Source organism: Bufo gargarizans, chromosome 6, assembly GCF_014858855.1.
Source record: "Bufo gargarizans isolate SCDJY-AF-19 chromosome 6, ASM1485885v1, whole genome shotgun sequence".
In the NCBI taxonomy this organism is placed as follows: Eukaryota; Metazoa; Chordata; class Amphibia; order Anura; family Bufonidae; genus Bufo; species Bufo gargarizans.
Genome location: NC_058085.1, coordinates 159,552,746 through 159,624,834, shown reverse-complemented (window position 1 = coordinate 159,624,834; position 72,089 = coordinate 159,552,746). Strand labels below are relative to the sequence as shown.

Here is a 72,089-nt window from a genome sequence, read left to right as displayed (position 1 = left end):
CCTGGGGTATGATGTCTTTTCACTGCTGCATGTTTTTCTTCTCATTTTTGCACTTGGCCCATCTACCCGCGGTGTGATGATGTATTGATCTGCAGCTGCATCCTGCAGGTTGCGGTGTTTTAATCAAACCTGCGGTTGTTTGAATGTAATTTTACTCTGTTTTCCATCCCATAGAAGTAGCATTTTTTCTTCCTTCATCTGCTGCAGAGCCTTGTCCAGTGCTCCGAGTGTGACAGCCTGCGCAGTTGCTAATATATGTATCACGGGCCTCACCTCAGGTTGTCCATTCTCTCTTACACTGCGGTCCTCGGATCCTCCGAGTTCTACCAGCTCACAGCGTCCTTGCCACATTTTCTGTCATTTGTTTGGTCTTCCCGGATCGCCCGGACTCTCTCTCTTTCACGGTGTTCGTCCTGTCTCAGGCCTTGGATCGCCCAGGGTCGTTCCTCTCCGGTTCGCCCTGTTCACGCATTGTCTCCTGGATCGCCCAGGTCTCTTCCCTAGTTCGCCTAGGGTTCTTCTTCTTTTCCCTGGATCGCCCAGGTCTCTGCCGTAGTTCGCCTGGGGTTCCTCCTTCCTCCAGGATCACCCAGGTCTGTCTTCAGCTTCCTCGGCCACCTGGTCTCTCTGTGAAACACGGGTGTGGGTTGTCCATGCTTCTTGTTTCCAGTCGGCATGACCCTTGTACCCCTGGGTCACGTCCCAGGCTCATTCGCTCCCTGGGCCAGCAGGGTTGACTGATCCTCTTTGGCGTCTTTACCTGTCACCGCTTCCCGTCTTTCTTCCCAGCTGTCGGTCAACTGGTCCTCATATGCGTTATCTTCAGATCGTTGGTTCGGTCCGTTTTTTCATCTCGCGTCAGTCGAGGGTAAAATCCTCTCTAAGGTAAGTTCAGGTCATGTTCGGTCCCTCTGAGGGCTGTGTTTTTGTTTTTTTCTCTTCTCTTCTGAAGGTCTGGGTTTTTTCTTTAGCTTACCGGTACTTAATCGGATTCAGATCTCCAGTTCCTCGGTCTTAGGTTTCTTCTGGTAAGTATCTTAAATTGTCTTGTTACCCTCGCCTTTCATCTTCGTTTTCAGCTGTTCTTTCGCTCGCGTCCGCAGCTTCGTTCCCCCTCTCATTAACATTTTTTCCGCAGGTCAAGGATGTCTCACGTGTCAGAGATGGAAGACAATATTTCCCTTCCTGGAACATCGGCTTCTGGTCACTCCGTCAGCGCTTCCTTGAGGAGCTGGACTGTGCCTAGGCTGATCACCGAGCTCAACCGCAGGGGGATTCATCATCCCGCGTCAGCCCGCAAGGCGGAATTATACTGCTTGTTGATGACGGCCTGGAGTTTAGTGGAAAGTCAGCCTAGCTTGCCTTCCATCCAGCAAGCCCTGTCCCAGATTCAGTCCTCTATTAGCGGGCTTGCCAGTTCTCTATTTGACATTCAGCCCTATATGGCTACTGGCACATTATAGGGGGGCCCTATCTGGCTACTGGCACATTATAGGGGGGCCCTATCTGGCTACTGGCACATTATCGGGGGGCCCTATCTGGCTATTGGCACATTATAGGGGGCCCTATCTGACTACTGGCACATTATAGAGGGGCTATGGCTACTGGCACATTATGGGGGGGGGTATGGCTACTGGCACATTATATAGGGGGGCTATGGGTACTGGCACATTATAGGGGGGCCTATGGCTACTGGCACATTATTAGGGGGGCCTATGGCTACTGGCACATTATATTGGGGGCTATGGGTACTGGCACATTATATGGGGGGGGGGGCTATGGCTACTGGCACATTATAGGGGGGCCTATGGCTACTGGCACATTATAGGGGGGCCTATGGCTACTGGCACATTATAGGGGGGCCTATGGCTACTGGCAGATTATAGGGCGGCCTATTGGCTACTGGCAGATTATAGGGGGGCCTATTGGCTACTGGCACATTATAGGGGGCACTATGGCTACTGGCACATTATATGGGGGGCTATGGGTACTGGCACATTATGGGGGGGTATGGCTACTGGCACATTATATAGGGGGGCTATGGGTACTGGCACATTATAGGGGGGCCTATGGCTACTGGCACATTATTAGGGGGGCCTATGGCTACTGGCACATTATATGGGGGGCTATGGGTACTGGCACATTTAATGGGGGGGCTATGACTACTGGCACATTATAGGGGGGCCTATGACTACTGGCACATTATAGGGGGGCCTATGGCTACTGGCAGATTATAGGGCGGCCTATTGGCTACTGGCAGATTATAGGGGGGCCTATTGGCTACTGGCACATTATAGGGGGCACTATGGGGACATTAGCTCAACTGGGGACATTACAAGGGTGTATTTTTGGCACTGTCTATTATAAGGAGAATTATTACAACTGGGAAGGGGGCATTATTGTGGGCTTTATTACTCCCCCATGGTATGAGCCCCTAGTAGCAGCACCAGCCTCTCCCTGCTCTGCTATCCCTCTGCCCCTTCTCCAAATCCTTATTATGATATTTTTCTCATTAGGATAAAACACATCAGCTCCGCCGAGCCCCCGGCCAAAGTGTGGAGGTGTCCGAGATCCCCAAGGGCCAAGCCAAGTAATTGTAAGTTTTCATATGAAATATGTTTATGTTATACACACATAGCATATACCGTGCCCCACAATATACAGTTTCTTCTGCAAAAGTCATCAGGTGTCATTGGGGGGGGGGGGGGGGGGGGAGACACAGAGCAGCGCCCAGTGGGGAGGAGAGAATACACGGATGCAACACTGTATCAGCCAGAAAATGACACTTTCGGCATTATACCAAAAATGCCATTTTCGGCTGATATGTTTCGGCGGCTGATATATCGGAGCATCCTTAGTTTATTTTGTTTTCCTGTGTTGTAATTTACATGGCTGACGAAAGTGTCAAGGGGGGGGGGGGGGGTCAGGAGGAGGCAGGGGAAATGGGTAAGCAGGAGGGGGGCTCAGTGGGCCTCTGCGTGTTACTTGCCCCCTGGGCCAAAAGTTGCTAGTCAGCCCCTGCCGTCCACCATGACAGGAGCAGGAGGCAAGGAGGACGGCTCAACAGGTTCAACACATTTCTTTAACAACGATTTATGAAAAACGTTATGGATTTTCAATGCCTGAGGACGTTCAAGACAGAAGGCTACAGGGTTTACAATGGCAGTGATCTTATATGGACCAATAAACCTTGGGCCCAGCTTCCAAGAAGGTACCTTAAGTTTAATGTTTCATGTAGACAGCCACACAGAATCACCCACTTTCAGGTCCGGACCACTCATACGTTTCCTGTCAGCTGCACGCTTATACCTGTTGCCCATCTTTTCCAGGTTATTTTGGATTTTCCGCCAAATAGAAGACAAAGAAGAGGAAAATCGTTCCTCCTCAGGAATGCCAGAATTATGAGCACCAGAAAATGTACCAAACTGTGGATGGAACCCATATGCCCCCAAAAAACGCCCAATTATCAGTGGATTCCTGTCTACGGTTATTTATAGCAAACTCAGCTAACGACAAAAATGAAGACCACTCTTCCTGATTCTCTGAAACAAAACATCTTAAGTAAGTCTCCAGATTCTGATTAGTGCGCTCCGTCTGTCCGTTCGACTGAGGATGAAAAGCTGAATGGAGAAGGACAATTGTACACCCAGATGAGTACAGAACGCTCTCCAAAATCGGGAAACAAACTGAGTCCCTCTATCGGACACCACATCAGAGGGATTGCCATGTAGATTCACGATGTTGACAAACACCTGCGCAAGAGTTTTAGCATTGGGTAGACTAGGTAATGCAATAAAGTGTGCCATTTTACTAAAACGATCGGCAACCACCAGAATCACGGTCTTTCCCGAAGAATTCGGTAAATCAGTGATAAAATCCATGGACAAATGGGTCCAAGGTCTGGACGGGATGTGCAGTGGAAGCAGAGATCCAGAAGGCTGAGCATGTGTCACCTTAGCACATGCACAGGTACCACAGGCTGACACATAGTCCTCAATACACTTACGCAACCCCGGCCACCAGAATCTGCGAGAGATGAGATCGACAGTCGATCTACTCCCAGGGTGCCCAGCAAGCACCGTACAGTGATGTTCCTCGAAAACCTTGTGACGTAATTTGGAGGGAACAAACAACTTCCCCTGAGGACAAGAGTCCAGAGCATCCTCCTGTGCCTCCAACACCCTGGCCTTGAGATCAGGATAAAGAGTGGATAGAACCACCCCTTCAGATAAAATGGGACTAGGGTCAATAGACTCACTCCCCCCAGGAGAGCTACGTGACAAAGCATCCGCCTTCTTCACCTCAGGGCGGTAAGTGACGATGAAGTTAAATCTGGTGAAAAACAATGACCATCTGGCCTGCCTTGGGTTAAGTCGCTTAGCCGACTCTAAATAGGCCAGATTCTTGTGATCCGTAATTACCGTAAAATGATGCCATTCCTCGAACGCCCGTGAATGCGTACAAACTGTCAATCAATCAAGTTAACTCCTGTCCCACTGTTGATAAATGCTTTGATTTTCACAGTTTTGGACTCTAGCGCCACCTCGGAATACAGGAGAAAACTGGTACTACCAGTAAAAAACCAAAGTAGGTTTTTTTGCTCCCCACCCACACTACCAATAGTAATTTGGGGATTCAACTTTTTTTTCTTTTTGTTCACACCTTGATGCTGCAAGTATGGACAAATATTCACAAAATGTCCCTTCTTGCCACAACAAAAGCAGACTCCTTTCACATGACACAAGCTTTTGCCAGTAGTTCCAAGCTCCTCCTAACTGCATAGGCTCATCACAAGGCACAACCACCCGTGTCTCTCCACCATAAGTGTCAAAGGAAGCAGTACCCTTATTGGACAGTACTTCCTTAACCCCTTAAGGACTCAGTCCTATTTCACCTTAAGGACTTGGCCATTTTTTGCAAATCTGACCAGTGTCACTTTAAGTGCTAATAACTTTAAAATGCTTTGACTTATCCAGGCCTATCTGAGATTTTTTTTTCCGTCACATATTGTACTTCATGAAACTGGCAAAATGAAGTTAAAAAAAATTATTTTTATTTATAAAAAAATACCAAATTTACCAAAAAAAATTGAAAAATTGCAAATTTCCAAGTTTCAATTTCTCTACTTTTATAATACATAGTAATACCTCCAAAAATAGTTATTACTTTACATTCCCCATATGTCTACTTCATGTTTGGATCATTTTGGGAATTATATTTTATTTTTTGGGGATGTTACAAGGCTTAGAAGTTTAGAAGCAAATCTTGAAATTTTGCAGAAATTTTCAAAAACCCAATTTTTAGGGACCAGTTCAGGTCTGAAGTCACTTTGCGAGGCTTACATAATAGAAACCACCAAAAAATGACCCCATTCTAGAAACTACACCCCTCAAGGTATTCAAAACTGATTTTACAAATGTCGTTAACCCTTTAGGTGTTCCACAAGAATTAATGGAAAATAGAGATACAATTTCAAAATTTCACTTTTCTGGCAGATTTTCCATTTTAATATTTTTTTTTCCAGTTACAAAGCAAGGGTTAACAGCCAAACAAAACTCATTATTTATGGCCCTGATTCTGTAGTTTACAGAAACACCCCATATGTGGTCGTAAACCGCTGTACGGGCACACGGCAGGGCGCAGAAGGAAAGGAATGTCATATGGTTTTTGGAAGGCAGGTTTTGCAGGACTGGCTGCAGGTTTATTTTTGACAACATGTCCCATTTGAAGCCCCCCTGATGCACCCGTAGAGTAGAAACTCCAAAAATGTGACCCCATTTTAGAAACTACGGGATAGGGTGGCAGTTTTGTTGGTACTATTTTAGGGTACATATGATTTTTGGTTGCTCTATATTACACTTTCTGTGAGGCAAGGTAACAAGAAATAGCTGTTTTGGCACCGTTTTTATTTTTTGTTATTTACAACATTCATCTGACAGGTTAGATCATGTGATATTTTTATAGACCAGGTTGTCACAAACGCGATGATACCTAATATGTATACTTTTTTTTTTATGTAAGTTTTACACAATGATTTCTTTTTTTAAGCAAAAAAATCATGTTTTAGTGTTTCCATAGTCTGAGAGCCTTCATTTTTTAAGTTTTTTGGCGATTACTTTGTGTAGGGTATGATTTTTGCGGGATGAGATGACGATTTTATTGGCACTATTTTGGGGTGCATATGACTTTTTGATCGCTTGCTATTACACTTTTTGTGATGTAAGGTGACAAAAAATGGTTTATTTAGCACAGTTTTTATTTTTTACAGTGTTTATCTGAGGGGTTAGGTCATGTGATATTTTTATAGAGTCGGTCAATACGGACGCGGCAATACCTAATATGTATACTTCTTTTTTATTTATGTAAATTTTACACAATAATATAATTTTTTGAACAAAAAAAATATTTTAGTGTCTCCATATTCTGAGCCATAGTTTTTTTTTTTTTTTTGGGCGATTGTCTCAGGTAGGGGCTTATTTTTTGCGGGGTGAGATGACTATTTTATTGGCACTATTTTGGTGGGCAAATGCCTTTTTGATCGCTTGCTGTTGTACTTTTTGTGATGTAAGGTGACAAAAAAATGGTTTATTTAGCACAGTTTTTATTTTTTATTTTTACGGTGTTCATCTGAGGGGTTAGGTCATGTGATATGTTTATAGAGCCGGTCGATACGGACGCGGCGATACCTAATAAGTATACTCCCCCTCCCCTATTTTTTCCCTATTTTTTTTAACTTTATTTGGGGAAAATGATGTTTTTGTTTATTTTTACTTGAAACTTTTAATTTTTGGGGGGAAAACATTATTTTTTCAACTTTTTTTGCTTTATTTTTTGTCCCACTTTGGGATTTCAACTTTTGGGGGTCTAATCCCTTTTACAATGCATTCCAATACTTCTGTATTGGAATGCATTGGCTGTATGAGTAATAAACTGTGTATTACTCATACAACTTCATGCCTGTGTGATCCAGGGGGCTGTATCTCACAGGCTCGTCACCGGAAGGCAGCGCGATGCCTTCCTTAGACATCGCGCTGCCTTCCATGCCATCGGGTCCCCCCTACAACCGCATGGGGACCCGATGGCACCACCGCCCGCAACCGCCGGATAAGGTAAAAGCCGCAAACCGCAGGTCTGAATTGACCTGCAGTTTGCAGCGATCGCCGACACGGGGGGGTCACGGGACCCCCTCGGCATTGTGACAGGATGCCCGCTGAATGATTTCAGTGGACATCCTGTTGCGATTAACCCCATCCGCGCCACAATCGCGATTTAAACTTAGTCCGTAAGGACTCGGGAAATAGGGCGTACTGGTACGCCCTAAGTCCTTAAGGGGTTAAGGTGAGGACCCCTAGATCTCTTCCTCAGGCGTCTATCAAGACATACAGCAAGGGACATAGCTGCTTCCAATGACTCAGGATTTTCATGAGAAGCCAATGCATCATGCAGTCTCTCAGAGAGACCCTGGCAGAATTGGCTATGGAGAGCAGAATCGTTCCACTCTGTATCCGTAGGCCATCTCCTAAATTCAGAGCAATAGGTCTCCGCAGAACATTCTCCCTGCCGCAAACCCCGCAACTTGGTCTCGGCCTGAGAGATCCGATCCGGATCATCATAGATAAGACTTAAGGCTCTAAAGAATTTGTCTACCGACTGGAGGGATGGTGATCTGGTCGGCGGAGAAAAAGCCCAAGATTGGGCGTCCTCTTTAAGCAATGAGATAATTATACCCACACGTTGACAGTCATCACCAGAAAAGTATGGACGCAGTCTAAAGTATAATTTACATTACTCCCTGAACCAGATGAAATTGTCACTACCCCCGGAAAACCTGTCCGGGAGAGCTACCTTCGGTTCAGGGCAGGTCTGGAACCCACCACGGAACCAGCAGCCTGTGGACTCTGAATCTGCAAAACCATCGCACGGAGGTCTGCTACCTCCAAAGTCAGATTCTGCAGCTGTTCGACCAGTGCAGTCATAGCATCCATAGCTGCACAAATCAAAACAAAAAATGGCGGTATTGGCTCTGGATCATGTCACGGATGTAGTACAGGAGAACACCAAAAGACAAGAAGGAAGGCTAAAACCCTGCTCCTGGCCCTGACTCCTATCCGTATGGGCACCTCTCGATGGTAGAGATGCCCATACACAGGAACCTAGAAAACCCTGGTGGCCCTCGGATGCCCTAATGGTAATGGCAGGGCAAAGACAACCCGCTCCTTCCCTGGTGAAGGAACCAGCGTCTCGCTGAGGCCTAGTAAAAAACAAAGGTGGGGGGAATACAAAATACAACAAGCGGAACACTTAACTTCTGAGGCTGATGGATAATGGATGATGGATGAACAGGACTTCAACTAGAACCACACTCCAGCTCTTCCAAAAACCAAATGAAGCTATCCAGAGCAAGGAGTGATAGGTAAAGTCAGATAAATAGGGGGAGGTAAAGGTCACATGATCCACACCTGAACAGGAGGTGTGGACATACAAGCAACACATAGACAAAGTGAAACCAAAACCAAAAGAGGCTGTCAGATCACTAATGTGCAGATAATCTTTCAGACCTTCTAAAACCTGTCACCGGTGTGACACTATCACTGTCCATCACATTGCTTATCTGACTTCTTACATACAGGCATATTTAGTGCTTAGTAGAACCCTGAAGACTGAAAACAAGCTAGAGCTTTGCTAAGAAGACACTTTACACTCTTTTTTCTAATTCTAAGAAACATTATTCTCTAATAAAAGTTCATTACAAAAATGCTTAAAACCCTTGTCCTTACACAATATTAAAAATAAACTGAAAAGACAGTTACACTTTAAGAATGAGGTTATTTTTTTACCTAAATAACCAAGGATAATTTTTTATTTTTGGTGAATATTTACATTCTGTTTTGGAGTTCATATGGGATAGGTAAAGTTAATTTAGAGTAATATAGCTAACACAGTTGACAAGTCAATACAATCAATAATGTCCCTATAAAATAGTAATAACTATAATTGAGTTAAGAAACAGCTGAGGCAGTAAATGGTTTTACCAGCACTCACATATTGCTTTGCAATCATGTGTTTGCTCCAAGGGTGAAGGTGCGTTAATGCATCATGTTACAGCCATATGTTCCTGTCGTAACACAACAAGCAGCAGTGAGGTATCAGGTATCCATAATGTAGATCTTATACTCTGCATCCATTCATCTGAGCCCCACAATGTGACAGCTATAGCCAGCTGTTCCATGAAGTAATGTGTGATTTGTGTGCTTAGAGTGCATAGATAAATAAGTAACACCATGCAAGCTGTACTGGAGGTAACTAAAACACAGGTGCCTTCATATGTTGTTCCTCTCAAATGAAAACAGCCAAAAAAAATCACTCAACCCTAAAATATTCTGAAGCAACAGATACCTGAATGCAGCAAGTGATATAACACCATAGGAACCAGACGTGGGGTTTAAAAAGGTGTTTATTAGATTTATATTGGTACATTGCCCAAGCCTGGTCCCTCAGACGAATCAGTCAATAGAGTCTTTTGAACAGCAGGGTATAGTCTTCTCTAGACTACTTATTGTCAAACAGCCCAACTCTACTGTCAGGTTTTCAGAGAAACTGAGCGGAATATGAAATTCCCTGCAGCCTTGTATCTGTATGATCACAATATCTTTATACAACCTGACCCTATACAGTATTCATTAAAGTAGATGTAAAAGTAAACAGCGTTTTACCATAATTTATCTGTTAATCTATGTTCTGTTTATTTGTAATGGTTTTCGTCCACTCTCCAAAAACGTACTAACTGTTATTTGGCTTCCTATGAAGTTTGATATAAAGAAATGAAGTGAACGGGGCTACGTTGTTACGCCAGATCCAGCCTATAGACAGGAGTGGCGCTGTTTCAGGAAGAAAGCAGCATTTTTACTCTTACACAACCCCTTACAGAAAAGCTGACTTCTACCCATTTATCACTGCTTCCAATTTCTTATATACAGTCTGATGTTTAAGTGCATCAAACCCTCAAAATACCCTTAAGGCTATGATAATGTGCTGCACCTATTAAAAGCAAAGCACGAGGACAGTGCAAATAATCCATAGAGACATGTCAGATACCTTCTAAGAACCTTGGGTCTAGGCCATCATGACTAATGTCTATAACCATGACTCAGTAATGTACACAAGGGGGAGAGTTATAAGGATAAACCTTTTCATTGTGTTCTCGTTCGTTTTAGCTCAAGGCTAGTGTTCTCCATACATTTACAGTCTGTATGTAATGCTGGCTGCTATCTGCTAGAAAGGGGTGAACATTTCATAGTGGAGATGTTAACTTTTCACCAGCAGGTGGCTGGCACTGGCAGTATTAGGAGTTGGAGAGGTGGAGAAATCCACTCTTCAGTACTGGCTTGATTGCTCTGCTAAAACCAGCAGAAATGGTAAGTGCATGTATGTGTGTTACAGTGTGTGTGTATGTTTGTGTGTGAATGTTTTTATTTGTCTTTGTATGTTGGTATGTTTCATAGCAGGTGTATATGCAGCATGCCTGGGAGAGCGAAGAGGATGCGAGTAGTTGTACTCACGGTGGCGGTCCTCAATTTGTCGCTCCCTGGGCAGTGCAGTGATAGAAAGGGTGCTCCTTTATTCTCTTGGGGGCACACCCCTGGTTTTAGGAGACCTGCCTGATGTTACCCTTGGTGTAGGTGAGTTTTGAGGTTCAAGACAGGGTCCCTGAAATAGGTGACTGCAATGCAGGTGCTGGTGCACACGATGAAGCTGGGTTTAATGCAACAAGTCCACTGTGCTTTACTGAGGCAGTTCAATAGATGGCTCACACTGGCATTGTGTACATTAAAATCAGTCTTTAAAGATGGCATATACTAGGCATGCTCAACCTGCGGCCCTCCAGCTGTTGCAAAACTACAACTCCCAGCATGCCTGAACAGCCTACAGCTATCAGCCTACAGCAGGGCATTGTGCTAATTGTAGTTTTACAACATCTGGAGGGCTGCAGGTTGAGCATGCCTGGCATATACAGTTCCCAAGGCTGTGTATAGTAGGTTGGTCTCTCTCTCTATAAGGCCGAATGCACACGGCCGTGACCGGTCCGTGGTAACGTGGCCTGGATTCCTGCTGAGAGCAGGAGCGCACGGCGTCATTGGTTGTTATGACATCGTGCGCTTCATGCCGCCGGTGCACTACGAGTATATTACTGCCGTGTGCATTCGGCCTAATTAGGCTGTACAATCTTTCTTTTTCCAGCCTAAGGGGCACAACTGACCGCTCTCGTTCTCACTGTATGGTATTTATGCAACAACCTCAGTGAAATATAGTCTTTGAACTGAGGGTTCTTCTGTCCTTTTGATTGTCACGGATGTACCGAGACATACGGACGGCCCCGCGGCAGTGTATGACAGAAGATCTGTGAGACTGGCAACACGTGCTTTTATATGACAGGTTTCCTTGTGGATCAATAGGCGTCTGTGTTGTTTCTGATGATACTGGCCACACCTCTAACCTCCAGGTGTTGCTATTGTGGTCATTTAACTTTTCTTATTTATAGTTGCTTCTCCCACAATACTGTGCGGTTTATAGCTTCAGGGGTATCTGTGGCATGTTGATGTTAGGTTCTCGGCTGAGTTCCTGTCATAGCTAATGGAAAATTAAGTGTTTCCTTTCCCTTTTGCATTTTGTTTTGGTTTATCTGTGTGTTGCTTTTGTTGCCCTTTGTTGTAGGCCTAAGGGAGACTCCTGGTCGTCCTTCCTTTCTGGAGGAACAGGTAGTCTCTGCCCTGTCACTATCGCAAGGGTTTTATAGGGTGAGTTTGATACTCCTGCGTATGAACTCACCTACCTTTGGGGGTGGTTCATACTGATAGCCAATCAGGACTGTGATTTGACTAGGAGGTGTCCTTCTTTCTTCCCTTGCTTTCAGGCCTTGTTCCTTGTTCCCTCTCCTTCTTCATTTGGTGTGGTGTCTACCTTCTACACACGGGCGTGACATTGATATGATGATGATGGAAACCAAAAACTAATTGCTCCCACCAGTATGCAGAGAAGTCTACACATTCTGCTGATTCTCTACAAATGACTGGTGCAAGACAAATGTGGTGCCCGTATTCAAAAAGGGCTCTAGGACTTCCACAGGTAGCTTTACTTTTGGGGAGAGGAAAATGTTTGAAGGACTCTTAAGGGACTATATACTGGATTACAGTGGCGTAGCGTGGGTTGCCAGCACCCGGGGCAAGCCAAAAATTGCGCCCCCACCCCCACCCCGGGCACGCCCCTTTTAACAGATACTGTAGTAGATCACTAGCAGTCCTATGTAACACCACAGATAACACAGTGATAACTCTGAGTACAGATAATGTAGTAGATGGGTGTAAGCCCCCAGAATTCAGAACACACACAGTGTGACCTGAAGTCTGGGGCCAGATGCGGCAGGGTGGGATATATTCTCAATCTCCTCCCCCAACCCTACCGTGAAACAGATATGTGCATGGACATTATTATTACAGTATAATACCGCCCCATACCTGTTACATCCAGTGACGTCTCCTGTGATGTAGACTTTCCTCAACGTCTTCATTCAGAGCTAAGACCACCATGATACCTTCTTTAAGCCGCTTCTTGTCTCTGCAGAGTTTCACAGAATTTTTTTTAGGTTCCGCACGTTACTATCATCCTCTCCTTCCTGGTGTCTCAACAACTCCTCCTGCTGTCCCCCAATACTGTGCTAGAGCCAGACAGATAGTCCCCCATTCCTCATAATATTATTTCCCCCTGTATATTATAGTGGCCCCCTCTTTATTATTAATATAATGGCCCCATCTTTACTATTAATATAATGTTCCCCTCTTTGTTATTAATATAATAGCCGCCTCTTCACTCATATTACTATGTCACCTAATTACACAGGGTGGGACTCTGCACTCTGGGACAGTCACTGATTTAGACTGTCACTCACTCTGGGTCGCTTGAATCACTGTCTTGCCTGCCTGGCCTGGAGTCTGGACTGTCTACAGTGAGTCTGGACTTCTGCATCTTCATGCTCCGGCTACTGGCACTGCACTGCCTTTCCCGCCTGGAAGGTGGGCGGAGCCTATCAGGAACTAACTGCCGTGCGCGCCCCGCCTCCCCTCCTCACTCTGCTCTGCGGCCGGGCGCTGTGTGAAAAAAAAAAAAAACACAGTGGCAGGCTCGATTTAACTTGTGCCAGCCCAGCGGACAGCCGCGCCCCCTGCAGCGTGGTGCCTGGGGCAACGCCCCCCCCCACGCTACGCCCCTGCTGGATTATGTGCTTGTAACTAATCAGAACCTGATTCATTTTTATGAGGAGGTGAACCTTGACAGAGGTGTGGTTGTGGATGTAGTGTTCTTCAATTTTGCATTTGATACTGTCCCTCATAGATGTTTAATAGGTCAAATAAAGTCTATAGGCCTAAAAAGTATAGTTTGTAAAGTGGATTAAGAACTGGCTGAAGGACTGTGCCCAGAGAGTTGTGGTCAATGATTCATTTTCAGAATGGTCCCAGGTTATAAGTGGTGTACCCCAAGGTCCTATTATTTAACTTATTTGTTAATGATATAGAAGATGAGATTACTAGCACTATTTCTATTTTTGCAGATGACACCAAGCTACGGTATGTAGTACTGTGCAGTCTATGGAACATATCAATAAACTACAAGCTAAATTAGACACTCTGGGGGAGACATATCAAGACTGGTGCACCTATACACCAGTCTTGATCTCCATGCACTGTCATGAGAGGCGTCTAATTTATTAAGAGGCAGAATCCTCTTGACAAATTAAGGCTAATTTCACACTAGCGTTCGGGGCTCTGCTTGTGAGTTCCGTTCAAAGGCTCTCACAAACGGCCCCGAATGCTTCCGTCCAGCCCTAATGCATTCTGAGTGGGTGCGGATCCGCTCAGAATGCATCAGTCTGGCAGCGTTTGGCCTCCGCTCCCCTCAGAAGGCGGACACCTGAACGCTGCTTGCAGCGTTCGGATGTCCGCCTGGCCATGCGGAGGTAAACGGATCCATCCAGACTTACAATGTAAGTCAATGGGGACGGATCCGTTTGAAGGTGACACACTATGGCTCAATTTTAAAACGGATCCGTCCCCCATTGACTTTCAATGTAAAGTCTGGACGGATCCGTCTGAGGCTACTTTCACACTTAGAATTTTTTTTACAATATAATGCAGACGGATCCGTTCTGAATGGAGCCACCGTCTGCATTATATGGGTGGATCCGTCTCAGACGGATCCACTCTGAACGCAAGTGTGAAAGTAGCCTTAGGTGCATCTCTGCCCTGCCGTTCTCCAGAAACTGAACTCAGACTTCAGCTATAATTTCCGCCACTTTCTTGCGAAATTTATAGTTGGGTTGAGGGAATGGAAGTATCCGAAGTGGACTTTGATCCAAATTTCAGGGAAAATTAATTTCGCTTTGAAGCCGAATTTCCTTGTGCTTCGTGGTAACAAAATTTCCCCTGAAATGTCATAAAAAAACAAACAAAAAAACATACTCACATCATCCATTTGTGTGCAAAGCTCCTGTGCAAAAGCTTGTGCACGGTGATGTATGACATCACCACACCGGTAAGCATGATGACATCACCATACGCCGTGCAAGATTTTGCGCGTGATCCACAATAAAGATGGCCATGGCGGCGTTTTTGCACTCAAATGGATAAGATATAAAAAAAATATATATATCTAAATAACCCCTGAAAGCCCTCATTTTCAATCTCAGATGCCACATCAATGTGAGATCTGAGGGGTTCAATAACGGGGAGAAGCGCAATCACTGTTCCCCATAATTGCGCCTGCTACTTACAAAGAAATGCACTTCTTAGTAACAAAGCAAATTTCTTTGTGAAATTCGGCAAAGCAGCCAAATCAAATTTTAGTAAACTTTGCTTAGTAACTTTGGAGGGCAATGCAAAGACACACCGACTTCTGTTAAGCCCCACCCATTTTCTTGAGTTTGGTCTGAATTTTGCTATTTTTCGGACAGCAGATGAACCCAAATCTTTCTGGGTTCATTTTGGACAAATCCACTAAAATGGTGCATAGCTTGAAAAAAGCACAAGGGAGGAAGAAGAAAGTTGAAATTCAGCGCCAAGCCCCAATCATCTATTCTCCATTTACGTATTTTTAGTGGGCTATAAAAGACAGTACATGTCTTTTATAGCCCACTGTGTCAATGTTTTCTATGGCACCGGCGAGGCCAGGTCCTTTTGACCCTCCCCACGATTGTGTCGGCCTGTGTCTCACACCAGGAACTTATCCTACTCTTCTTCCTTAATGGACACATTCTCATCCCCAACAGCAGCTGGGCACAGGATGGCTTGCACTACACCTCCTTCATATTGCATGTGTCAAGCCGTGACATGCCGTGTTGGAGCTGATTGGCCTAGTTGAAAGTAGCCACACAATGAGCAGGTACATCAAGCAGTAAACTTCCTGCTGGCTGTCACCCCACCAACTCCAACTGGCAAACGTAGTCAGTGACAATGGGTGCAACATCCTGGCTGCCCTGAACCTGGGCGATATAACACATGCTCCTTGTCATCAACCTAGTGGTGCACAGCTTTCTAAATAAGTACACTGGTTTGTGCAAGGTGTTGGTAAAGTCCAGGAGATTATCCAAGCACTTGAACTACTCTTACGTGGTAAGGAACGCTTTCCCGGACCTGCAGCAACAGAACGGCTTGCCACTACACTGCTTAATCTTCAACGTGCCAACTTATTGAAATTCAAGATAGCACATGCTCCAGCATCTGTACTAGCAGCGGAAAGCTATGAACAATTTTGTTATACACCAGACAGCCTCAGCAGCAGGGAGCATGTGTAGTTTTGCGGTCAGACAGTGGCAACTTATCCAAGACGTCTGTCAGCTGCAGTGCTCCAGACTAAAAAAAATACCTGGTAGCCATTGGCTCCTGAACTGAAAAATTTAGGAGCCAAATCTAATTTTTAGTCGCCAAATCGAAACCGAATCAAAATTTTGGTATCGTGACAACGCTACTCCGATCAGATCGGCGTAGGGTTGTTTTGATACCAAAATTTTGATTCGCTTTCGTCACCATAAAGTATTGCGATACTCAATACCACGCAAAAAAAAAAAAAAAACACCAAAAAAAGCCGCGTGCATTTTGCATATTATGAAATGTTCGGCCCATAATAGAGCAGTCCTATCCTATTTTTTGGGGTGACAAGGTGACTAAAAAATGGTGAATGCTCACCGCATAGGAGATATTTTTTAATAATTTAATAGTTTGGACAGTGCTATGTAATATGTTTATTTATTCTTTATATATTTTATATGTAAAATTGGGAAAGGGGGGATTTAAACTTAATATTTTAGGGTACTTTCACACTAGTGTTTTTCTTTTCCGGCATAGAGTTCCGTCCTAGGGGCTCAATATCGGAAAAGAACTGATCAGGCATATCCCCATGCATTCTGAATGGAGAGTAATCCGTTCAGTTTGCATCAGGATGTCTTCAGTTCAGTCATTTTGACTGATCAGGCAAAAGAGAAAACTGCAGCATGCTATGGTTATATCTCCGGCGAAAAAAACCTGAAGATTTGCCTGAATGCCGGATCCAGCATTTTTCCCATAGGAATGTATCAGTGCCGGATCTGGCATTCAAAATACCAGAATGCACCCGCACTAAATCCGGACCCATTCACTTCTATGGGGCTGTGCACATGAGCGGTGATTTTCACACATCACTTGTGCGTTGCGTGAAAATCGCAGCATGTTCTATGTTGTGCATTTTTCACGCAACGCAGGCCCCATAGAAGCTAATGGGGCTGCGTGAAAATCGCAAGCAAGTGCATATGCGGTGCGATTTTCACTCATGGTTGCTAGGATGAAAGTCTATTCACTGTATTATTTTACCTTACAACATGGTTCTAAGGGAAAATAATAGCATTCTTTAATACAGAATGCATAGTAGAAGGTCAATATAATAAACATTGGTGGCGCAGTGCGCCCCCCAACACCCCAGTATAATAAACATTGGTGGCGCAGTGTGCCCCCCTCAATATAATAAACATTGGTGGCGCAGTGCGCACCCCCCTTCCCCAACACCCCAGTATAATAAACATTGGTAGCGCAGTGTGGCCCCTTCAATATAATAAACATTGGTGGCGCAGTGTGCACCCCCCCAACACCCCAGTATAATAAACATTGGGGGGCGCAGTGTGCCCCCCTCAATATAATAAACATTGGTGGCGCAGTGTGCACCCCCCCCAACACCCCAGTATAATAAACAATGGTGGTGCAGTGTGCCCCCCTCAATACAATAAACATTGGTGGCGCAGTGCGCCCCCCCCTCAATATAATGAACATTGGTGGCGCAGTGGGCAGTGCCAATGAGGGTTAAAAAAAAATAAATAAAATTAACTCACCTCCTCCAATTGATCATCTCCTGTTCTTTCTTCATGACCTGTCAAAGGACCTGTGGTGACATCACTGTGCTCATCACATGATACATCACATGATTCATCACCATGGTAATGGACCATGTGATGAGCTCAGTGACATCACCACAGGTCCTGAAGCAAGAACAGGAGACCGGCAGCTACTCGATCAACTGGAGGAGGTGAGTTAATTTTTTTTTATTATTCTTTAACCCTCATTGGCACTTCCCACTGTGCCACCAATGTTTCTTATACTGTGGGGGGGGGGGGGGGGCACACTGTGCCACCAATGTTTCTTATGTTGGGGGGGGGGCACACTGTGCCACCAATGTTTCTGATACTAGGGTGTTGGGGGGGGGGGGCACACTGTACAGGGAGTCTAAGAAAGAATCGAATGAGTCACTAACTAAGTCGGCTCTTTAGTTCTTTTCACCTGTGACTCATTCGATTCTTTCTCCCTGTACTTGTCAGTGACTCAGAGCTGCTAGTGCTCGCCTTGCCTTGCCTCAGCTCTGATTGGTTGGTGGGCGGAGAGGGGAGGGGCTGGCAGAAGCAGCTTCCACTCTAGGATCAGATTACACTCCTCCCGAGCCCCTCCCCTCCCTGCTGCCAGCGTCTCTGCCATTGTGTGCTGTGACCGAGCTGACTCAGACTGAGGAGAAAATCGGCGGCGGCAGAGAACTATCAGCTCCTGTGCCCGCCGCTGTTCTACTGCAGAGCTGCCGCGGAGGGTCTAGTCGCAAATGGCGACAAGACTAAAAAGTCTTGTCGCCATTTGTAAATTCTAAGTCGCATTGGCGACCATTTTGGTCGCCATCTGGAGCCCTGAGCTGCTGAAGCTCTTCGAAGATGCCACAAAGTTTGTCAGCAGGGACAACTATTTCATGAACAATGTGAGCCCTTTCATATTTATCTTAGAACAGACACTGATACTCATGCAGCAGGGGACCACAGCGGAAGAAGAGCAGCTAACGCATCTTGCTGTCCGTCTCATAGCTGTTGGGGACACAAAAGGGAATCTGCCATGGAGGAGGAGGATGAGGAGCTGCCACTGCAACAGGGAGGAGTCGTAGGTGGAGGAGCAAGAGAACGATAATGAGGATGCTACCAGATAAGACACCTAATCGTCTCACTGGGGGGCAGAGCCAGAAATAAGAGGCTCTTTGGGCACTCTGGCCAGAATGGCCAAATGCATCCTAGCTTGCTTACGCAGGGACAGGTGTATCATTGACCACCATAGGGTGGTGCCCTATCTTGCCACTGTTGCTGTCTGTCTGCCTATTATCATGTTCTGTATGAGTGCTGCTGCCACCTGCATCATACTACTAATGCCTCTCAAGCGTCAGTTTACAGAGGACCTTTCATCAGTTTAGCCCTAGTGTAATTATGGTCTTACCTTATAGGGCAGCCCCTACTGATGCCATGGCACTTCTTTTTTTCCCCCAAAGATTTCCCCGTTTGTGCTCTGTTGGCCCCGTTGATTTTGGCGCCTTATATTATAATAAGCCGACTCGGTTATACTAGGCGGAGACTCACAGTTTAGCTGGGGGTGGTTCTCTTCTCCCTGGCTTTGAGCTTGTCCAATCAGAGCGCACCGCTCTTAGCCAGGGAGAATGAGCTCCTCCCTGGCTAAGAGCTGTGCGCTCTCTGTTTATTTTTGTCTAACTTCCTGACGCTCTGCACTGTGGGTCCCAGCACAGCGTGGCATCATGTGTTTTCAGATGACTCTCATCTCTGCCATGACTCTGCCCCCTCATTGTTATACCACCTCCTGACGCACATTGCCACGTCCTCCATGTATCCTCCCCCCTTGAATCATATTCCGCATAGTTCTCTTGCCTCCTTCATTGTGAACAACACGCCCTGCCCGGTGATGTCACCGGACCAGGGGTGTGTGGCTTAGCACAATCTGTTGCCGCCTAGGTACCGCCCCTTTGAGTGCTCTGCATAATGCCTGAGGCTGATGGTGACCTCACCGGGCTCCCTGTGAAGCAGAAGAAGTGGCTTCGCTCTGCAGAAGGGACCCGGTACGTCACTGAATGTGAGAAAAGACTCACTTCTGTTGCAGAATTTGTGTAATGAATATGGGGCATCAGAAAAGTATGGGAAAGGTAAGAGATATTTATGTCCTTGTTAAAACACTGTCCCCCCGGACAACCCCTTTAAGGTGCAGCATAAATGTACGTGATTATTGCTTCAATATCAAAATTTTCTCACAGTCCAGGCAAAGTTGGAGCCTGCAATGCATCAATCCACTGCCACTAATGCCTAAGCATCAGTTCTGTGTACTCTTCACACATACCAACTCATTGGAGGTGAAATGTAAACATTTGGGGGGGGGGGGGGGGGCACCGTTAACACGGTTGAAATTTGTACGTTTTTTTGTCCCCTCTGTTAAATTTTTTGGAAGGCACAGTGGCGCTGCATAATTTTGGTGGGTTACTGCATCAATACTGCCATTTTCTCATAATCCAGGCAAAGTTGGAGCCTGCAATGTATCATGCCATGTCACGAATGCCTGAGGGTCAGTTCTGTGTACTCACTTTTCACAGTATTGAAATTTTACAATTCTTTGGCGGGAGGGTGTTAAATTCGTTAAAGGCACAACATAAATGTACGGAATTAATACAGAAATTTTCTCACACTCCAGGCAGGCTGAATGTGATCAATAGACCTCTCCTTACTGCCGGTGCCAATCTTACCACTCTTGCTGTCTGTCTACCTGCCATCACGTCTGTACGGCTGCTGCTGTGGCCTGCATCATGCCACTTATGCCACTTTCCAACCAGCACATTCTGTACGGCTGCAGACTGCATCATGGCACTAATGCCACTTCCCAACCATCACGTTCCTATTATGTTACATCTCATAACACTGTGTGTTTAAACATCATCTGCCCCAATTAGGGACAATTTTTGGAAGCTTTGGAATACAAAAAAGCATGAGACATATGCCTGTGCTGTGCTATTTTAAATACACTGTATGTAAATGCCATCAAATGTGTGTTTACCCATAGCTATATATGTCAGTGTGACTCAGACATCATTTACTATTGCTGTTATTGCGTGCCAGAGCTTGGGGAGGACATTTTTTTTATTTATAAATGAAAAGGCTAGAGGGGATTATACACCAACTTTCAGGGCAATTGGAGCAACTTTGGTTTGGCCCAAACCGATTCGGGTCCGAACCAAATGTTTTCAAAAATGTGTCGAACCACACCCGAATGAAACTCAACTGGTTCTTTCATCTCTAGTTCTGGGCACCAGTGTATAGAAAAGATACCCTGGAGCTGGCAAAAGTACAAAGGAGAGCAACGAAACTGATAAAGAACATAGATGGTCTTAGTTATGAGGAAAGATTAAACAAATTAAAGTTATTTATTGAAAAGAGATGTCTAATGGGGGACATGGTTAACCTATACAAATATATAAATGAGCCATACTAATAATATGGTGAAAAACTGTTTCATGTAAAGTCCCGTCAAAAGACAAGTGGGCACTGCCTCTGACTGACTTTTCTAAAATTCACATTCCCACTTATCCCTTGTTTGAACTTGATGGATTTATGTCTTTTTTCTACCGTATTAACTATGTAAAAACAGCTCTTTTCCTCAAGGACTGCACTTTGCTACTTATAATCCATGGCATTAATGTATTCCCTGATCAGCTGTGCTGCTTGCTGCATACACATTCACAGCTCACACTAGACTGCTCTACTTCCTCCAAGAGACGAAGGGGTGGTGACAGCCCTGCCTAGCAACAGTAGCTAGGAACCTCCCACTCTCTCCATATACAGCCTTTGGAACACACTGCGCACAAAATACAGTACATTAGCATTTGCAGTTAGACATTGCCAGTGGCGTACCGCCCATAGAGGCAGACCACGCCACTGCTATGGGGCCCGCGGCACTGGGGGGCCCGTAGCGCAGAGAAAGCCCCGCCCACACTATTTGACCCCGCCCACTCATGACATGCAGCCGGCTATGCGGCTGCTTTTCTTCAACAGCAGCCCCAACTCTTCTTCCGCAATCGCCGCCAAGCCGAAATGGTCCCCCGCCCCCCCCCCCCCCCGTTTGACCTGATCCTGACCTGACCTCCTCCTGACCCTGTCAGCCGTCGCCAGAGTGCCTGAGCTGAGGAGAGAAGAAGGAAGATTCTGAAGCATCGGCTGTGTCCCTGGCTGGTCTGAAGTAAGTCCTGCCGTGTCACTGCCTGCACAGTGCACTCCCTGCAGCAGTGCCTGGCCGACTCTGACATAACATGACTATATATATTATGAGGGCCCGTGTTAGTTTACAATATGCAGGGTGCAGGGGGGGCAGGGTGATATCTGTGTTACTTTACAATATGCCCCCCTTGCCTGTCACTGCAGGGAGCGCTGCTCGGCCCATATGCTGCATGTAGTACGCCAGCCCATTACCCATGTGGAGAGACTAGAGTTCATGTATTAACTGTGCTCTTCAGCAGATGAAACCCTCTAGTCTAGTATTATAAATATGATAGCCCCTTTAACTCTTAGGATAACAGAGGTTTTTTCGTTTTTGCATTTTCTTTTTTCTTCCCTAGTTTTCTTGTGCCATAACTTTTTTTTATTTTTCCATTCACATAGATGTATGAGGGCTTATTTTTTGCGGGAGAAGTCGTACTTTAATATGGCATGCAATGTAGTGGGAAGCGGGCAAAAAAATTCCAAATGCGGTGGAATAAAAAATAAAATAAAAAAACACAATTTCTCCACAGTTTTTTATGGGTTTTGTTCTTACGACATTCCCTTTGCGGCAAAACTGACCTATGCCCTTTATTCTCTCGGTCAGTATTTTTTTACATCACCATATTCTCCCCCATAACTTTTTTTATAGTTATGATCCCTGCCATGCTACTTCTTTTGACTTAGACTTTTAGATGCAGAACCATTTCATCTTCAAGGTAAGTTAATAATTTTTTTAATCTAGCTTAGGCTACTTTCACACTAGTGTTTTTGCTGGATTCGGCAGGGTTCAGCAAAAAAGTTTCTGTTACTGATAATACAACCGTCTGCATCTGTTATGAATGGATCCGGTTGTATTATCTTTAACATTGCCAAGACGGATCCGTCATGAACTCCACTGAAAGTTAATGGGGGACGGATCAATTTTCTATTGTGGCAGATATTCAGTTTTTCCCAGGAGGGAAAGCAAACTACAACATGTTTCGGTTTGCTCTCTATTCTGGGAACACAACTAAACGGAACGGAATGAATTTCGGAGGATTCCGTTCGGTTCAATTAAGTTTTGTTCCCATTAACAATAAATTGGAACAAAATTAAGCTTTTTTTTCCGGTATTGAGCCCCTGTGACTGATCTCAGTACCGGAAAACTTTAACGCTAGTGTGAAAGTAGCGTTATCTATAATATTTGATTTCTGTTTTATTTCACAGAACAAATCCTTATTTTAAAATATGTATAATTTTTTTTTTTAATTACTGCAACAAATTTGGTTAATAAAAAAATAAAAATAAAGATTTATCCCTAACGGTTTCAGTAGGTCGTGTATACATTTCTTTATTAGCAAATGGGGGTGTGGCAGGGGAGGAGCCAGGACAGGAGGTAGGAGGGGCCAGGGGTGGGTAGTGGGTGGGGTTATGGGGCCCAATTCAGATTCTTGCTATGGGGCCCAGTGATTTCTATGTACGCCCCTAGACATTGCATATATACTGTATAAAACACAAGGACCTGGGTATTCAGGTTACAAGCAATTTAACCAGCAGTACTCAATCTCAAGCAGCAGCTGCCAAACCAAATATATTTTTGGGGAGGGTAAACAGAGAGCTTAATGCAGTGATCTCATTGAAATATTATCTATAAATCCTTAATAAAAATCAACCTAAATATAAGATTCATATTTGATATACATAAATCACCTATCATTAAATTACAATTGAATAAATGTTATTTACCAGATTGTTTGTTTTTAGGGTGCTCTTAAAGCGGCTGACATCTATTGGTGTCATTTATCAAACTGTTGTAAAGTAGAACTGTCTTAGTTGCCCATTGCAACCAATCCGATCCCACCTTTCATTTTTGACAGCTCCTTTGGAAAATAAAAGGAGGAATCTGATTGGTTGCTATAGGCAACTAAGCCAGTTCTACTTTACAACAGTTTTATAAATGACCTTGTATGTCTCCCAACTCCCCCATACACATGCATGTTTGGTTCTGCCAAGCTTGTATGGGTTCTTAATGGAGAAATAAGAGAAACAGACACCTCAGTGGTGGTAGTGCTTATCTACCGGCAAACAGAAGGGTCAGTAAGAGTAAAATTCTATTTGCCTGATTCTTCTCTCTCCCCAACATCGTCTCTTTGGGAATGGATGGGAGTTCCACATACACATTATTACATCATGGCCAGCCCTGCCAAAATGACAGGTTCACCTGACAGCACACTGTGTATGGAACCCTTTACGGTTCTGCTCCTACAAAAATACATGAAATATACGTGGTACAAATCCATAGATAACAATTTCAGATGCATTTTACAATGATAATGAGCCAGTGAACGTGCCATTGTAAGGACTGATAAGGCGTTGTTTGTATGCCAAACCAGAATGTCATTCTAATTAGTGTCTATATGGGTCAAAAATAAGACATTTCTGCATTGTATACTGCGTAGTGTTCAGTACTAAATGACATAATTTTATGAAATAATGAGCGGGTGGCTGTTACGTTAAATACTGAAGGGGGGATACTGATTTATTTGTGTTTCTTCAGAAAGCAAATTTTGCAAACTTCATAAAACTTAAAAATTCCACCTTTTTTTAATATTTGAATAGTACAGAGCGGTAACAGTAGCTATTATGAGACATATACATGGTTATGTTAATCAATGACCATACAGAAAATGCAGGTAAGGCTACTTTCACACTAGCGTTCGGGCGGATCCGTTCTGAACGGATCCGCTCATAATAATGCAGACGGAGGCTCCGTTCAGAACGGATCCGTCTGCATTAAAATGGCAAAAAAAAAGCTAAGTGTGAAAATAGCCTCGGACGGATCCGTCCAGACTTTCAATGTAAAGTCAATGGGGGACTTATCCGCTTGAAGATTGAGCCACATTGTGGCATCTTCAAACGGATCCGTCCCCATTGACTTACATTGTAAGTCTGGACGGATCCGCACGCCTCCGCACGGCCAGGCGGACACCCGAACGCTGCAAGCAGCGTTCAGCTGTCCGCCTGTCCGTGCGGAGGCGAGCGGAGCGGAGGCTGAACGCCGCCAGACTGATGCAGTCTGAGCGGATCCGCTCCATTCAGACTGCATCAGGGCTGGACGGCTGCGTTCGGGTCCGCTCGTGAGCTCCTTCAAACGGAGCTCACGAGCGGACCAGCGAACGCTAGTGTGAAAGGAGCCTAAGATACCTATGATTGTCTGAGACTGTTAATCTTCTGGGGTGTTTTGATCCTGTGGCAACTGCAATTCTATGAATTGTAGAAATCAGCTGAACTAAGATAGAAAAAAAACTGATGAACAAGATCCAGAGTACGAGACTAACAAAAAACTGGAAAATGGGTGCAGTGGACATCTTTAGGCCCCTTTCACACGGGCGAGTTTTCCGCACGGGTGCAATGCTTGACGTAAACGCATAGCACCCGCACTGAATCCTGACCCATTCATTTCAATGGGTATGTGTACATGAGCGTTTTTTTTACGCATCAGTTCTGGGTTGCGTGAAAATCACAGCATGTTCTATATTCAGCGTTTTTCACGCAGCCCTGGCTCCATAGAAGTGAATAGGCATATTCTAGTAGTGTCGGCGATGTGCGGTCTGCAAAATCTGTCCGTGTTTTGCGGATCCGCGGATCCACAAAACACGTTACAGACGTGTGAATGGACCCTTTTTTTTATATTTAAATATTTTATTAATTATAATACAAAAAATACAGGTCAATACAACATTTATAATACTATAAAATCCACAAGTCCGTCGATTCCAACCCTGAGCATACTCGGCAATAATTACATAAACACCCCAGCATCCGTCATTTAATTCCTGAGGGACCTGCCATCCCCCAGCATCTCTGCAGATTCTACAATACTCCAGAACAACTGCACATTCTTTGCCGATACAGACAAGTAGAAAAGACCGGACTAATGAGATCTTCCGCATCCCACCCCCCAAACCCCCCACCTTGCAGGAAAAAAAAAAAGGGGAAAAAAATAATGATTCCTAATTAATTATCCGTGTCCCAATCTTCCCACAGCTGACTCCACTTTGCGCAGGATCCTCTTTGTTTGTACAGAATCCTCTCATAGTTTCTCACTTTCTCAACCAAACCCAGCCAATTACTGCAGTCTGGAGTAGAAGAGCAAAACCATGATCTGGAAATGAGAAGCCTAGCCAAAAACATCACCTTGATCAACAAACAGCGTTTTATAGGCTGGTAATCAACCTCCGATAGGTCTCCCAGGACCCATATCCTGGGAGACAGAGGAACCACAATACCGAGTTTACGAGCCAGATTGGATTGGACCAGTCTCCAATAGCTGCTCACCATTGGGCAGTCCCAAAACAGATGTAAGTGATCTGCCTCGGAGTCACCACAGCGTGGGCAGTCAGAGGAGGCTCTGAGTCCCCTCCTATATAACCATACAGGTGTCACATAAATTTTATGCATAATATTAAATTGTACAACCGTGTGATTAAAATTATGTGAAACCAACTTTAAACTTTCCCCTATATTCTCCCAATTTGGAGGGCCCACCTCTGAAAGTAAAGAAGACCAGGATTTCTGTCCTGGAGAGAGAACATCCAAAAAAAATTTCTTCATTAAGTGACTATAACAATGTGATATTTTAATTCTCGTGACAATTTTCTTGCAAATTAAATTGTGTAAAAATTCAGGAGTATCTATAATAAAAACGTGGCTATTCGTAGTGCTAGAAAGTGCTAACCTCAATTGAAAGTATGCATACCAAGCCCCCTCACCTAAATTTGCCCTTTGCTTTAGTTCCTTAAGGGGCAGGATTTGTCCACCACTAACCACTTGGTGTAAATACTGGACATTTTTGGTCCTCCAGTACTGGCTACAGCTCAAATCTCTCAGGTTCATAAGCTTTGAATTATGCCACAATGGGGTGCAAACGAGTGATGCCTTGACTCCGCACCAACTCCTTATGGCCGCCCAAGTCTTTGTAGCCATTCTGCAGAAAAGTGTATAACCACCCAGTGTATTTAATAAGTAGTCAGATTCCAATACGGTAAAAAAATCCGAAAAACCTGAATCCTTCACCACTCTGCTGCAGAAATGGCTATTTTCCCAATCATTAAAAAGGCAGAGTTGGGAGGCCACAAAGTAGCCCTTAAAATAGGGGAGGTTAAGACCTCCCCGATTATAGGGCATAGAAAAATAAAGTGCCTTCAGTCTCACGCGCTTCCTCCCCCATAATAAGTCGTTAAGCATCCGCTCTATCAATCTAAAGTATTTATCTGCAATCCAAACAGGCGAGTTACGCAGGACGTAAAGAACCTGGGGAAGCACTACCATTTTTATTAAGGAAATTCTGTCCGCTCTTGCAAGCAGAATTTTTTGCCATATCTTAATTTTAGCCCTCAGTTTTATCAGCAAGGGGATCAGATTGAGTTGTAAATATTCCTGTGGTTTAGCAGAAACTGTTATCCCCAGGTACTTTATTGAGTCCGAGATCGTTAACTGGTTATCCCATTCGCCCCGCAACTCGTCTATAGGGAGAAGAACGGTCTTGTCCCAGTTGATCTCCAGACCAGATGGATCGGAAAAGAGACCAACCAGGTCCATTATACGAGGGAGAGTGGTATCTGTTTGGTGAATAAAGACCAGGATATCGTCTGCATAAAGGGATACACGATCGTGCTTCCCCATTATACCAAAGCCGGCCACCTTCGGATCCTGCCTTATACTAGCCGCTAGGGGTTCAATGTAAATGTTAAATAAAAGGGGGGAGAGGGGACAGCCTTGACGGGTACCTCTTTCTAGAGCGAAGCTCTCTGTCGTCATATCATTGATCCTAATCCTAGCCACTGGAGAGTTATATAATAGCTGAACCATCGCCATAAATCTTGGGCCAAAGCCCATTTTTTTCATCACCTCCCAGAGGAAAGTCCACTCCACCCTGTCGAAGGCTTTAGTAGCGTCCAACGACAGGATGGAGCGAGTACCACACTCCGGGGACTGAATATTCATAAATAGCCTATGGAGATTATGCTGGGTGCCTCTTTTTGGCATAAAGCCATTTTGATCTGGATGAATGATAGTAGATGTTACCCGCGAAAGCCTCCTTGCCAAAACTTTTGATAGTAACTTAACATCAGTATTTAATAAGGAGATTGGCCTGTAGGAGCTCAATTCTGCCGGGTCTTTATCCTTTTTTGGAATTAAAACAATGAGAGCCTCCATCATAGAGCATGGTAGTCCCCCTCCCTTTAATGCTTGAGTAAAAACCTCTAGCATCTGAGGGAGAGTCACTTCACTGTACTTACGATAAACCTCATATGGAAGGCCATCCAGTCCTGGCGATGAGTTCCCCGAGATAGACCCCAGGGCCTCCTGCAGCTCCGAGAGAGACAACTCCTCTTCCAGACATTCTATTTGAGCTTTATTTAAAGTAGAGAGAGGAATTTTCTCCAAGAACCGCATCGCCAGTTCGGATGACAAACCAGGAGAGGATCTATATATCTGAGTAAAGTATTGTAAAAAAGTATCTCTCACTCCTTCTAAATCTGTTATAATTACCCCCTCTGTGTTACGAATCAAAGTAATGGATTGTTTTTTCTTATCTTGTTGTGTAATGATTCTGGCTAAAAGCTTACCAGGGCGTCCAGACTCTGAAAAATATTTAATCCCCTTAAAAAATACTCTATGGTTTGCTTTCTCAGTTACATATTTCTCCAGAGAACCGCTGGCCTTCTGAAACTCTTCCCTGTTGTACTCAGTGGGTTGACTGATAAATCGCTCAGTTGTAAGTGCGACAGTCTTGACCAGTTCCTCCTCTTTTTTCCTAAATGTTCTCTTTACTGCCGAGATCTCACTTATAAAAACCCCCCTCAGGTATGCTTTCAAGGAGTCCCACACTATATTAATGTTAGCAGAGGGTAGATTCACCTCCAAAAAGGAGGATATCAGTATCCTGATGGACTGTGGATTGTCCAGAATAGTGAGCCAGTATGGATTCAACTTGAATCCCAACCCCCCAACATCCTTATTCTCCCCAGTGCGAACCTCAATTAGTACGGGTGAATGGTCCGAGACTGTTCTTACTCCATATCTTATCTTCCGAATGTTGCTCAGATTGCTCTCATTAGTGAATGCTAGATCAATCCTGGACATTGCTCTGCCACTCCTACTAACACAGGAGTATACTCTCTTTCCTCCGCCCAGATGTTCCCATATATCCACCACTCCTACCTCCAAGCAGAACTGGGGCAGCGGCGAATTACAAAGGTTCCTTCCCCGTGCTACATCTGATCTAAATCTGTCTTTTTTGGGGTCCATAACCGCATTAAAATCCCCCATCAGGATTAACCGACATTCTGGTCTCTGTTCAAAAAAAAGCGTTAACTGGATCAGTGGGTACATTGAAAATGGCGGGGGTATATAAAAAAAAGCGAGAATGTAACTGTAGCCATACAGCTTACCATGCAAAAAAATAAATCTGCCCTGCTCATCTATATGGGATTTTATAAGGATGAAGTCTACAGAGTTATGAATCAGAACTGAGACACCCCTAGAAGAGCCGCTAAAAGTGGAATGATAGGATTGAGCGTTCCATCCCGTTGTCAAGCGGGACAAGGTTTCCTTAGTGAGGTGAGTTTCTACTATGCAGATAATTGCTGGGAGATATCTTTTTAATGCATCCATAATAGCTTGCCTTTTTACCCTTTCCCCGAGCCCTCTGACATTCCAGGATACAATTCTAGTGGACATCAATCATAAAAAAGGAAAAAAAAAAAAAAAAGAAAAAAAAAATCCCGTTCCTGCAAGGTGGGTTCCCTCCCGCCCCTATCCTCCCACCCCCCCTCTCTATTGGTCCGCCCGATCTCGTCGGCGAACCTCTAACTTCCGGCCGTTCTCCCCATCCTGGCCCCGCCTCCCATCCATCCCTTCAATTATAGTAATAGACAGATTTAAATATCCCTTTGCTCCATCCAATCTGAAGCTTGTTGTGGTGTCTCAAAAAAAAAAGAAGTCCCACTATGGATCACTCTTAGTTTCGCTGGATACTGTAAAGAATATTTAATCTCCTTAGCCGCCAAGCATTTCTTTATCTCCATAAACTTTCTTCTTTTTTCCTGAGTCTGCCGCGCAAAATCAGGAAAGAAGAGCAATTTAGTACCCTGATGTTCAATGGGTGTACATTCTCTTGCTCTTCTCAGTATCATATCTCTGTCTGCGGACAGTAATAGCTTCATTAAAATTGCACGCGGCGGCCGCCCTGGGGTGGGTTTCCCTCCTGGGATTCGATGGGCTCTTTCTATTTGAAACATGGAGGAAAAATTATCGCTGCCAAGGTTGTGCATGACCACCTCTTTGAGTTGTGCCTCTAAGAGTCGGCCTTCAACTCCTTCTGGGAAACCAATTATGCGTACGTTGTTTCGCCTAGACCTATTTTCCAGGTCCTCTAACTTATTTTGTAGAGCTAGATTTTCTGTAGTAAGAAGGAGAAGTTTAGATTTTATCATGTCCATGTCGGTTTGCAGAAGGTCGACTGTTTTTTCCACATTGAGGACTCGGTCACGGATTTTTAACAAATCTTCTCTTATTAGAGAAATATCACTCTGTACCGACCCCAATTGAGTGGACATCCCTTGCACTAGAATGCCGTTATTTTCCACAGCGCCAAGGATTCTATCCAGAACAGATGGATCGCATTCAGTTTGCATTTGTGCAGAGAGACCTTCCTCTCCTGCCTCCGGATCCACCACCCCTGATCCATCCTCAGAGGGGTCAGCAATTTGGGGAGTTTTAGCAAATTTCCTCAAATTAGCAGAGGGTTTAATTTTAGCTGGATTCTTTTCGTTTAAGAAAGGTGATTTCAGGAACTTATCGATTTTGTTCTCTGGAGTCTTAACCCCCAGTTTAGTTACAGTGGAGTCAACAGACCGTCGCTTAGGGGCCATTCTTTTCCCTTCTTCCTGTTCCTCTATTTTGCCCTTTATATCACCGTTTGCTTCTTTTTTTTTTTTTTTCCCCCTTTCTGTTCTTCCTCCTTTTAGCCCCACCCTCTCTTGTTTTCTTCTCCCTTTTTTTTTTCTCTCCTTTCCTTCCCCTTTTCCTTTTTCCCTTTCTCTTTTTTTTTTTTTTTCTCCTTCTCTCTTTCTTTCCCCCCTCTTCCCTTCCTTCTTCCTCTTTCCCCTTCGCCAGACGCCAAAAAAAAATAAAAAATTACATAAGAAAACAGAAGTGTATCTCCTCAGTGAGCAGTGCAGCAGTACAAAGCAGCAGGGAAGCCGGCAGTCCAGCACAAAAAAAAAGAGAACAAAACATATGGAGAAGAAAGAGGCAGTCAATAAGCTAATCTCACGTGTCCAAAAGAAACTCAATCCTGGTGCGCACTACAGCCGTGTCAAAAATTAAAGTTGTACAAGAAGGGAGCGTCCTCCCTAATCCCCAGGGCAGCAAACAGTCCAGACGTCAGGCCGTCGCACACCGATGAAGGGAGGGCTGCAGGGAGATCCACGCGGCGACCGAGTCCAGGGGAGGGAAGGAGAGCAAAGCAGGCAGCGGAGAGAGAGGTTAGGAGGACCCCCAAGCAGGATCAGAGGCAGAGACGCGGCACCCGACAACCGCGGCCGCAAGAACAGCCGAAAGCCGTCCAGCATCCAGCAACGTGGGACAGAGCAGGAGACCCAGCAGGCAGGCCAGCGCAGCGCCGCGGCTCAAGGCATCAGCTGTTCGGCGTCAGCGCAGCGCAGCTGTTCGGATGGAGCCGGGAGCTCGGACGGAGGAGGCCAGCGAGAGGGGAGAACGAGACGTGGCGTGTTCACGTCATCACGCCGCTCCACCTAACCTGTGTGAATGGACCCTTAATCTACTTCTTAAAAGTCAGGTCAAGAGCAGGACCTTCTCTTACAAAGCCATGGCTGCCACTTTGACAACTCATGTATGAAAGGTTTGTAGATATGGATAAGTATGTGACTGTGACCCAGACATCTTCATACTCCAATTAGGATATCCATTATACAGACTACATTTCCTGAAGAGGACACTCAGCAAAAATGTATTTTCTGTGTATACTTTTTGTCTCTTTCAAATACAGACATAGGTGGTCATTTATTATTTGTTTTAGGCCACTTTTTGGCATATTTAGGTTGCCGATTTTGTCGCAAAGATGTTTCGCCACAAAATCTGTGTTTTACCCTGCTCACGCTACTTAATTGTGACATGGTAGCAAAAGGGGGCGTGGCATGGGCAGGCTAAGAGGGCGGGCCGACTGTCCCATCTGATTTATCATTTTCTATTCTCCCAGCAAGGGAGCTGGCATAGTCACATGAAAATTGGAAAAACCCTCCCAAAAATGTAACTTTTTTTTTTTTAGATTTTTAATATGTGTCTGCAATAAATCTTGTTGGTGCACAATTAAGGGGACACTACTGCATTTTTAACCCCTTAGTGACATTATTAATTTTAGCCTTAAGGACCAATAATATTTCCCCCTTTGTGTTCTAGCAGTCATAATTTTTTTATTTTTTGTTTATATATATATATATATATCTATATATATGTGTATATATATATTTTTTTTTTGCGGGATTTTTCTTTTTTATGAACCATTTTGGGGTATATATAGTGTATTAAATAACTTAATTTTTTTATTTTTAGGGGGAAAGTTAAAAAACAGCAATTTTTGCATTATTTTGTGTAATTGGCCTTCACTGTGTGGTAAAAATAAAAATTTTATTATGTGGGTCAGTACAGTGATGATAATGTCAGATTTATATATTTTTTTTTACAAATTTTCCTTTCCTCCTGCAGCCTGTCAGCTCTGCAACTGCTCCCCCTTCTCCTCCAGACTGAAGGGGAGGGGGGCAGCTGCTTTACCTGCTCATATCTCTGGTTTGGTAACTAAAAATGTGGGCTTTGCATTGTTTGAAAGCTGGCTTTCCAAGGTTTCATACAATCCCAGAATGACAGCATTATCTTTAGTACATGGGAAGATATCTCTCTTAAAAATTGGGATGCAGTGAATGCAGCTGAAAGTGAAAGTAAAAGCAAGTTTTACCTGCGATAATTCCTGACTCGATTGCTAATAGTGATATCTCCTGTTTAGCTTTGACCTTAGCTTTGCAAGCTTTTAACCTTTTCAGGACCAAGCCATTTTTCACCTTAAGGACCAGGCTATTTTTTGCAAATCTGACCAGTGTCAGTTTATGTGTGAATAACTTTAAAACGCTTTTACTTATCCAGGCCGTTCTGAGATAGTTTTTTTTTGTCACATATTGTACTTCATGACACTGGTAAAATGGAGTAAAAAAAAATTCAAAAAATTAGCAAATAATTTTTTGCAAATTTCAAAGTTTCAATTTCTCTACTACTATAATACATAGTAATACCTCCAAAAATAGTTATTACTTTACATTCCCCATATGTCTACTTCATGTTTGGATCATTTTGGAAATGAGATTTTATTTTTTGGGGACGTTACAAGGCTTAGAAGTTTAGAAGCATTTTTCAGAAAATTTCCAAAACCCATTATTTAAGGACCAGTTCAGGTCTGAAATCACTTTGTGAGGCTTACATAATTGAAACCACCCAAAAATGACCCCATTTTGGAAACTACAACCCTCAAGGTATTCAAAACTGATTTTACAAACTTTGATGACCCTTTAGGTGTTCCTCAAGAGTTATTGGCAAATGGAGATACAATTTCAGAATTTAATTTTTTTTTGCAAATTTTCAATTTTAATCCATTTTTTCCAGCTTCAAATGGGACATGGTGTTCCAAAAACCGGCAAAAAATGGCATTCCTTTCCTTCTGCGCCCTGCCGTGTGCCCGTACAGCAGTTTACGACCACATATGGGGTGTTTCTGTAAACTACAGAATCAGGGCAATAAATAATGAGTTTTGTTTGGCTGTTAACCCTTGTTTTGTTACGGGAAAAAATTTATTAAAATAGAAAATTTGCCAAAAAATAGCTGTATTGGCACTGTTTTAATTTTTTATTATTTACAACGTTCATCTGACAGGTTAGATCATGTGCTATTTTTATAGAGCAGGTTCTTATGGACGCGGCGATACCTAATATGTATACTTTTTTATTTATTTAGATTTTACACAATAATATCATTTAAAAAAAAATATCATGTTTTAGTGTTTCCATAGTCTGAGAGCCATAGTTTTTTCAGTTTTTAGGCGATTGTCTCAGGTTGGGTATCATTTTTGCGGGATGAGATGACGGTTAGGTTGGTACTATTTTGGGGTGCATACGGCTTTTTGATCGCTTGCTATTACACTTTTTGTGATGTAAGGTAACAAAAAAATAGCTTTTTTGACACCTTTTTTGAACAGGTTCTTCCGGACATGGAAATACCTAATATGTCTACCTTTTTTTAATTTATCTAGGTTTTACACAATAATATCATTTTTGAAACAACAAAAAAAAAACATGTTTTAGTGTCTCCATAGTCTGAGACACATAGTTTTTTCATTTTCTGGGACATTGTCTCATGTAGGGGCTCATTTTTTGTGGGATGAGGTGACGGTTTGATTGGTACTATTTTGGCGTACATGCAACTTTTTTTTTCACTTTTATTAACATTTTGGGGAAGTAAGGTGGGCAAAATTTCTATTTCCTCATAGTTTTTATTTTTTTATTTCTATGGCTTTCACCGTGCGGGGAAAGTAACATGACCGTTTTATAGATCAGTTCGTTATGGACGTGGCGATACCTAATATGTGTAGTGTATTTTATATTTAATTTTTATTTAGTGATAAATGTTTTTTTTTTCACTTTTTTTTTTTTTTTACATTTTTTTGACCCAGACCCACTTGGTTCTTGAAGTTACAGTGGGTCTGATGTCTGTATAATACAGTACAGTACACTATATAGTGTATTGTACTGTATTTTACTAACACTTTGTATGAACAGATCTCTGCCTTTAGCACAGATCTGTTCAGCACCATGGACAGCAGGATGCCTGAGAAGGCGTCCTGTTGCCATGGGAACCTTCCGCGTCTGTTACAACTGAGCAGACGGGGAAGGAGGGGGGCTGTCTGGGGGCTCCCTCCCTCTCCCATCGGGGGGCTGCAAAGGTACAGCAGCCCTCCGATGGGAGAGGGAGGGAGCTCCCTGACTGTTAACCTTTTCCATACAGCGATCCGTAGGGACAGCGGCATGGAAAGGGTTAAGCGTCTGACATCGCAGCACAGATGTCAGCCGTTTATACCAGAGTGTCAGCAACGCGATCCCGCCTGCCGCACCGCCCGTCTCCCGCACCACCTGCAACACCCCCCCGCACCACCTGCCGGCATAAAATCATTTAGGGATGCAGGGGGGGGGGGGTGAAAAATCTTTATTTTGGGCATTTTAAAGTTTCTGATCCCCGTGGTCAGGGACCGCGGGGATCAGAATCTGCAGAAAGCGCTGCAAACCGCAGGTCTGAATAGACCTGCGGTTTTCAGCAATCGCCGATAGGGGGGGGTCACAGGACCCCCCTCGGCATTGACCCAAGGTGCCTGGCTGTGTGTAACAGCCGGGATCTGAGCGCTGTCACCATGTCTGCAGACTTGGTGACAGTTTAGTGCCATGACGTGTATACTCATTATGGATCGCTAAGTAACAGTGCTCCATGACGAGTATACTCGTCATAGGTCGGGAAGGGGTTAAACAAGACCAGTTCCATGCTTATAGCTGCTACGATTCAGGAGATATCAGCAGCTAAAGCAGCCCTCTCCCCTCCACTTCTGCCCAAGCTCAGCTTCGGCTGTAAGAAAAGTATTTAACTGTTCTGCCAGAGCTGAGCTCAGGCAGAAATGGAGGGGGGAGGGTTGCTTTAGCTGCTGATACTTTTCCCACAGCCAGAGCGGAGCTTGGGCAGAACAGTTAGGTGGTAAAAGCATGTCACGCGGCTGGCGGCAGCAACAGCTAAAGTTATGTAGAAGCCGGCGCCTCTACATAACTTTGGCATATCCACCGGCAGCGCAGAGGGATTAAGAATAGTGTATAAATCGCCTTAATAAATGTCCCCCACATTTAAAGGCTGGTGTCCACCATGGCGTACATCTTGCCACACAGCGAGAATCGTAGGAAATGGCCCATGTCCGCCACGTGAGAGAACAAGGCATGGATGGCTTTTTGGGAGAAATAATGCTGGCTAGGGATCTTTCAACGAGGCTGATCACACACCATTAGCTCCCTAAAGGGAGCATACTCAAGTAAATGGTACAACAGCAACTGCACCACCAGTCTTGGATTGGGTGCATACAGTTGTTTGCTGGCCATGCATTCTGTTATCAATGGCTGACAATGGAGTGGAGGAGGAGTCTGAGTGTGAGAAGTGGAAAGGAATTATGATAATGTAAAAGACACTGTACTACTCGTCGATGCAGCCTTGCTGCCACAAGATGGACCAGGAGAAGGAGGGAACTTCCTCTGCGGTGGATAGTTGCCATCTCTGTTTTTCCACAGAATGGGGTGATGCCGTTTCATGTGGTTCCCATTGCCTATGTTTGTGTTTGCCTGCCCACGTTTTATTTTGCTCTTGCACAGCTTGCACAAGGCAATGCTTTTGTCTTCCAGCAGCATGGACAAAAAATCTAAATGGGAGATACTCGCACAGCAGAGGAGAGGTAGAGGCAGCCCAGCTGGGCTTAGCTGTGGCACGTTTTGGGCCTAACCCACCCACAGCATCAGCGGCATCACCAGATCCTGAAGCAGATGTGGCTCTGACTGTTCTTTGGGAGCAATGTGGTCTCTTCTCTTTATTGCTGCCACCATCACCCTCCTCCTCTGATGTTGCCTCCACCTCAGCACCCTGATCCTTCTTCCAGTTCATGTCCAGTACACAATCATCATCAGAGTCCTCACCCTCCCTTTCATTTCTATTAGACTGTGGGATATCATGGTGGGTTCTTTGGCCCCCTCCCCTGTTCTGCCACGACTGCTACTGTCACTGCCCTCAATGCCAATACCATGGCTACGGATGCTACTACTACCACCACCAACACAGCTATGCCTGGGGTCTGCAGCCTCCTTCTTCACCTCCTCCTGAGAGCAGTCAAAATGCTGACTGCTCTCACACAAGTCATCAACAAAGAGATTCTCTTGACTATTTTCCGTAGAGTGTGGTAGGCTTTTCTTGCCACTTCTTAGGAAAAAAGAAGGCACCCCTCTAGGTAGGGGCAATGAAGATTGAGAGGACTCCACTGAAAGTCCTCTTTGGGGCTGCAAGGAGGAGGAGCAGGAGGAACGCTGTTACCCCTGGCTCCATAGCATGGTGTCGGACCTCCATGTCATCCTGCTGTGCCATCCAATCCACTATCTCATCCTCTTTCTCCTCAACTATAATGTTGCTCCTTTTCAAAGGAAGCAGGGACAACTGCTGTCTACTACTATTACTTCTAGTCGGATAGTTGTTGATGCTACTACCCACATTCTGGCTCTGGGTCTTTTGTTTGGAACCCTTCTGTAGCCTGGACATTTTTGGGCCTCTCAGATAATGTTGTGCACTACCCTGTGTATATTGGTGTAGTAATCACCTATATATGCTGCTAGTTTGAATATAATCAACGACCCCCCCAAGAAAAAAATATTAATTGATTAAAAATATGTTAAATAAGGAAACGGATTTAGGCCTAAACTTGTTATTTCTCACAGATACTTTTTTGTGCTGGCCTGTGTATTGATGATGATCAACTATATGCTGGTTTAAATAGGTTGAACAAGTCCCCACATTTTTTTTTATGTTATATACCTTGTGTCTTGTAGTAATCACTTATGTATGTTGGTTTAATTAAATGTAAGAATCCCCACAAAAATTTAAATTCCAACGGTGTGTAAAGTGAATATAGATAAACGAACGATTGAGGCTTGATGCAAAATTTAACCCTAATATATGCTGGTAGATTGCTGCCACAAACATGGGTATTGCTGGAGTAATCACATATATATGCAGCTTAGGCTACTTTCACACTTGCGTTCGGGGTTCCGCTTGTGAGTTCCGTTTGAAGGCTCTCACAAGCGGCCCTGAACGGTTCCGTACAGCCCCAATGCATTCTGCGGATCCGCTCAGAATGCATCAGTATGGCTCTGTTTTGCCTCCGCTCAGCAGGTGGACACCCGAACGCTGCTTGCAGCGTTTTCGTGTCCGCCTGGCCGTGCGGAGCCAAACGGATCCGTCCAGACTTACCATGTAAGTCATGGGGGACGGATCCGTTTGAAGTTGACACAATATGGTGCAATTTCAAACGGATCCGTCCCCCATTGACTTTTAATTTAAAGTCTGGATGAATCCGTCTGAGTACAAATTGGACTTAGATTTTTTTCTGAAATATAATGCAAACTGATCCGTTCTGACCGGATACCATCGTTTGCATTATAGGAGCTGATCCGTCTGTGCAGACACCAGACGGATCTACTCCGAACGCGAGTGTGAAAGTAGCCTAAAATAAATTAAACCCCACAAAAAAAGATTTCTGTGAAAATGGAAAAAAATATTGTTTGAAGGTAGCTTCTTTTGAGGTGCACCTACACTTCTGATAGCAGGCACTGTCAGCCACATGTCTTGTCTTCTCTTTCCCTGTGTGTCAGCTGCCCTGCCTCTTTACATTGTACACAACACATAAAATTCTTCTTTGGAATCCTAGCCTTTCACTTCACCCTCCCTGTCAATAAGCTTGATTGATTTCTGACTGTCCCTGATTGTTGTTTTTTTTTTTTTCACTCTCCCTAAGATCATTTTCCTGTAAGTGTAACACAGACATTGTAAAATCAAACCACCCTCATTCACAGACCAGCACAGAAAGGTGTTCTGCTTGTTCTGCTAGAGCACCTCTCTGCCTGCTGTAGCACGGATTGGCTCAAACAGCCTGTCTGTCAGCCTGGGAGCCAATCAGGGCAAGCCCTTCCCCGCTTCCTCTCAGGGTCATGTGAGAACCCTTCTTCTTCCTCCCTCGTGCTTTTTTCCCACCATGCGGACTAAAATTGTGCTACCCACTGTTTTTGTGGATTCGTCTGAAATGAACCTGAAACCATTCGGGTTCATCTGCCCTCGGAAAGATAGCAAAGTTCAGGCTGAACGCGGTTACATAGTTACATAGCTGAATACGGTTGAAAAAAGACATAAGTCCATCAAGTTCAACCAAGGGAAATGTGGAAAAGCGAATCCCAGAAGGAATTGAGACTCAGATTTCTACACATTTTCATAAGCATTAAGGTCATTTACTTTTAAGAATTAATCTAAACCCTTATAACTGTCCACTGCTGTGACCACGTCCTGAGGAAGTCTATTCCACAGATTTTCAGTTCTTACAATAAAGAAGTTTTGATGGTTCTGGAAACTGAACTTTTTCATCTCCAGTCGGAGGCAGTGTCCTCTTGTCTTTTGAGGGCATTTGACATGGAACAGTTCTGTCCAAACTGGTTCTCTCATCCTTACGATTAATCATGACTGTCCCAGAACCTGCCTAAAGTTCTTGCTGTTGTAATTGCTACATAATAAGAAAAACTACCTGACTGAATTCTCTTTTGGCTAATTCTAAGATTTAAAGAAGTTATGACAGATTCATTTTAAGAAAATGTAGCGCTAAAAAAATAACCATTATGTTAAGAACATTTATGTGTCCAAGCCAAGAAATCTCTTATTGAAAGGTCATATTTGAATGATGTGATATTTACCGGGAATAAATTAAAGATCAACTTTATAGAACTTTGAAAAAAATGTTCATCTAATAATTTAGTAGTAAAAGTTTGCAGTAGTTTGTAATATATATATTTTTTTTAACATTGAGTTATTGGCATTCATGTATTCCATTGCAGCTGGCATTTTTGAAAAAGCTAAAATTAAATCTGCCTCCATGTTGGTTGTTACTTCTTTAGCAGATTCCTGGTAACTGGCAAAAACTTCTGTTTTGTGAATACAGTCTAAGTTCAGAAAGTAAAGCTACCATTACCAGTAAAGTAAGTACGTCTTAGTAAATATGAATATTTAGATATTTGGTCAAGAAAGAAAAAATTATGTGTATAGCCTTTAGTGATGAGCGAAGTTTTAAAAAATTTGATTCGGCTGCTTTGCTGAACTTTAACAAGAAATTCGATTTGTACTTCATCCTGATTGAAGCCCTCATTTGCCATGTTCAACACTGATCGCGGATTGAGGCCTTCCAGGGGTTAATAAGGGGTTAAAAAAAATGTACATACTCACCTCATCCATTTAATCTTGGAGAGGCCGTCGTGGCCATCTTGATTGAAAAAAGCATGCCAAATCATCGCACTGGGTGGACACGGCGATGTCCTCACTTAAAATGTCACTGCACCCAGCCAGCGAGTTGACGTGGTGATGGCACACGTCAACGTGTGCGAAGTTTGCTGCATTCTCTTCAATCAAGATGACCGCGATGGCCTCTCCGCAATCAAATAGACAAGGTGAGTGTGTATTATTTTTTACCGCCATTTCAGGAAAAATTTTAATCGGAAAGCGCAAATTCGGCTTTTCGATTAATCTAATTTTTCCTGAAATTCAGAACGAAGTCCACTTTGTTAATGTTGATTCGCTCAACACTAATGGCCTTCAATGCATATAGAAACAATAACAGATACTCATGTGCTGTAGTATTGTGGAGTCTTTCCCTTCAAAGCTCAAAATTTGTGTTGATAAACTCTCCTCTTCCTACTTTACTAACAGAAATGTATCATTGTCTGCTATATTACTGATTCAGTACATCTGCAGCCCTATCATTATCACTACCTTTACAAGTCTGCCAGCTCACATTATTCTTGTCAGTCTTCCCCACTCCCTTTCGATACAGCAGACACTACTTGCTTATATCACTGCAGAGGGTGCTGTAATTACAGGACTCTATTAGCCAAGATGTTCTACCTGCAGACACACAGACAACCTGTAATGTTCTGTTTGGTTAAGCAAAGGTTCATGGCCCTGTATAAATGAATAAAATGATTAACATTGAACAGTAAAAAATATTCTTGATAAAATTGCTGGCTCGTTCATAGGGAAAGATTTGAGCAGTCCCTCATATATAGAAAGGTATAATTCTACTTGTTTGGTGTACACTAAAGTTGGAGCGAGACATTTTAATTCTGTGATTGCTTGAAGGCCCACCTCTGCCACCTCAGAACCTCGTTTAGCGACACCTCTGATATAGGATTGACTATCTTCCCTTGGCAACAAGCCCTAATACTTTCATTTTTAATGTGTTTTTTGTTTTGTGCAGAGTATAATAGTGATATAATTTTATTGATCGTTAGTTCCAGACCAAAAAGAATTTAACTGGAAAATTACCAAAATAGTACCTTCCTTCTTCAGGTGTTTAGGAAAGTGGATTTTTTACCTACTGCTTCAGAATGTAGTCAGACGGTGACAGCGCTGTCATATTTCTGCAAAGGATCTGTCGTTTTTTTAACGACAGATCCTTTGCAGACATATGACAGAGCTGTTACCATCTGACTACATTCTGAAGCAGTAGGTAAAAAATATTTTGGAAGACTTAAAAAAAAAAGCTGGCCATTTTAATTTCTTCCATTATTCACACTCACAAAAACTTTTATGTATAGCCAACATTTCACAGCCAGTTTGCAGTAAGCTATTGGCTTGAAAGGATTCTTTGTGGGCTATTTAATAATTTAAGGCAATTAAAGTTAATTTGTTGCAGCTTAGGTACCGTTTGTCTTTGAGTGGGAAAAGATTACCATAGTGCAGAGCGCTTTTGTTGTGGGTCTGTGTAATGTAACTGTACAGATCATATTGTATGAAGTGAAGCATTTCCACAAAACAGTGGATGCATCCAAATAAAAATGTTTGTATCAATGCTAAGAAAATGGTTATTGGAATGCCATAGGATGATGAAATGTACCTTTCTTCACCAAGCTGACTGTTGTAGACAGCTCAGTGTGCTACTAATATAATATAGATTCAAATATTAAATATGTTAAAGCTGTTGTTAACCTGTTCTCAGCAGAGGTGTAACTCCACTTACCATGTACCATTCATAATACAAGTGTCTTGTTACATGGTGTTTAATTAGTGTTTGGGTACAACTAACACCTGTGCAACCCCTATAGCTTCGCTATTGACTTTCAGTTATCCTTGTAGTCTAATATTACTGTACTCAGCTGTTCTGTCAAATCTGAATAGAGCAGTAGTGGACATACGATTCATTATCTCTAGCATAGATGACTGTATTCCGCCAGTTATACACTAACTCTTTCTCATGTCTATCTTCTAGTCCCGGAATATCTGCCTTACATCTTGCCAAGGATCTAGATCGCGGTGAAGCAAGCTGGGATAAAAGCGCTAAATAAAAAGAAGACACTGGCTTGCACATAACTTTTTGTTGGGTAATTTTTTCAATTGGTCCATGCTCTAACTTGATCGGCCCTTTCCAAATTGTTCTACACATGCATGTCTGAAAATACCTGAAAACACTAGCTTGGAGCAACTTGAATTCCCCTTTTAAATCTAGAAACTATTTAAGTGTCCATCTAGATATAATTGGGCAATATACTTAATGCCATGCTGTGGCCATGCTGCGGCCAAAATTCTAAATCAGGCAAATTTGCCTGATTGAATTCCTCCACAATGGCAGCACAGGAGACCTTCCCTCATTTCCCCCTTTGTCACCACACACCCGGGTATTCACATTCCATATGGTTATCACAGCTATCATGTTGGAAGTAAAGCACCTAGCTGGATATTTGCCCACTCAGTACAGGAAATTTACCAGAGCTTCATAGGATCGCAAAAGTGCTACCTTCAGCACAGTTGCAGGATTGTTGGCATCTGCCCTTATGCACCAGCTGGCAAACATCAACTGAACAGCTTGATAATACCTATACATATCTGGTAAGGCCAGACCACCTTGGACATATGGACCTTTCAGAGTGTCTCTAGCTATTCAGGGTTTTGTGTTGGGCCAAAGAAATGGAGTGAGCAATTTGTCAATCGCCACAAAATGGGATTTCTGAAGCATCACTGATGCTACCCTATATAGATAATATAACTTGTGTTATATTATCATTTTAAAATTATTTATACGTCCTTCAATTTCTGGGTGATATATTACATGATGGGTACTATATTAAGAGAAAGAGAAATTGATAGAGTTCTATATGCGCTACTATCCCTAAATATTTAAACTTGTCAACAACCAATAGTTTTGATTTGGGTAAAACAGAGCGCCTGTCCTCTCCATCAAGCAGATATAACACAGATTTAGCCCAATTGACCTTTAAGCCCGAACACTTCCAGTACTCATCGACCTCTTCCAAAATCGCCTCTAACGACTGACCCGTGTCCCCCAGGTACACAAACATATCATCTGCATATAAGGATCATTTTTCTGTGATCCCCGCAATGTTCCATCCTTCTATACAATTGCAATTGCTTATCAGAATACACAGGGGCTCCATCACCAGAGCGAAAAGCAGAGGGCATCCCTGCCTCATTCCCATTTTCAAGGGGAAGGGTTTAGACAGGTACCCATTTACTCACACACATGCCATGGGTTGTAGGTAGAGGAGAAGTAACCATTTCAAAAAGTTACCTGGAAACCCAAATCTCTCTGAGATTTCACACAGGAATACCCACTCCACTGAATTAAAGGCTTTCTTGTTGTCTAGTGAGGCTATGGCTCTATTTCTGGCATTATCATGTGTGATCTGTAGATTGTTATAAATGCGCCTGAGATTGATGTCAGTGGACTTCCCTGGCATAAATCCAGATTGTTCCGGCCCTACAATGGACAAAATGACCTCTTCCAGATGCAGTGCCGAAACCTTAGCTAAAATCCTAGCATCTTAATTTATAAGAGGTATGGCGATAAGAACTACATTGGTCCAGTGGCTTTGAATTATAATGTCTGCTTCCTTTGTTTTCCCGAGAGATAAGCCACCGCCAGCAGGACCTTTCTCTTTTCTCCCCTAAACACTCTGTCAAAGCACAGAATGTAAGGACTGGGAGAAAATGTGTCTATGTGGGCAGGTAACTGGCTTAGTTATAGAAAACTATTAATGGTACATGATAAGATTGGGTCATTGTCACTAGCGGGGTAACTCAGGGATCAGTATTGGACCCTATTCACTTCAATATATTTATTAATGATGTTGTAGAAGGCTTGCACAGTAAAATATTTTTTTTTTGCAAATGACACTAAACTGTGTAGAGTTATAAACATGGAAGAAGACACTTCCATGTTATTTACTTTACACAGTTTAATGTCATCTGCAAAATTTTTTTATTTTACTGTGCAAGCCTTCTACAACATCATTAACAAATATATTGAAGTGAATAGGGTCCAATACTGATCCCTGAGTTACCCCGCTAGTGACAATGACCCAATCTTATCATGTACCATTAATAGTTTTCTGCTTTTTTTTGCCTTCCTCTGGATCAACTTTGCAGGCTTAGGGTCCATTCAGATGTCTTTAATAGAGGATTCCTATTCTTGTCCACAGCTGCGGACAAGAATAGGACATGCTCTATTTCTTTCTGGACCCGCTGACCGGATGTTCGGGGCCGCGGAATGGAAATGCGGATGCAGACAGCACACTGTGTGCTGTCCGCATCTTTTCTGGCCCTATTGAAAATGAATGGGTCCGCACCCATTCCGCATAATTGCGGAACGGATCCTGACCCATTCTACAGACGTCTGAATAGACCCTAAATTGAATAGACATTTATTTTTTCAGTCTCATAAACTATGTTACAATATAACATACATGCTTGGCCAAACCAAACATGTATGTGTATCTGGGAGTTGGGAGGGATATAGTAGCTGTTGGCCAAATGCTCACTGAAGGTTTATGGGCATTTCAACTGTGCCTATTACTTATAGCTGCTATTTCCAGGTTCTAAACATTAAGATTGATTATGAACTTCACAAAAATGTATCTGCCAAAAGAATCCAAAGTTGTGGTGATTCGTTTTGGACAAGTCGTGCAAAAACTGTGCCAGTGCAATTTTACTGCAAAAATTAGTGGGAAAAATGGGAGGGAAGATGAAGATCAAGGATCACATGACACTGGGAGGGAGGGGATGGATCTTGTTTTGATTGGCTTAAAAGCTGACATACAGCCTGACAGCCAATCAAGGGGCAGGATTTAGGCATTTCCTTTTGCTCATAAGGAGGAAACGTCATTCTTCACACACAAACATGGATAGTGCAACCCTAAAACTGCCTGGACCCAATATCCCTACCTACTTGCACAGTCACCCTAGGCAGTGACCCCCGTCTGGATGACAAACCCTATACTACAGTACATGAAGGGTCGACAGAGGCAGGAAAAACAAATGGACAAGCACTAAGAGAGTTGTCATACGATAAAAGGGTCAAATACCAGTAGGATAAGGCAATACAAGATCCACCAGAGGCAAACAAGAAAACCAAACACCAAAAAGTCAGAACCAGGAGATCAATACAATATGAGAATGCCAGCTGCGATAAGTGAAGCCAGCTGCGATAATCACTGGGGGATAAAGCAACCTCAATATATCAGTTTTTAGGAATTGAGAAGAAATCCTGAAGAGGCTCTGTGTGCGCCTACCCAGGAGGGCTGGGGGGCCACAAGACTGGGCAAAGCCTGAGTTTGGGGGGGGGGGGGGCATTGACACCTGGAGAAGAATGGCATCATGTGGTAAGAGTTGGGAGGTCTGTTGGACCTTATCACTCCAAGGTATTGCACTGTTACAGGAAATGTGTCCCTTGTTAGCATATCTAAGGCAGGAAGGGCACATTGTAAAAGCAGTTGAACAACATTCTGCTGACCAAGAGATGGGGCAGGATATTTGGGTGGTCACAGGGTGGAGTCTATGATGGGGGGGCTGGGACACAGAAACATATAGGTGAAAGCTGGGAGGGGGGTTGCTCTTCTCTTCCTGGACACCCTTGGATGAACAGCATTTCAGGAGCAAGCTAAGTTATATGTGTGCTTATGTGGATATGTATATAAGTATAATATCCCAGTAGACTTTATATGTGTACATATAGATATTTGCAGTCTGAAATTGTATTACCAGTAGATTATATATGCTGTTTATGCATGAGTCTCTATATGTACATCCAGGTACCAGGTACTGTATGTGAGTTGGTTAGAAGAGTAGATCCAGTAGACTGTAAATTGGTGGACTCTGGATATACTGTGTATACATACACATTATTAGCCACATTTGCTCAGCATCCAGGGTGGGCAGGAACGGAGGTGACTGTGTGTGGTGGTGTCCTCTATGTATTGTGTTATCTGTATCTTTATGTATAATGTCCATTGCTTTGTTATCTCTATGTTATCTGTAAACTATTTTTATATATAAGCATCTGCGAGGGTTGTGTGTTGCTCCTGAGTTATATGAAGGACTAGAGGAGGGGTAATTACACACAGAATAAATCGGGTTATATGGGAAACAAGGGCAACATGCTAGGAATAGAATAGAAGAGATGGAAAACGGAGATATACATAAATCTCCAATTTTCAAGAAGCAAAAACCCCCTCATCAGTCACTGTCAGGAGAACTGGTGGGTTGCATTGGTCAGAGCTAGGAAGCTGTCTGACTGCATGGCAGAGTGAAGCTCAATACAGCAGTGTGAACACTAACCTAGAGGTAAGTTAGGGAAAACCTCTGTATAGTCAGTGCATAGCCAGGCCAGGATTTATCGTTTTGTGTTGATGTAACACGTTGTGATGTAAAGCTGTGACTTCACCATAGTACAACCTATATAATCATCAATAAGATGAAGATCAATGTGTTACAAGATACATATCACCAAAAAAGAAAAACCAAAGGACACACATATATTATTATAACATATTTTATTGAATTACATCAATTTAAAACAAAATAAATAAATAGATGAGTATGTAGTAGCAATGCGGTCAGCGCTGCGAAAAAGCAGATCCCCAACAGGTACACAAGGATAATAGATCCCCTGTGGGAGTAACCTGTATGTCCATCAGTATCATGCATACAGGGACATAGAAGCCACAAATTGCATAAATCCTATAGGCGAGATAAATAACAACAAGGAGATATCACTTGCAAATAATCCAACCTAAGTAAAGCATAATGGCAGAAAATACCTGATATGTTGATGTAAAGTAGGGAGATCAACCCGGACCTACAGGGAGCGCACCCCGACGTGTGTTTCGCTCCGCTTTCTCAAGGGGCGAGCCTAACCTGCCCAGTTGACCCTCTTAAATACCCCATCTAATTAATAAATGTGTACACTCACGTCACACTATGCTGCATCCGGATCGGCAAATGCTACCACATCCGCCCGTTCCACCTCACAAAGATGGACGGCGATATTTTGCGTGATCATAAAATGATCACATGGAAATGCTGGTCGCATGATAGATCATGGTCACCTGACCGCCATTCATCTACCAGCGCCGAATATTCAGCACTGTTGCTGTGGAGACAGGTGATGTTACAACAACAACAGCAGTGAACCTCCCCTTAACAATGGAACGGAACACAAATACAGTTCACCGCTCAATCGGGGGTAGAATAGTAATATAACGGTATTTAGGACTACACCCACAGGGTTCACAGGTAGTAGTTTTAAAATGGGCCTCTCAATGGATGACACCAAAATGATGAACCATACATTGGTCTAATAACACAGGGTACCATAAATGAGCGTAAATCAAGGGTCATACAAATGACATAATAAAGTGCATGTGCATAACCATATAAAACATGATTTTAAGCATTTCATGTGCAAACAGACAAGTATAAATATATATATATATATATATATATATATATATATATATATATCCCAAAAATCACATACCCAAAAAATTAAATGATACTATATAAAGTGTAGTGAGTACAACTGTACGTGAACATGCGACTCAAGTGCAAGCGCCCAGTGCAAGTGAACATGCAGTGCAAAAGGTGAAATTAGATTAAAGAGGACGTTTCACCGATTATTACACTGTGAACTAAGTATACAGACATGTAGAGCGGCGCCCGGGGATCTCACTGCACTTACTATTATCCCTGGGTGCTGCTCCGTTCTCCCGCTATGCCCTCCGGTATCTCCGGTCACAAAGTTATGGTAGGCGGAGTCTGCCCTTATTCTTCTGTAGCGCTGGCCAATCGCATTGCAGAGCTCACAGCCTGGGAGAAAATAACCTTCCAGGCTGTGAGCTCTGCGCTACGATTGGCCAGCGCTAGAGCAGAACAAGTGCAGACTCCGCCTACCATAACTTAGTGACTGAAATCTCTGCCTACTATAACTTAGTGAGCGGAGATACCATAGCAGGAGAACGGAGCGGCGCCCAGGGATAATAGTAAGTGCAGTGAGATCCCCGGGCGCCTCTCTACATGTCTGTATACTTAGTTCACAGTGTAATAATCGGTGAAAGATCTTCTTTAACACTGATATGAAGAACACAGACATATTTTATGACCCAAAATACACTGACTGTCCAAAAAAAAAGTCGCTACCAAAAGAAAAAGGTCACACTCTAATATTTTGTTGGACCACCTTTAGCTTTGATTACGGCACGCATTCGCTGTGGCATTGTTTCGATAAGCTTCTGCAATGTCAAAAGATTTTTTTCCATCCAGTGTTAATTTTTTAACAAGATCTTGCATTGATGATGGTAGAGTCTGACTGCTGCGCATCAGACCACATGACCTTCTTCCATTCCTCCAGAGTCCAATCTTTATGCTCCCTAGCAAATTGAGGCTTTTTTTTTCTGGTTTGCCTCACTGATTAGTGGTTTTCTTACGGCTACACAGCTGTGCTGTCCCAATCCCTTGAGTTCCCTTTGCATTGTACATGTAGAAATGCTCTTACTTTCACTATTAAACATAACCCCGAGTTCTACTGTTCTTTTTCTTCGATTTGATTTCATCGAACGTTTAAGTGATCGTCGATCACGATCATTCAGGATTTTTTTCCTGCCACATTTCTTTCTCGAATACGATGGGTCCCCACTATCCTTCCAGTTTTTAATAATGCATTGGACAGTTCTTAACCCAATTTTATTAGTTTCTGCAATCTCCGTGTTTTCTCTGCTTGATGCATGCCAATGATTTGACCCTTTTCAAACAGACTAACATCTTTTCTACGACCACGAGATGTGTCTTTCGACATGGTTGTTTAAGAAATGAGAAGCAACTCATTGCACCAGTTGGGGTTAAATAACTTGTTGCCAGCTGAAAGGTAATTATCCAATAGGAGGCTCCTAACTATTTGCTTAGTTAAATCCAGGTGGCGCCTTTTTTTTGGACAGGCAGTGTATATATGGCATACAAACAAAATTCAAATTAAATAGATATATGTACACCACATGAATAGATACCATGCTTAGATACCAATTTAACATAAATGTGCATATTTTATAACCCCAAATTCATATTATATACAACCAAAATACATATTATAAAAAATGTAAAATGTATCAACAGCACATGATTAACACCTTAAGGACCGGGCTCATTTTCACCTTAAGGACCAGGCCATTTTTTGCAAATCTGACCAGTGTCACTTTATGTGGTCATAACTTTAAAACTCTTTGACTTATCCAGGCCATTCTGAGATAGTTTTTTCATCACATATTGTTCTTCATGACACTGGTAAAATGGAGTAAAAAAAATAAAAATAAAAAATTGCAAGTTTCAATTTCTCTACCTCTATAATACATAGTAATACCTACAAAAATAGTTATTACTTACTTTCCCCATATGTCTACTTCATGTTTGGATCATTTTGGGAATGACATTTTATTTTTGGGGGATGTTAGAAGGCTTAGAAGTTTAGAAGCAAATCCCACTTTTCAAGAACCAGTTCAGGTCTGAAGTCACTTAGTGAGGCTTACATAATAGAAACCACCCCAAATTACACCATTCTAGAAACTACACCCCTCAAGGTATTCAAAACTGATTACAGACTTAGTTAACCCTTTAGGTGTTCCACAAGAATTAATGGAAAATAGAGATACAATTTAAAAATTTCACTTTTTTGTCAGATTTTCCATTTTAATCATTTTTTTCCAGTTACAAAGCAAGGGTAAACAGCCAAACAAAACTCAATATTTATAGCCCTGATTCTACTGTATAGTTTACATAAATACCCCATATGTGGTTGTAAACCACTGTACGGGCACACGGCAGGGCGCAGAAGGAAAGGAATGCCATACGGTTTTTGGAAGGCAGATTTTGCTGGACTGGTTTTTTGACACCATGTCCCATTTGAAATCCCCCTGATGCACCCCTCACTCCAAAAAAGTGACCCCATTTTAGAAACTACACCCCTCAAGCTATTCAAAACTGATTTTACAAACTTTGTTAACCTTTAGGTGTTCCACAAGAATTAATGGAAAACAGAGATACAATTTCAAAATTTCACTTTTTTGGCAGATTTTCCATTTTAATAATTTTTTTCCAGTTACAAAGCAAGGGTTAACAGCCAAACAAAACTCAATATTTATGGCTCTGATTCTTTAGTTTACAGAAACACCCCATATGTGGTCGTAAACCGCTGTATGGGCACACAGCAGGGCGCAGAAGGAAAGGAATGCCATACGGTTTTTGGAAGGCAGATTTTGCTGGACTGGTTTTTTGACACCATGTCCCATTTGAAGCCTCCCTGATGTACCCCTAGAGTAGAAACTCCCAAAAAGTGACCCCATTTTAGAAACTACGGGATAGAGTGGCAGTTTTTTTGGTACTATTTTAGGGTACATATGATTTTTGGTTGTTCTTTATTACACTTTTTGTGAGGCAAGGTAACAAGAAATACCTGTTTTGGCAGTTTTTATTTTTTGTTATTTACAACATTCATCTGACAGGTTAGATCATGTGGTATTTTTATAGACCAGGGTGTCATGGATGCGGCAATACCCAATATGTATACTTTTTTTATTTATGTAAGTTTTACACAATGATATAATTTTTGAAACAAAAAAATCATGTTTTAGTGTTTCCATAGTTTGAAAGCCATAGTTTTTTCAGTTTTTAGGTGATTATCTTAGGTAGGGTCTCATTTTTTGCGGGATGAGATGAAGGTTTGATTGCCACTATTTTGGGGTGCATATGACTTATTGATCGCTTGCTATTACACTTTTTGTGATGTAAGGTGACAAAAAATGGTTTATTTAGCACAGTTTTTATTTTTTATTTTTTTACGGTGTTCATCTGAAGGGTTAGGTCATGTGATATTTTTATAGAGCCAGTTGATACGGACGCGGCGATACCTAATATGTATACTTTTTTTTATTTATGTAAGTTTTACACAATAACAGCTTTTTTAAAACAATAAAATTGTGTTTTAGTGTCTCAATATTCTGAGCCATAGTATTTTTTATTTTTTGGGCGATTATCTTAGGTAGGGGCTCATTTTTTGCGGGATGAGGTGATGGTTAGATTGGTACTATTTTTGTGGGCATACGACTTTTTGATCGCTTGCTGTTGTACTTTTTGTGATGTAAGGTGACAAAAAAATTGTTTATTTAGCATAGTTTTAATTTTTTACGGTGTTCATCTGAGGGGTTAGGTCATACGGACGCGGCAATACCTAATATGTTTCCTTTTTTTCCCCTACTTTTTCCCTTTTTTTTAACTTTATTTGGGGAAAATGACATATTTGTTTATTTTTACTTAAAGCTTTGAATTTTGGGGGGGGGACTTTATTTTTTCAACTTTTTTTTCACTTTATTTTTTGTCAACTTTTGGGGGTCTAATCCTTTACAATGCATTCCAATACTTCTGTATTCGAATGCATTGGCTGTATGAGTAATACATTGAGTATTACTCATACAGCTTCTGGCCTGTGAGATCCAGTGGGCTCGTCACAAGAAGGCAGCGCCGTTGCCTCAGGAAGGCATCGCACTGCATTCCATGCAATCGGGTCCCCCCTACAGTCCCGATGGCACCGCCGCCAGCCGCCGCAACATTGAAAAGCCGCAAACCGCTGGTCTAAATTGACCTGCGGATTGTGGCAATCGCCAACACGGGGGGGGGGGGGGGTCATCCAGCAAGGTGCTTGCTCAATGACCAGCGGTGATCGGAAATACACATGGCGTACCGGTACATCATGTGTCCTTAAGTACTGGGACAACATGCCTTACCGGTACGTCATGGGTCCGTAAGAGGTTAAATACCAAACAGACCCCCCTACCACCACATTTAATACCCAAAGGTCCTAATTCTCAACCCAATCCATCCATACTCAGAAAGGCCATCCAGTTCACTTCATTGCAGTACCTGCAACCATGATTGGAAAAATCAACTATATAGGGCATCTAGGGCTTAGCTGTATTTCTGAAATACATAAAAGTATTAGATGGCAAGGTGCGACATAATATACATGGACTGTTAAAATACACTATAAATATAAATTAAGATAATAGCAGTTAAAACCAACAGTCCCAAGCATCAGGTTTGGACCCAGGACGAAAAATAAATAAATGTAGAGCACCACAGAGAAAGCAACAGCCAAAGAGTACACTGACACAGGCACCAAAAAAAGAAAGGGACATCCTGTGCTGACATATTCAGATATTTTTTCCAGTTCCCTCCCCTTGGGGAAATTATAACCCGGTTAATACCCCTGATACGTAACAGGTTGCCATCCGAGTCATGCCTCTTTAAAATGTCTAGCCAGAGTCTTCAACTGTGTACTGTCCTCCTCATCTTTGGCTGCCGTGATTGAGAGTACATGTTCTCTAACCCTTCTTCTCAATTGTCTAGATGTCAATCTTACATAGATGATGTCGCATGTACAGGTAGCCCAGTAGATGACTCCGACCGTCGTACAAGTAATTGGATATGTAATCCTAAAAACTTTATCACGTGTAGAATTGTGGAAGTGAGTTTCCCTGTCCATGTTGGCACAGGCCACACATTTCCCACATTTTCTGCTCCCCCAAGGAGCCTATTGGTCCCAAAAAGGCCTACCTCCTTACGAGTGTAGTAACTGCGGACCAATTGGTCAAGCAGATTCCTAGCTGTCCGGAAAGTTACTGAGGCATATGGAGACACCACATTTTGTAACTAGTGATCTAATCTGAGGATATTCCAATATTTATTCAAGGCTGTATTTACCTCCTTCCACTTGTTGTTAGATCCAGTAATTAATGTAACTTGTTGTGGATCCTGACATGTTGATTTTTTATGAAGGAGATCACATCTCTTTTATAGTCGTGCTCTCTTGTAGGCCATCTCAATACAACTCTTGCCATATCCACTCTGTGTGAATCTTCTTCGGCGGTCCTCAGCCTGCAATTCAAACATTCCATCAGATGAACAGATCCTGCAAGCCCGCAGGAACTGCCCAACCGGTATGCTCCTGATCAGATTACCAGGATGTGAAGATCCTGCATGCAAGAATAAATTAACGGAAGTGAGGTGGAACGGACGGATGTGGTGGCATTCGCTGATCCCGATGCAGCATAGTGTGACGTGAGTGTGCACATTTATTAATTGGATAAGAGGGTCAACTGGGCAGGTTAGGCATGCCCCTTGAAAAAGCAGAGCAAAACGCGCTTCGGGGTGAGCTCCCTGCAGGTCCGGGTTGATCTCCCTACTTTTATATCAACATATCAGGTATTTTCTGCCATTATGCTTTACTTAGGTTGGATTATTTGCAAGTGATATCTCATTGTTATTATTTATCTCGCCTATAGGGTTTATGCAATTTGTGGCTTCTATACCTTTTTCACAAGTTGTAGTGTAATCTTACTTTGGGCGGTTGTTTATGTCCCTGTATGCATGATACTGATGGACATACAGGTTACTCCCACAGGGGATCTATTATCCTTGTGTACCTGATGGGGAGCTGCTTTTTCGCAGCGCTGACCGCTTTGCAGCTACATATTCATCTATTTATTTATTTTGTTATAAATTGATGTAATTCAATTAAATATGTTATTATAATATATGGGTGTCCTTTGTTTGTGACTTCACCATGCCAAGTGATGCCAAACTTGGAAGTTTGATGTGCTGTGAGACAAATAAACCAACATTTGAGTTTAAAAACCCACTGTTGGATGAGAAGTCTGTCATCTCCGCCGCAGGCAGAGAGAGATCCATACAGTAGTTACAATACCAAATCCAGATATCCAAGCCAAAGGAGTTTTCAATAAATGCTAGGGACCAGTAGGGAGAGTCAGAGGACAAGAAATGTACTGGCACCTGCAGGTGCCAGCCTATTATACTGAAAGAAGGCAGCTCAGGCTGGTATGCCTGAGCACGCTGGGTGGAGCTGCCAGTCATGCGCCCTTATGCTCTGGAGCCCTGGCGCATGTCCTCATTAGCCCTTGGCTCTGGCCACTAGAGCAGAGGCCACCCTGCAGCCCTGGCTCCCCTGGGAACCGGACACTGCAGCCACACGGTGGGAACAGCAGCCATGGGAACCGTGACAGTGACACCCCCTTCAGGAGGGGCCACTGAACCCTCAATAGGAGCAGGTTTGTCAGGGTGTGACTCATGGAATTTCTAAATCAACCTCTTCAGCTAACACCCATAACATTTCCTCAGGACCATAACCTTTCCAGTGGATCAGGTATTGTAAATTATTATGGACCCTTCTGGAATCCAGAAATCTTCTAACTTCATATTATGTTTCCCCTTCTACCAGAGGAGTAACATATTTCTTTAGCAAAGATTTATGAAAAATATTCAGAATTTTGAAAGAATCACGTAACTTAACATGAAAAGACACAGAGTTTATAACCTGTCGAATTTTGAATGGAGCAATTAAATTCAGAGCAAATTTTTTAGATGGTTTTTTAGAATTTGCAACAAAGGAGAGAAAAGAAAAAAGAATGCGGCACTCTTTGCAGCTTTATTCACATAAAAAGGTCAGCTGCATGCAGGCAAAAAACACCTAGAAGGCAACAGCCGTTTCGCGCTTGTTGTGCTTTTTCAAGTCATCAGTGACTGAATTGGCGTGGTTCATAAATACTCCCACACCTTAGTCACTAATTAAATGAATGACACATGTATGAAGACCAATCAGAAAAGAAGGCAAACAAAAAAACACACACATAAACTACTAATACTATAAAAACACTACTAGGTGGCTTTTATCATTTAGCCCCAGAGGGTCCATAGCTACACTTTTTATAATTCAGGCTGCTTATTTCTGGAGTAAAAATACGACCTCTATCACCACCCGGTATTAGGGGCTGGACAACTTCAATCCATGCACATTTAAAAAGTTATTTTTACCTCCATGTATTTCATGTACATCAACAGAGACGGGATAAGATGAGGAGGTGGTGTGAAAGTGGGAGACTCTAAATGTCCAGTCTGTGAGATATGACGTGATCCAGGAGAGGAAGACCATGACACCAAGAGATAAAAGAGTTTGTAAAAGAAGGGAGTGGTCAACGGTGTCAAAGGCAGAAGACAGGTCAAGGAGGAGGATGACAGATTAATGTTGTTTGGTTTTGGCAGTTAGCAGGTGATTGGTGACTTTGGTAAGGGCAATTTCAATTGAGTTGTGGGGTCGGAAGGAAGATTGTAGCTGGTCAAAGAGGGAGCAGGAAGAGAGGTGAGAGAACAGTTCAAAGTGGACATGTTGTTCAAGTAGCTTTGAGGCATATAGTGGAAGTCATATGAGGTTATAACTAGACAAAGATGATGGGTCAATGTCATGGATGGTGTTGCAGAAAACTAGAAGATACAAATAAAGATCCGACTGACTTGATCCCAAACTAAGGAACATAAGGGTGAGGCCTATAAAAGACCCAGAGCTCTCCCTGACTGCTCAGCCCATGCAAAGATCGTTATGATAGATAATTGCATGCCCTCGTACCTAGACTGTGTGACACCTGAAAACCCTATAATAGTGAGGGGACACGACCACCGGCTCCCTACACTTAATACGGAGGGAGTCAGGGTCACCTAGGATCAAGCCAACAGGAAAACACAAATAAAGGAACAGACTTACCTGAGGAACCAGCAGTTGCAGCATCTAGCAGTGAGCACAATCCAGGAAGTTGTATAAACCGCAAAGTGATGCAGTATGGGAGGGGATATAAAGGGATGTAATCAGTGCAACTAGATGACAGCTGAGAGAGGGAAACGAGATGACAAAACGAAACCAAAACAAAAGAACCTCAAGCAAGAGGTACTGAAGAACGTCTGTCAGAGCTTCTCAGAGACCTGGCGGTGACAGTCAAGAGAAGACTTTTTCAGGTTGGGTGTAAAGGTAGCATGTTTAAAACCAGAGGGGAAAACGCCAGTGGTTATTAGGTTGAAGAAGGGCTGAGATAAACACTGTGGTGAGGTTCGGGATGAGGTGGGATTGGATTGGGTCAAGTGCAAGGGTGGTGAGATGCTATCTGGAAAGTAGGGTGGAAAGGTTTTCCTAAGTAATAGTGGAGGAGAAGGTTTTTGGATAACAGGGCAGAGTAGTTGTGTAGAGGGGCTGTGGGAACTACGCACTGAAGCCTTCTCTGATGTTTTAAATCTTTTGTTTAAAGTATGTGGCAAAGTCCTCAGCTGAGATGAGAGGTGAAGGTGGGGGCACTGGGGGTTGGAGAAGAGTGTTAAAAGTGTAAAAATTATTTGTAAATAAAGGAGTCTGAAACCCTTCCCACCCTTCCTTTACCTGCTGGAGTACCTTCAAGTTCCTGAATCTGATTAGCGGAGATCTCGGAGGCCAGATCAGGAGAAATAGCTGAATCCACAATCTCTGCAGGTAAAATCAGAACCAGCTCAGTCTTTGGTGCTTGAGTGGCACAAAAGCTTCTGGACAAGGCATTAGCCTTGATGTTCTTGGAACCTGGCATATAGGTAACAACAAAGTCAAAACGTGTAAAATACAAAGCCCAATGTGTATGCCTATGTGTCTTTTTGCAGACTCCAGAAACATCAGATGTTTGTGGTCATTAAGGACCACTACCTGGCATCTAGCCCCCTCTAGAAAATGACACCATTCCTCAAATGCCCACTTAATAGCCAAAAGCTTGCGATTACCTATATCATAGTTATCTTCAGCAGCAGAAGACTTTCTAGAGAAATAGCTTCTGGACAAGGCATTAGCCTTGATGTTCTTGGAACCTGGCATATAGGTAACAACAAATTCAAAACGTGTAAAATACAAAGCCCAATGTGTCTGCCTATGTGTCTTTTTGCAGACTCCAGAAACATCAGATGTTTGTGGTCATTAAGGACCACTACCTGGCATCTAGCCCCCTCTAGAAAATGACACCATTCCTCAAATGCCCACTTAATAGCCAAAAGCTTGCGATTACCTATATCATAGTTATCTTCAGCAGCAGAAGACTTTCTAGAGAAATAAGCACATAGCTTCAAACGGGTGAAGAGAGATGTACCATGAGACAGAATCACTGTCAGGAATCATCCTGTTATGTCTGTTTAGTTCAGACTGTCTTGCCCTTAAGTTTTCCCTCAGTTAAGATGGTAGATTGAGTCTCACCTGGGTGCCATCTTACTTCCTGTTTTATATATAAATCTCTCAAGCCTGTTACTCATTGCATGAGTATTGTGACTTAGCTCCTGCTTCTGCAGTCCTCTTGCCTTGCGGTTTACCCTGCTACTCCTGGACACCTGCTGACTGCTCCCTGGGTTTCCCCCCCATCTCTCGTCTGAATCCCTGCCTTCGTCATCATTCCTGCTACCTCCTGTTCAAGACGATGGTGCCTCCTGTGTTTAGGCCTTGTCCCTGCCATTGGATTCCAGTAGTATTGTTACAGAATACTCAAGCCTAAAATGGAGTCCGCCGGGACTGGGAGTTCAGAGGTTCTCATTAAGCAACTGCAGACTGCTAGCACCGAGATGCAGACTTTAAAAAAAAAATATGACGCCTTTGAAGGACAAACTTCCCAAAACATCCAAATTTATGGACAAGTGATTCAAGAGCTACATGGTACCATGCAGACATTGTCTAAGCGGATAGTCCACTTGGAGAATCGAGATTCTGTACCACCCGGTACAGTGCTTGCAATGACCCCTAAGTTGCCACCATTCAGATTTGGCGGAAACCGCAACAAATTCTGGGGATTCCTCAATAAATGTAGGCTATACTTTGATGCGAATGCAACTCAGTTTCCTACTGATAGATATAAAGTTGTATGTATTATTATGCTGCTGACACATAAAGCCATTGCTTGGGCTAGTCTGTTGACTGAGACTCAAGACGCCTGGCTAAATCACTTAGAGGACTTTATCGATGCCATGAGTCAAATGTTTGACAATCCCAATTAAGTTGCTGCAGCTGAAGCAGCATTACTAGCATTGCGCCAGGGAAGACACCCTGTCACAGAGTATGCAATGGAGTTCAAGAGGTGGGCTGTCGACACCAATTGGAATGACATAGCGAAAAAAAAAATTATTAGGAAAGGACTATGCAGCGCATTAAAAGCTGAACTTGCCCATGTGGAGGCTTTTTTAGGTTTGGATGCTTTTATTAACCATTGCATTCGAATCGATACCCGACTGATTGACGACAAGAGAAATGGGCTACCTTGAATTATGATACTAAGCAGTCGCCCTCTTTTCCTGTGTCCATTTCCAAGGAACCCCAAGGAAAGATTTTCAGAGAATCCGGAAGTGATCCTATGCAAGTAGATTCCATACTAAGACGTGAAAGCATTGATCGAAGGGAGCACAGGCTCCGGGAAAGTCTGTGCCTTTACTGTGGAAAGTCTGACCACTTCCTTATCAACTGCCCTAGCCGTCCGTGGAGGTTGGTAGCAGCTATTACAGATCCTGACTTTTCGGATGGAGAATCAATGGCTTTGGAAACAGAATTATCTGAGAAAGCAATCATCCATTCCATTTCATCGGTGGCCCCTCATATTAAGAAAGAGAATAAAGACTCCTATTGCTTCCTTCCCATTAAGTTCTTGATTAACTCTCAGTGGATATCCACCTCTGCTATGGTGGACTCCAAGGCTAGTGGCAATTTAATGAACATTTCTTTTCCTCAAAGGCATGGGGTTAAATTTCAGAAAAAACTCTCATCCATGGTAATGGAGACCGTAAATGGATCTGCAGCGTCCCACTAGCTTATGTGGGAACTGCAAAAGCTTTTTGTTATCATCTGTATATCATGCTGTATTGCATCATCCTGTGATATTCCTATTTACCAGGCTGTGAAGTGCACTACATACATCCACCACTAGATGGGGGTAGCACCACAAGATTAATAGTGCAGTTCAGGCCTAGTTAGGGAGGGAGTTGTGTGGGAGCTCTCAAGAGGAGATGGAGTGAGGAGCTATAGGGGGAAGGAGAGGTTCTCTCTCCTCCCAGCTCTCTGGAGCTTCACGGCCCAGAGAAGCCATCATAGACCTTAGGATTCAAGCCAGGAAGACAGGTAGAGGGAAGTCTACATTTATTCTTCAGCAGCAACAAGTGGATTTCTGATACAAACTGGATTCCCAAAAAGTTGGGACACTAAACAGATTGTGAATAAAAACTGAATGCAATGATGTGGAGATGGCAAATGTCAATATTTTATTTGCAATAGAACGTAGATGACAGATCAAATGTTTAATCCGAGTAAATGTATCATTTTAAAGGAAAAATATGTTGATTCAAATTTTCACGGTGTCAACAAATCCCCAAAAAGTTGGGACAAGTAGCAATAAGAGGCTAGAAAAAGTAAATTTGAGCATAACGAAGAGCTGGAAGACCAATTGACACTAATTAGGTCAAATGGCAACATGATTGGGTATAAAAAGAACTTCTCAGAGTGGCAGTGTCTCTCAGAAGCCAAGATAGGTAGAGGATCACCAATGCCCACAATGTTGCGCAGAAAGATAGTGGAGCAATATCAGAAAGGTGTTACCCAGCGAAAAATTGCAACGACTTTGCAGCTATCATCATCAACTGTGCATAACATCATCCGAAGATTCGGAGAATCTGGAACAATCTCTGTGCATAAGGGTCAAGGCCGTAAAACCATACTGGATGCCCGTGATCTCCGGGCCCTTAAACGACACTGCACCACAAACAGGAATGCTACTGTAAAGGAAATCACAGAATGGGCTCAGGAATACTTCCAGAAACCATTGTCAGTGAACACAATCCACCGTGCCATCCGCCGTTGCCAGCTGAAACTCTACAGTGCAAAGAAGAAGCCATTTCTAAGCAAGATCCACAAGCTCAGGCGTTTTCACTGGGCCAGGGATCATTTAAAATGGAGTGTGGCAAAATGGAAGACTGTTCTGTGGTCAGACGAGTCACGATTCAAAGTTCTCTTTGGAAATCTGGGACGCCATGTCATCCGGACCAAAGAGGACAAGGACAACCCAAGTTGTTATCAACGCTCAGTTCAGAAGCCTGCATCTCTGATGGTATGGGGTTGAATGAGTGCGTGTGGCATGGGCAGCTTGCATGTCTGGAAAGGCACCATCAATGCAGAAAAATATATTCAGGTTCTAGAACAACATATGCTCCCATCCAGACGTCATCTCTTTCAGGGAAGACCCTGCATTTTTCAACAAGATAATGCCAGACCACATTCTGCATCAATCACAACATCACGGCTGCGTAGGAGAAGGATCCGGGTACTGAAATGGCCAGTCTGCAGTCCAGATCTTTCACCTATAGAGAACATTTGGCGCATCATAAAGAGGAAGGTGCAACAAAGAAGGCCCAAGACGATTGAACAGTTAGAGGCCTGTATTAGACAAGAATGGGAGAGCATTCCTATTTCTAAACTTGAGAAACTGGTCTCCTCGGTCCCCAAACGTCTGTTGAGTGTTGTAAGAAGAAGGGGAGATGCCACACAGTGGTGAAAATGGCCTTGTCCCAACTTTTTGGGGATTTGTTGACACCATGAAATTCTGATTCAACATATTTTTCCCTTAAAATGGTACATTTTCTCAGTTTAAACTTTTGTTCCGTGATTTATGTTCTATTCTGAATAAAATATTAGAAGTTGGCACCTCCACATCATTGCATTCAGTATTTATTCACGATTTGTATAGTGTCCCAACTTTTTTGGAATCCGGTTTGTATGTGAACCCTTGGATTTAATAACTGGTTGAACCTCCTTTGGCAGCAATAACTTCAACCAAACGTTTCATGTAGTTGCAGATCAGACGTGCACAACGGTCAGAAGTAATTCTTGACCATTCCTCTTTACTGAACTCGCTTTCTTGAGGTCATGCACAGCATCTCAATTGGGTTGATATCAGGACTCTGACTGGGCCACTCCATAAGGCGTATTTTTTTCTGTTTAAGCCATTCTGTTGTTGATTTACTTCTATGCTTTGGGTCATTGTCCTGATGCAACACCCATCTGTTGAGCTTCAGCTGGTGGACAGATGGCCTCAAGTTCTCCTGCAAAATGTCTTGATTAACTTGGGAATTCATTTTTCCTTTGATGATAGCAATCCGTCCAGGCCCTGGCGCAGCAAAGCAGCCCCAAACCATGATGCCCCCACCCCCATACTTCACAGTTGGGATTTTGATGTTGGTGTGCTGTGCCTCTTTTTTCTCCACACATAGTGTTGTGCGTTTCTTCCAAACAACTCAACTTTGGTTTCATCTGTCCACAGAATATTTTGCCAGTACTGCTGTGGAACATCCAGGTGCTCTTGTGCAAACTGTAAATGCGCAGCAATGTTTTTTTTTTGACAGCAGTGGCTTCCTCTGTGGTATCCTCCCATGAAATCCATTCTTGTTTAGTGTTTTATGTATCATAGATTCGCTAACAGGGATGTTAGCATATGCCAGAGACCTTTGTAAGTCTTTAGCTGACACTCTAGGATTCTTCTTCACCTCATTGAGCAATCTGCGCTGTGCTCTTGCAGTCATCTTTACAGGACGGCCACTCCTAGGGAGAGTAGCAGCAGTGCTGAACTTTCTCCATTTATAGACACTTTGTCTTACTGTGGACTGATGAACAGCAAGGCTTTTGGAGATACTTTTATAACCCTTTCCAAGTCAACAATTCCTAATTGTAGGTCTTCTGAGAGCTCTTTTGTGCAAGGCATCATTCACATTAGGCAATGCTTATGAAAAGCAAACCCAGAACTGGTGTGTGTTTTTAATAGGGCAGGGCAGCTGTAACCAACACCTCCAATCTCATCTCATTGATTGGACTCCAGCTGTCTGACACCTCACTCCAATTAGCTCTTGGAGATGTCATTATTCTAGGGGTTCACATACTTTTTCCAACTGCACTGTGAATATTTACATGGTGTGTTCAATAAAAACATGGTAGCATTTAATTATTTGTGTGTTATTAGTTTAAGCAGACTGTGATTGTCTATTGTTGTGACTTAGATGAAGATCAGATCACATTTTATGATCGATTTGTGCAGAAATCCTTATCATTCCAAAAGGTTCACATACTTTTTCTTGCAACTGTATATTTTGATATAGTGTAGCTGTTGCAGTGCAGGGTAGTGCAGTGTTAGGTAGTGTGATAGGTTCTGCTGTCCATACATACATGCAGACCTGCTAAAATGTGAAGTTTCACATATTGCGCCAAAATATTTGCATCATTTGTGCCGATTAGCGCAATTGCAAATATATTGGAGCACTCTAACTGCATATAAAGCCATTTTTTATGTTCTGCTGTGCCAACCATTTTCTCCACTCTCAGGAAACTTCTAGCAGCTTGGAAAATGTAGCAAAAGTATTTTGCGCGCATTAGGGTACTTTCACACAAGTGTTTTTCTTTTCCGGTATTGAGTTCCGTTCTAGGGGCTCAAAACTGATTAGTTTTATCCTAATGCATTCTGAATGGAGAGCATTCCGTTCAGTATGCATCAGGATGCATCAGTTCAGTCCCTCTTACGTTTTTTGGCCGGAGAAAATACCGCAGCATGCTGCATTTTTCTCTCCGGCCAAAAATCCTGAACACTTGCCTGAATTAATTTCCATTGAAATGTATAAGTGCCGGCATTAAAATTACTGCATTGACGGATCCGTTCTTCCGGACCGCGCATGCGCAGACCTTTAAAAATGTAAAAAAATAAAAATACCATATACGTTTTTACAGATGACAACCGGAAAGACAGATCTGGCATTGCAATGCATTTGTCAGACAGATCCGCATCCGGATCCATCTCAGAAATGCATACATTTGCGTCCGGATTACTGGATCCGGCAGACCGTTCTGGCGACGGAACTGCCTGCCCGAATCCACTGCCGCAAGTGTGAAAGTAGCCTTATGGGAATATTACATTGCAGATTTTTCGCAATCAAGAAAATAATCTCGAATTCGCAAATATATGACGAATATTTGCCCAAATATTTGTGAAATATCGCCAATTAGAATATAGCCTGTGCCGCTCATCACTAATTATATTACGATTGTTAATTTTCAATGCGTTCGAAGTGTTCAGTGTGTTTGTAGAGGGGAGTTTACTAGCACTCTGGTTATAAATTACAGAAAAAAACACTTGCAATCTTTCTACTGTTTAATAATTTGTGTACCACACCTGTGACTTAACATTTATAGGTCTCATAGTAAAATGTCTGGTAATCGGAAGCGTGTAAAACGAGATGACTGTAGTAGTACAAGCAGCAGTAGCAACACCAGCTGTCTGCTCAGTAGTAGTCATTTTTTGTAGTAGCAGCGGGCCACAATTCTCCCTGGCTTCCAGTAGATGCAAATATAAGAGGAAGGAACAGTGAATGCAGTGGGCTCGTGGGGTTAACACACTGGGTACAACCTGTTCTTAGTCCCACCCAAGAGCGCCCAAAACCCTTTAAATGCTATTAGTTGGGGTAGGCCGGCCCCTAAATTAAATTTGAATAAAGGTGGCCTCGTATGTATAGTATAAATAAATAAATAAATAAATTGAGTGGTTGGACTCACAATTCAGGTTAGAATATATATAAAAATCTGATATTTTAAAATCCAGGAATCGTAATGTAAGCAATATAGGCTTTTACTCACTTCACAAGGGGGGTGGTTATCCAGATAAACTCAAGACACCAGAGAACCATAGAGCCCCCTGGCCTGGATCGCCTGTAGATTGTTAGAAGATGAAGGCAGCCGACATCAATCAGGGCTTCTGTTCTTTATTAGTAGTCAAATCCGGCTCAACGCCTTTCAGGGCTTAATACTATATGTTAAAACGCCGACAAGGGCGGCAGTATAGTCATTATGGACGCCAGTTATTATGAAGCCGAGTCTCGGAGAATACTTTCAGACATTGACTATTACAGTCCAATCACCAATGACCCCACTAGAGATAAAAAAAAAACAGCTCCATGAACTATTGGGTCTCTTACAGGTGTTTTGGATAAAAAAGAAAAAAACTATCTGAAAGTACTCCACCCAACCATAGCAAGATTTTACTTTTTACCCAAAATACTCAAAGTCCTTTGTAAACCTACCTGGACAACCCATAATCTCCGGGATAGATTCCCTTACCTCAAACTTGTTAGAATATATCGATGGTATTCTCCAAAGATATGTAAACACATTACCATCATATCTAAGAGATTCAGCACACCTTATTAAAAACTTGGAAGACGTAGTTTGGCAGGAGAATTACATCTGGGCAACCCTGCATGTTACGTCACTGCATAGTAATATAGTACATTCATTAGGCATCAAAGCCACTATGGAATTTCAAGATGCTGACACCGCCATGCCCCTTACACAAAATTACTTTGTCCTAAAATCTATTGATTTTATTCTACAGTTTTCTAGATTTTAAACGTTGCCATTACCACACATGGAAAACTAATATGCCTTTCAGTCAGATAAAAAGGATCAGACGCAACTGCACAGATGACAATACAATGAAAAAACTGATAGATAGCCTCGGCTCAAGGTTCATTGAAAAGGGATATCCCCCACAGCTCATCAGAGAATAAAAAAAATAGGGTTCTCCAAGTAAACCAAAAACAAAGTCTTGAACAAAAAATAGGTTAAAAAAAACCTGAACCCATTTAGACCCGGCTTGATAACTAGATACAACCGCAGTCACAAATTGACCAGTGTTTCGTTACATTTTAACAAAACACTGGTCAGTTTTACTAAAGGATCAGATCTTAGGCAAAGACATACCAAGAGAGCCCAACTTAACTTTCCGAAGGGCAAAAACCTTAAAAAATATGCTGGCCCCCTCGTGTCCGAAAAATAAATGCTCCCAATTACAAAAACAAATCCACAGAACACCAGAGACAAAGGGTTCTTTTAAATGTGGAGTACTGAAGTGCAAGTGCTGCAAGATGATTATTACGGCTCAGGGAGAAGTCCAATTATTACACCCAAAGGATAAAATACAGTTCCAACATCACATGACATGTGGGAACACAAACATAATGTATCTACTACAATGCCCCTGTAATCTCTATTATGTAGGTCCATACGAACAAATGAATGAGCACTGGTCCAACATAAACAGGAAGGTTACCACCCACAGTGTGTCACGTCACTTTACACTAATACATAATGGAGACCCAACAGGCCTTAAAGTAACTCCACTTGAACAGATCCCATTTGCCTTCCAGCAGTTGTGTACAAAGCAGATGTTTTGGATCTACCAAATGAATACCCTCAAACCGTATGACCTCAATGAAACATTAGAACATGTTAATTACTAAGCCTAAAACCAGCAGCCAGGCTGAATATACAGCACAGTGTCCTTGTCATCAGCAATTCTTGCTGTGTGGCAAGGTACACTCTACTGTGAATACTTGGAGCAGCTGTTATGGGCAGGGACAGTACATGTATTTCATGGCGCACTGGGTCAAACTGGCAGCGGAGACACAACACCACAGCAATGAGGTCATGTCCTATTGACGCCTCCACATTTGTTGTGTTGTCACAGACTCGAGCAGTTGCTCAAGTGCATCAAACAGCTAATATTCTACTGACTGCCTCTGTGCCAACTCCAACTGGCCAGGATGGCCAGAGACAATGGCAGGAACATTGTGGCCGTGCTGCATTTGGGGGAAATAACAAACACTCTTTGGATGGCGCAAGTGATACATTTACATTGCTGGCCATGTCCAGGAGATTGTCCTCACATTTAAGCCAGTCTTATGTGGCAAGGAGCCCCCTTCTGGACTTGCAGCGATAGAATGTTCTGCCAACATACTGCTTGACAAAGTCCCACAAAGGAGGAAGAGGAGGAGGAGGAGGAGGAGGAGGAGGAGGAGCTACCACTGGAGAAGCAGCAGTTGGTGGTGGAGGAGCACAAGGCTGCTGATGATGACAACACTGGCCATGATGACCAATCATCGCAGTGGGGTATAGCCAGAAAAAACTGGGTCCTCGGGCACACTTGCACCAATGGAAAGCTGTATGGTTGCTTGCTTGCTTACATACTAACAGGCATATCGTTAGCCGCAGCAGCCAGTTCATTTTTATTGACATAATGGAACTGTTTTTTAATGTGCCATGCTGATGCAAATCAGCAAATAGAGAGAAACCGCCTGAACAACCAGGTTCAGTTCTGTAGCCTTTCTCCTGCACATTCCCTGTTCCCTGACACCATGGACTTCTGGGCAGCCAGACTGGAACAGTGTCCCTAACTGTCCCAGTGTGCTCTCACTGTACTGTCTCCAGTGTCATCTCAGAGAAGGTTTTTGGCATGGCAAGTGTGATCGTTACACCCAAGTGGACAAACATGATCATCAGAGTACGAAACATCACCTTTGTCAAAATGAATGAGGCATAGATCCATGAGGATTTTTATACACCTCAGGTTGAGCCCAGTGTACAGATCTGCCATTGCTGATGGTGGCTATTTATTGCTGGCTCTGTGAGATGGGGAAACAGCTCTCCTTGTCTGAACACTGTCGATTAAATTAAATGATCTGGACTGACATTCTGCTGTTTGGCCACAAGATGCCGCTGTTTCCTAAATACAGCAACAGGCTTCATATATTTCCATATTCATGAGAGGTGGAGTTGCACAGACCCTGGAGAGGAAGAGAAAGGGACCAGTCATCTTAGAGGGAGCCGAGACTGAGGAACTGTGTGAGCAGACGATCCGACGGCATCCAGGTGTGAGAGCATCCCTCAGTGACCAGAGCAGCAACTAAGTGAAGCTGATCATGTCCAAGACCATGATCCTGACTAGAGGAACGAGGATTGCTTCCGGGAACGCTGATGAGAGCTGAGGCGCAAAGCTACACACACAGCGGGACCGCATGCTTGTTGGAGAGGCATTTGTTCTGTTCAGAGTCATTAGCGGATGCAGAGCAGACCCGGGTCGGTAAGATCATGCACACATCTGTCACGACCATGGTCATGGTCGTGACTCCTTGGGACCCGCATGCATTTGCCCGCGGTCTGGTATTGTTGTCAACCACAGGTGAGGGCTTGTATCTTGCCTCACGTGTGGCTGCCGCTGGCAAATTGTGGTTGTTGGGCAGTGGAGCAGCCTGAGCTGGTTGCTGGGCGGCTCGCTGTCCATGCATGCGATTGTCTTTGGCAACGTGTGTTTATGTGTGCACTTTCCTTGTCTGGTGTGCACAGGGTTTATTGTGTGTATCCCCCTTTTAGTTGCTGTCTTCCCTTCCCTGGTGTGCGAAGGGTTAATTCCCTTCCTAGTGTGTGTGCACTGGGTGTGTCTGTGTGGGTGTGGCTACATGGGCTATTTAACCTCAGTTGTGACCTGAGTTCGGAGGGGCACTCCAGCCTTGTAGTAAGCTGGAGGCACTCTCCTGGTCCCATATACCATCTGCCAGTGAGGGCCACCCTTGTGGTCATACTGTCACGGCTGAGGATGGGGAAAACCCTCAGCCGTGCGATGACAGAAGATGTTAGTGGCTGCTCGGCCAGGACGACAGGATTAGGGATGCGTTAGGAGGTGACCTGCTCCCTAATTCTGTCGTCCTGGCTGAGCAGCCACTAACATCTTCTGTCATCGCAAGGCTGAGGGTTTTCCCCATCCTCAGCCGTGACAACATCTCATTACAGTGTTGGTGCCTAGAAACTGAGACCAGGCCTGTAGTTAGGTAGTTAGGGTCTCTGTTTGTGTCAGGCCACAAGTGTTGCTATTGTTCATTGCAAGGACTTCATAATTTAAAGGGACATTTCACACTGGAGAGCTAATAAACTTCCCGCAAACTCAAGCCAGGCTGACGTTTTGCTCAGGAGGAATACTCAGGCACCTGTTACAATACCAGTTATGGGAGAGGGAATACTGTAGAGCTTTGTAAGATTGTAAGCTGTTGTTCTGCACCCCAGGCTAACCCGTACCACACAACCATACAGTTATTCTTGCTTTCTTAGGGTAATAACAGGTAACAGTTTAGTTGTGCCCGCCAGTAGGTAAATTACCACTCTTTCCTCCTGCATCCATTGGATGGAGCAACGCAGCACAAGGGTCTCAGCCTTCAGGCTAGGTGTATGTAAATGTATTGTATGTTCCCAGCCTTTGTAGTTGTGTTAATTACCACGTTTAAGTAAAATTCTGGAAAAGCTGCTGGTGGAGTTGTTTTCCTTGTTCGTGACTTCGCTGTATCCTGGGGATCCCACCCAGGTACACAGATTACATCTTGGCATAGTCGGCAGGATGCAGCGACCGTTATGGACGGGAACCTGGTGGGGGACCTTCCCCCTGTGCCAATGGCACCGGTCCAGGACCCAGCTCAGAGTGCGTCAGTGTAAGACTAACTTGCCCCAACACTGCTGATACAGCTTGCCCCTGCCATGCCTACCCCAGTAGGGTACATCCCCATGGGGGTGCTGTTGCGTCATCAGCAAAAATTTGATGGTAAAAACATGACGTTGCAGGACTGGACAGAAAGGGTGCAAAGTGCGGTTAGAATGTGTAACCTGACCCCCGAGCTGCAGGCAGAGGTTTGCGTTGGAGGCTCTAGAGGGTGACGCCAGACAGACAGTGATGGTAAGGCCCGAATCCGAGAGAGACACCCTAGAAAAAATATTCTCCCTGCTGGAGAGAGCCGGGGGGGGGGGGGGGGGGGGGCGGGGCATACTAAAGTAGTGCAGTTGCGGAGCCACTTCTTCAACCAACTACAGCGAGAGGGTGAGGAGACCCTGATGCAGTACTCCAATGCCCTACAGGAGACGTTAAATGAAATACAGCGGCGAGACCCAGAGGCAATGGGAGCCTTCCAGGAGGTGGACCGGCTACTATGAGACCAGTTCATAGTGGGGCTCTTCAACAACTTCTTGCAGGACAAATTGCAAGAGATGACCAGGACGAAGCCCGACATGACATTCTACAGTGTTTACCTGCCGCCATGGAGAGAGAGGAATAGCACATGCCTGTGGTGGCGAGAGTAGTGAGTAGCTCCCATGCTACAGGAGGTCGGTCTGCATCTGAAGACTCAGAGTCCTTAAAGGACTTAGAGAACTTCGGCTGGGAGTGTCCCGGATGAAGGCTGGATCATCCCGGCCTCCGGAAATGAGCCTAGCGCCATTCCACCCAGGATAACTCAGGTGCGGGGCTCGTCAAAAGAGGGCCCCTCTGCTGGGCTTGTCGACAGTATGGCCTTATGGACAGAGAGTGCCCAAAACAGATGAAGTTTAAGCTGACTTTAAACTTCCGACCTGTGGTACACCAGAAGCTAAGCGTGAGGAACATGACCTGTATGCCAGCAGCCATGTTATGGAAGCCGAGTTGGAAGGCCAGAAGGTATGATGCCTAGTTAATACAGGGTCGGAGTGCACCCTTATGCCTCTGGAGTTCTTTGAAAGACACTTTGGACATATGATGGAGCTGGAAGATGGGAGCGTCATTAGTCTGACAGCTGCCAATAACAGAGAGATGGACATATGAGGGATAATCTGGATGTGAGTCCGAACTGTTTGGGCAAGACATTGGCAAGAAGGGAGTGTGTTGGTGGACCATTTGTCCCGGAGAGGGATGGACGTGACGCTAGGTAAAATGTGCTAAGAGATCTAGACCACTAACTCTATGCCAGAGAAGGGCCAAAGTATTGGCAACGGGCCACCACACACTGTCCGACCCAGAAGATTCTACAGCAGATGGTGAGGAGCTGTAGTCTGCAAAACAGCAACATGTCCGGTCGGCCCATTGGAAACGTGAAGGTGCAGATGAGGACCCCGGTGAAGATCCCACCTCGACAAGAACAAAAATTGATGCTGCCAGTGGGGGCTGGACGACAACTGAATGGACTGGAGATCCTGATCAAGCCCGCTTACCAAGAGGAAATGCAGACTCGCCCACTGGTATCCTGGGCCCTCGCTATTGTGAAGGATGGATGTGTGCCTGTACGCTGCCTCAATGTTGAAGGCTGCGAGTTAACCATTCCTGGGAATACCTTGCTGGCCAAAGTTTGTGTCTGAAGGGGATAGCCTTTGACAAAGGAGCTTCACACTACAGCCAGATAGGAGATCAACCTGGACCTATGCTGTAGAGGTCCATCAAAGGGAGATCCTGACAGCGGAGTCAAACGCTCGAGTGATCATGGCCCAGATGGGGGTAGACTGCAAGACCCTGACTCCAGGACAACAGAAGTTGCTGGAAGACACCCTTTTTGAATTTCAGGAGGCATTTTCGAGATGATGATGAGGACTTTGAGTGTGCTTCTGCCATCGAACACGGAATACACACCGGCGATGCTGGACCGATCAGGGAACGTTACCAGTAAATCCCACCTAAAATGTACCAGGAGGTGAAGGATATCCAGGAGAGTCAAAGTCCTTGGGCTGCTCCAGTAGTCTTGGTGCGGAAGAAAGATGGGAGTCTCTAGTTCTGCCTGGATTATCAGAAGCTGAATGTTCAGACCGTCCAGGATGCCTACCCCCTTCTGCGGATTGAGGAGTCGCTGTCCGCCCTGAGGCATGCAAAGTTCTTCTTTACTCTTGACCTGGCAAGTGGGTATTGGCAGGTACCGGTGGCCAAGAAGGGCAAAGCAAAGACGGCATTCATCCTACCTATGTGACTCTACAAGTTCAACCCGATGCCATTGAATGTATATTCCGATGGGGGATGCCCCGTGAGGGTCAGATTGATGATGCAGCGTTCATGTCTGAGTGCCGCATCGTCGCTGCATGCATGCTGGGAAGGGGTTATTATAATTGGATGATTAAATGAGGTAAAAGAATAGCGCCAGATGAAGAATCGCAAGATATTACTTTTTCGGGAGCAATAATGAAAGTAGGAATGATGATGATGCAGTGAGTGGAAAGGACGGCAATAATCTGCCTACCTTGGTTCTTACGTACAGCAACCAATTTCAGCAGGTCAAACAGGTAGTATCAGAATGTATTTCGATCCTACATGAAGATGATATTCTACATGGCCTGCTGCAAGAGGGCTATAGATTGGCAGCTAGGCGGTCTCCCACTCTGGCATCTTCTTTATCTCCTTCATTATTTGCTTCCACTACACAGAGAACCGAAGCCAGTGCCTGGTTAAAGTATACCGGGTTCACACAGTGCAGCAGTCATCCCTGCAGGACCTACGGCTATGTCCTGCCCACCAAAATGTTCCAGGATTCTGAACATACTCTACATTTCTCCATTAGGTCTTATATCAATTGCAATACCACTGGGGTAATTTATGTTAATAGACACACAATGCGATTTACTTTATGTGGGAAGTACCATAAGAAAATTGAAAAACAGAATCCTGGGACATTTGAATTATGTCACCAATGCTTCATATGTCAATATTTCTAATGCAGCCAGGCATTTTATCTCAGTACATGATAGGAGCTTGCGAATATTTTCTGCTTTTGGAATCAAGCGAGTTTTGCCCTCTATCCGAGGGGGCATATTCCAAAAGCATCTAATACAAAGGGAAGCCTTTTGGATTCTTCGATTAAAAACGAGGCATCCAGATGGCCTAAATTTGAAAAAAGAACTTATGTATTTATATTAGGATTGAGTCCATTCCTGGTGTTCATATTTGTTTATTCTACCCAGAGGAGAAACTATGAAGACAGATCTGCCATACTTAGCTGTATTTTTTGCTTTGCTTTTAACATTGGGAATTACTGTTCAGACCATGCGGTTTTCTAGGGTTTTCATGATTAAGAACAGGTTTGTTTGAAACGTGTAGACGATCTTTAGGAACACTGAGGTGATACTGTCACTGTACGGATCTGTGCAAATTTGAATAAAGAAACTCGCAACGTTGTTAACTTCGATGCTGGATTCATCTTCTTATTTTTACAGAGGAAATCCCCTTAAAGGAGAAGGAATGGTGGGTTGTCCCTGCCCCGGTACCCACAGAGGCTCTGGCCGTGGCAAGTTTGCCACCCAGGGAAAGTGTTGAACAGTCAGCAGCTACTCTCCCATTAGATGTGCCTGACATCCCCAGTGCTTCTGAGCCTATCACTTTGCGAAAGTCAACCAGGCCCAATGCTGGTGTGCCCCCACAGCTCTATGCCCAGTATAGGTTTGAATGACGAGGGTTGTCGAGGATGATAACTTCTAGTAGGGTTGTATGTGAGATGGGGAAACAGCTCTACTGAACACTATTTGTGTAGATTAAATTAAATGATCTGGACTGCCATTCTGCTGTTTGGCCACAAGATCCCGTTGTTTCCTAAACACAGCTACAGATTGCATATATTTCCATATTCATGAGAGGTGGAGTTACACAGAGCCTAAAGAGGAAGAGAAAGGGAGCAGCCATCTTAGAGC

At 43.5% G+C, this 72,089-nt stretch overlaps 1 long non-coding RNA gene across 1 annotated transcript; it reads left to right on the top strand.

Moving 5' to 3' along the window:
- Window positions 1–21,493: 21,493 nt before the first annotated feature.
- On the top strand, window positions 21,494–41,881 carry LOC122942497. The gene is made up of 3 exons (XR_006390568.1): window positions 21,494–21,605; window positions 39,460–39,540; window positions 41,823–41,881. It is a non-coding gene; the product is annotated as an uncharacterized LOC122942497 (long non-coding RNA).
- The last annotated feature ends 30,208 nt before the right edge of the window (window positions 41,882–72,089 follow it).